This window comes from Felis catus, chromosome C1 (genome assembly GCF_018350175.1).
Source record: "Felis catus isolate Fca126 chromosome C1, F.catus_Fca126_mat1.0, whole genome shotgun sequence".
Lineage (NCBI taxonomy): Eukaryota > Metazoa > Chordata > Mammalia > Carnivora > Felidae > Felis > Felis catus.
In genome coordinates, this window is record NC_058375.1 from 17,255,644 (window position 1) to 17,315,537 (window position 59,894).

The 59,894-nt window shown below is 37.7% G+C and overlaps 1 protein-coding gene and 1 long non-coding RNA gene across 6 annotated transcripts; one reads left to right on the top strand and one right to left on the bottom strand.

Annotated features, from left to right (window-relative positions):
* Window positions 1-17,860: 17,860 nt before the first annotated feature.
* HNRNPR (heterogeneous nuclear ribonucleoprotein R) lies at window positions 17,861-50,627 on the bottom strand. Of its 5 annotated transcripts, none has more exons than XM_011284547.4 (11): window positions 50,472-50,627; window positions 47,066-47,231; window positions 44,668-44,786; window positions 43,936-44,043; window positions 40,388-40,501; window positions 30,714-30,890; window positions 28,904-29,039; window positions 26,046-26,260; window positions 22,016-22,165; window positions 19,286-19,407; window positions 17,861-19,149 (listed from the first exon to the last, which is right to left on the bottom strand). In XM_011284547.4, the coding sequence occupies exons 2-11, from the start codon at window positions 47,220-47,222 to the stop codon at window positions 18,537-18,539; spliced, it is 1,911 nt and encodes a 636-aa protein (XP_011282849.1). In that variant the 5' UTR covers window positions 47,223-47,231; window positions 50,472-50,627; the 3' UTR covers window positions 17,861-18,536. The 5 variants fall into 5 exon arrangements, with proteins under 5 accessions (XP_011282849.1, XP_019691936.1, XP_011282850.1 ...); XM_019836377.3 differs by having other exon boundaries at window positions 26,046-26,251; window positions 47,066-47,234; window positions 50,472-50,625; XM_011284548.4 differs by having other exon boundaries at window positions 47,066-47,234; window positions 50,472-50,625.
* Window positions 49,340-53,448, top strand: LOC109502148. Its single transcript, XR_002160553.3, has 2 exons — window positions 49,340-49,968; window positions 53,278-53,448. It is a non-coding gene; the product is annotated as an uncharacterized LOC109502148 (long non-coding RNA).
* The last annotated feature ends 6,446 nt before the right edge of the window (window positions 53,449-59,894 follow it).

Below are 59,894 nucleotides of genomic sequence, written 5' to 3' on the forward strand. Positions count from 1 at the left end.
TACTGACAGCTCAGAGCCTGGAGCCTGCTTCAGATTCTGTCTCCCTTGCTCTCTGCCCCTCCCGCCCACTCACACTCCAAAAAGTTTATGTGTATGTATCTGGATTTGATTGTATTTTAGCAGCAACTGTTCTGTAACCTGGAATGTCACTTTCAGAAATAAATGGACACAGTATTTCCAAATCTCCCTGCTTTATGAAATAGGTAAATTCCTAAAAATCCACTGAATAAACATAAACTTTTTATATACCAGATGGATTTCTTACTGATGACCAACTAATTTCAAAGATGCCTTAGTATTTGATTGTTCTCCACTAGTTTTTGTTTTGTTTTTAAGTAAATTCTTCAATGGACTACTGAAATGGTTCTATCAAATACTTCAGGTGAATTTCCCAATTTGATCTTGTTAAATTAGGTTACCATGAGACGTAGAATGTGGAGTATTTGTATACAGTCCTATTCTAAATTTTTTCTAGATCGCCATCAGCCTTGTTTCTAAAAGATTTGATTATCAAGACAAAATAGGAAACGGGAGAATATATATTATGCATGTGCAGACACTCATGTTCCGACTTTGCCGAAGACCCCAGTCCTTGTCAGTCATTCACTACAAAGTTCTACAGTAAATAAATGGAGTTTAAGCAAACTTCAGGTAACCAAGTAAAAAACACTACAGATGTGTAGTTTTCAAAGAACAAGTTTGACAGAAAAATAAATGTTAAAATTTTTGGTGTTACTAAATTAACTTAAAAAATTTTTAAATACTGACATAGATATCAATATATTGATATTAAAATAAAGGATGTTTTAAAACAACTTTATGAAGCAGATAAACGAATATGCCACTTTCAAGATTTTTTGGTCTTCTACATCTTCTAGTTCTAGAGGAGAATTTATAAGGCCATGCAGAAGGATTACCTAGGTATAGCTGGCTCAGAAACGTGAGAGACACGATGTGGGGTTTAGAACCCAATGAGGGTTCTGGGTACATAAGAAAGCATTTGGGACAAAGCAGCAGTAACACCTGATTCTGTCTGATGAATCTAAAATGTGTTTTAGATTAATCTTTGCTTTTCACTTTACAACTAAATAAGTCCTGCATAAAACTTCACACAAAGGGAAAACACTTCAAAGTCGGAACTATTTCCTGATGTAACATAAGAATACCTTTTTTGACCTTAAGGATTAAGAGAACTGATGCTATGTTTATAAAATAAAAAAGTAATCAAAATATCCATAATCATTTTGACAAAATCTATACCACTTAAGTTGTTTTGTAATTTTTAGATTACAGCAAGTATGCAACTAGAGGAAAGAGATTTCATAAGCCTGATTTTTAGAAAATGTTCCATGTTGTATTTTTTACCTATGTCCTTCTTCAAGTCTGAGTGCTCCAATACATGCTAGTGGGAAAAAAAAATCAAAATTAGCATTAGCACATGGATTTTCAGTTAATACTGCAAACAGAATCACCAGGAGAAAAAAGGCCAGAGTAAAGAAAACTCAAATGTGTGACTAAATGAGAAACCCTTGAAACATGAAATCAAACTATTACTTACCAAACCTCTATACCATCTCCTGACAAACATCCAGGAAAAAATGTGGGAGATCTAAAATGTATCACACATGAGTAGAGAGAACACTTTAATAGCCCTCCCCCTAAATAACAGAATTTAAAATGAAAAATTTTAATAACAAGATATAAGCCAATGAAGTAGAATTATTTAAGTCTTTTAGAAGATTTCTCAATTATGAATGAATTTCTAGAGTTTTCTACTTCTAAGGATGCTAAAATCCTTTGAAAAAGCAAAGCAAAAACAAAACAAAAAAAAATCATTTAAATATGGGAGAAAAAAACCAACGCAGAACATGTGGTAGAGGGAAGTTGAAGGGAACAAAGAGAGAAACACTAAAATTAAAACCAAAACAAGAACTCTCTACAATACTCTGGTGCTTTTAGCTTTGAACAAATCAGTTATTTGGTATCTGAATCATGGCTCTACTACACTATAAAACGTTCCTGCATCTCAGTGTCTCCATCTGTGAAGATTAAAGGAGACTGCCCAAAAAGCACTTTGAATAAGTACTTGACATGCATGCAGGAAGCACTTAACAAATGCTACTAGCACTAAGCATAAATTCACTTAAATTTTTTTTTATTGTCTATTATTTTTAATTTTGCAAGAGCAAAGCAGGGATCTCTCTGACTGGCTAGCATTTGAGTCCGGATTTTAAGAATGTATCTAATGATACTCTAACTTTCCCAACAGCTTCAGGTCAATTCTCTAAAATGCTGTCTTTACAATGTAAGTAGAGGACCTCAGCATAAGGTATCGCTCCACTTCTTACCTGGCATCAATTATTGTTACTGATATCAGAAGGAGATGGTAGGCAGTGAGCCCTTACACATACAGTGTCTGCATGCTAAACGACAGGTGAACTGAATGCTCAAGATTGCTCTAGAGATCATCAAAGTGACCGGCTACATACTTCCAAGTATAAAATCAACTTTTTTCCTCTGAAGCTTTTATACATATAAAGAAGCAAAAAAGAAAATATTTTAGCATGCTAAGAGTAGGGCAAGAGAAGTACACAAAAGCAAATTAATTTCTACAAACTTAAACCTAACATCCTCGAATAAACTTTTGCTCTTAAAAAAGCTGGTCATTGAAAATGCCCCTTCAATAAATCTACCGTAAGAAAAAGACTTTGTCTCCTGATCTAAAAACCTAAATATATACTTGTAGAGAAAGATAAAAATCAAAGTATAATACTTGCTTTATCACAAACTAGCTGCACAACCCTGGCGAGGCCGGTTTCCCCATGTACTACTACCTAAGTCAGGAGTCACTGTATTAAAGAAATATAAAGCATGTAGGTTCGTGTACTGCCAGACACAGGAACTCAATGAACGGGAGCTATTCCTTGACTACGTGAGGGGTGTTGGATTAGGTAGCAATCAAAGGTCAAAATATCAAGGACCCTTTCTTTCTGCACTTTAATTTCCCCAGGAAGAGACAGCTGGAGCACAGATGTCATGAGTCAAGTCTAATGGACTTTAAGGAAACTTATCACGGTGACTAAAGTAAAAAAACTCTTTAATTTCACCTATAGTACAGATGACTACTGCAGTAACATTACAGTCCCTATACTTTCAGAAAACACAAAAGCATGTGAAAATTTATGTACTCACCTGTGCAATTTTTAGGCCAGGACTGGCCAACTAGACTGTTTTTCTACTGTTTGGTCTATGTACTTTCAAGAGGTGAGATTTTGATAACTGTGAAGAGATTATTCTGTAATAGTTAAGAGCAGAGAATCTCTGAGTCACTAGGTTCAGCCTCAAAACCGGACAGTAAACGTTCATCTCCAAATGATTAATTCGGACCCTGCTGCATTTTCTACTTACAGATTGTTACCCACAGCATCTAGATAACAAGGTAAGATACCGTCTTGTCAAAATGCCATTTAAGTAATTCTAAATTTCTAAACGTTCCTTGGAGTACTGGTTGGAGTCTAGAAATCATTTTGTATGCGGCAATTTTGACAGCTCAACAATCTATTCCTGTTATTTCATGAATAACCCATTTCAAACCAAGTCTTTTAAGAAAATGGAACACTCTCCAAAGTAGTTGCTAGCAAGTAGTGAGACAGACAAAGCAGTGTAACTTTCCTAAAGCTAACAGAAGTTTAAGCAGAATCACAGTCAGATTAGGAAAAGAATAAAAGGTGTGAAAGGAAAGACAAGTAGTATATATATGAAAGGCCTCAAAGTTTAAGAATTTAGATTTGTTACCATGATGTAATGGGAATGTTGGCATTTGTGTGACAATTATGGCAATCGTATAGGACAAAGAGTAGCAAGAGAGTTTCAGTAGGACAATTAGGAAGAGGTGAAACAATCTAGGAATTGACTTGGAAATCACAGAGCAAGTCTTGGACTTGGGGGGGTACATCCAGCAGATTAAATATGATTTTTTTCTCCCTTAACAGAACACCAGCTCCAAAAGGGGAGAAGACTGACTTATAACCACTGCTGTATTTTCAGTACCTATTATATTATCTAACACAAAGGTAGTTCTCCAAAATTACCATCTAGATCTGAATGTAAATGCTGTTGTAATTAGTAAAACACAATTCATTTATGAGATATTGCTGAATTCCTAGCATCTTTTAATACAAATTTTCCAATTAACTGAAGTATTACAGGACAACTGTTAGTTGTTAATGACTGGTCTGGCATTTCTTCCTACATTAGTGCCAAGTCATTCTCTTGTAAGATTAAGAACTGCCACCCTAGGATAGATTAATTACTAGCGAAATTAAGTAAAAGACATAGAAGAATAAATATGACTCAATTAACAGAAAATCCAATAGAAGGACCATTAAAATTGCAACCTGTAAGATTAAGACGTGCTTCCCAAACACATAATTCTTTTACAGTTGTGTCTATAAGCCTTTGTTCACTATGCCGGATGCTCCACCTTGTTTCCCCAATACCAGTACAGGGCCAGGAACATATGTACTCACTACGCATCTGTTAAATGAACACATACTGGTAACTATTTTTCAACATTATCAAGTTTCATGTGATCTGAAGGTACATATGAGAGAGTGAAAGACTGACGTCAAGAGATATAAAATCCAATAGTCCTAACAGTGGTTGAAGTTCCTACAGAGGGACAAAGGACAGGAAGGGGACATTACAGGGGACAAGGAAATTCACAGAAGTGTGTATCAAACCAAGCCAGCAAAAGGCTACAGAAGTTTCAGGTCTGCATCAAAAATAACAAGCAAGGAATAGTAACAGGGAGAAAAAAGGCAACTGAAATGGCATGAAAGTCATTGCTGCCATTAGCACACTGGTTTTGACTGAAAAGCAATGAAAATGATTGATAATTATGAATCTTCTAGGCAGAAACTAGCTAGATGGAACCCCAAAGCAACTGAGGGGTCTTTAGTTTATCAGATCTCATTTGTAACTGAAGCTGGTCTTGGTGCTAAGTTTAACTAGAGCCAGTCTGACTTTGATTAATAGCTTCCAGGTCATTAAGTAAACCCCAGTTCTGATATTACTAAGTTGTTTAATCACCAGCCAAGTGTCTGTATATATTATATACGCATACATATATAGGCTGTTATTAGAGAACTGACTTTCCCAAAGGATGCCAATAAGCTTTGCTTAAGCACATCCACAGGCTTCCTTCTGCAGGAATCAAAGTGAGAGGAAAGGAGTTCTGGTTCTGCTCTATCTTTATTGTATAACTCTAGCCTAGGCAAACCAGGTGAGTTATGAAGTGAAATGGAAACAATAATGCCCCACTTCTAAAACACACACACACACACACACACACACACACACACACACACACAGGCACGCACGCACACACACAAATGGAAAGAACAACTGTAATCAGAAAGGTGTTTAAAAAAAAAAAAAAGGATAATCAACACTACACAAAGCCATGGTTATGTATGCACCCAGCATACTTCATGACCTTCAGGTAGCCACTTCGAAGACATAGAAGCCAGGGAAGGTACAAAACAGGGCAACTAAGAAGTATTTACAAAAATAAAGTGGCTTTTACCTTCAAAGAGTAAGAACTCCAATCTGGAAAGAAAGTTAAGACAGTAAAATTGAATTCCATGTAAAATCATGATGACTGCAGATAAAATACCAACAAGCCTGGCTCCATTTTATTAAAGTAATTGAAAATGAATCCTGAAACTCTAACTAGGAGATGTTTTAAAGCTAGAAAAGGAAACCTCAAAACACAAGATGTTTGTGACTTCTGTCAAAAGTACAAAAAAAGAGAGTAGTCTGAAAAACCACAAACAAGTTTAAGAAGCATTATTCAATGAATGGAGGCTACACAGTTAGCTTTTATTTCCAGGGGCAAGTTGTACAGTTATTCAGTGGCTGTCAGTAGTTTACTATCACAACACAAAACCGCTCTTTTGCTCTTATTCCTAAAACTAGCTTTTGGCCCCATCTATAGTTCTGAGCTGGGGGAACCACCAGTCTAACTTTAACTAGATAGCAGTATCCCATTTATTCAATATTTCAAAGAAGCCGAATGACATTTACCCGGTAAAACTGCACGGAGCGAGTAAAATTCACAAGGTAGTACAGAGTGATAGTTAAAATGTAAGCTCTGGTATTGGCTGGGTTCAAAACCAGATTGGCTACTACTAGTTAGGAGGCTAGACCAAAATATCTCTGTACTTCCATTTCCACACTTACACTTTACAGGGTTAAGTTTCAATAACTTCAGACAATGACAGCCCATTGGAGATATTCAGTACTAGCTCTTCTGTCATTTATTTTTGACTGAAATTATAACCAGTTCAACGTGTTAACTTCAGTTCTCTCTTCCTGACTGAAGTTCCAGCTGGCAGTTATACACCTTAGAACTTTTTAAAAAAGAAAATGTTCATGAGCGAAAAATAAAGAGGCTGCAGCTAAAAAGACTGGTAAGCCAGTGGGTTAAACCATATAGTCTTAAGAGACGCGTAGTCCTGAGTGTCTTTTGAAAAGGAGCCATTATTTCCTTTCTTTCTCAACCACCTCAGGAGTCGCTCCTGTCAAATATATGAATACACTGTAATACTGCGACAAAAAAACGTGTTATCAGACACTAGATTAACCAGGTTCAAAAGACATAATGAAGTATGAAACAGCTTGACCTCGTAACAAACGTCAAGAGTTACGGGGAATGGAGAAAAAAGTTATTTTTAGTAAATCTATCCCATCTGCACGAAGCAGTATCTGTATGTCTGTTTATCTTCAGGGAGGGAAGAAATGTTTCAAAGAACTGCTTAATTCAACCGTGACCACAGATTTCTCATTTACAGGCTTAGTTTTCAGTAACAGAAAAATAAAAATGTAAGGAAACCTACCTTCACATTTGTTCTTTCCGATTCAGACACAAGTCACCTCACCTTTGTATTTTTATATTTTCTTTAATTAAAAATTGAACTATGTATAGGTTAAAATTCTTAAAATCAAGTTACTCTGACCATACCCAGTGGACAGTAAACTTATTTTTAGTTAACTAAACAAAAAAAATCATGGACACGATTTACAAACTTTTCTGCTCTCCAGGAGTAAATCTAAATCATACCCGTTATTCATGTGTTCCAATAAAGCGCTGCAACAGGAGCACAAAATACCTTTTAAATTTCCAGTGGCCTTTCGGGAAGATTTGATGATTAGCACTACTATAAAATTCTATTATTGCCTCCCAGAATCTAATCTGAATTCTTTGAGGATAAGGATCACGACTTACTAATATTGTATTTCTAACTCCGAACACATTAAATACTCAGTAGTCGTGAAATAAATGGATGACGTATCAACTATCAATGTTAGGCAAAAACTAAACCTTTTCAATAAAATACCTAACTTTTAGCCAATTCTCTAGATTTGATTGATGACGTGTAACACCAATCCGTTTAATATCCCTTCTTAAGATTACTGTACTTTCTGAAAAGAAAAACAAGTTACCAGCTTTCATAATACCTTTCCAGGACAAAATCCAGAACTGGAACTTTTGGTAATTCCTATCATTGAGAGCTCACACTACGGAGAAATAAACAACTGTTGTACACATTTTTGCAATCTTCTAAGGTGGAAAACATCATGTTACATTAATAAAAAGAAGAGAAAGAATTTTTAACACCAGAAGACATGATAAAGGCTTACTTTGGGTTGGTCATCTTATTAAACATTTTTTTCCAAATGTTTATTGATTCAACAAGCTCACATGATTTCTATACTGAGAATTTACACTCAGTGTTCAGCTCCTAGAGTAGTTACCCAACTTCTTTCTTCAAGGCTACTATATCCATCTACAGACACTTAAATATTCTGCCCTAGACAAAATCTTTGGGTAAATTGTAAGAAGCACTTATCGTTGCTTTGATCTCTTGTCCAGATTAAAACAAAAGCAACACTAAAATACTAAATATTATTTTTTAAAACCAGTGACTTTTCAGAAAATATTGGCCAGATCATTATTAATGTGGTATTTCACATTATTAATAACCTCCCTCCGGTAGACATTTAGTCTACCCCAAACAAAACCTTGCAAACATTTTGAGAACTAGTGTTCTTAGAGCCAGACCAACTTGGTCAGTTATAAACTCAAAGAAGTGACTTGTGAATTTGGACATGATAAATAAGCCTTGGGCTCCTCCTAAATATACATTCATATTACTATCATGGTGACCTTAAATTCAGGACTGATAAATACAGAGAATCCCTGATTCTATTCTGAAATACCCATTACTTTAAGCAGTGGATCAAATGACACAGAATTCTACAAGCAAGAATTAATAGGCTTTTAACAAAAATACTGGTATCTAGTGACCTATTTATTTCTATAGGGCTCAGATTTTCATGAAATAGAACAGCAGAAAATACCTGGAATAATCTAACGCCATATTATTTTATCTAGAAAAATGTTCTAAGACCACCTTTCTTTCTGCATCAGGGGACAGAATATTTACTGTAAGAGTGCATTATGTAGGCTCTCCACACCACCAATTTTAGGGCTGAGCATACTGACTACATTTATGTGTGATTTTTTTTGTGTTCTTGCGTATGTACACGTACACACACACACGCACACACTCAGGTCAGATAAATGAAGCTGTTTAACAGACTCTTCCACCAAGTCCTTGAAAAATGCAGAAAGGGCTGAAAACAAATATTAGATGATGGGAATAAGCCATTCCAATATACCAATACTTTAAAAATGCCAAAATACTGGTATAGACAGAACTCAAAAAAGAAAATAAATTTGGATTCTGTGAATAAAATATGTTGAAGTGAAATTTAAAATTTTCAAACAATTTGGAAAGTGGCACCTCTTTCTAAATCAAGTATAATTTTGACTAGGTGAAAAAAATGGCTTTCTCAGAGAACAAAATGCAATGATACTTTGGCCTAAATTTTTATAGATGAATGACAGATGAAAAAAAAACAACAAATGACAACTATCAACATAACACAGACATAAAAACACATTTTAAGCATCCACGTTAAGCTAGGACAAAACGATTTTAAATTCAAATTAGGCTGGCTTTATTTGAGGCATAACTTTTTACAAGAGCCTTAAACTAAACATAAAATTGTTCATAAAAATATAAACTTTAAAGTAAACATAAAATTCAACATTTAATTCCGACCTCACATTATTTGGCCTATTTCCAACTTAGCAGTTAAGAACGTACACTTGGGAGTCTGGCAGAAAAGGGTTTTAATCCTGGTTTTGCCACTTCATAGACAGGTGAACCACTAGCTATATATAATAAATTCCTTAATCTCAATTGCTGAGTTGCTCATATGTAAAGTGGGGACAATACCACCTACCTTAAAGGGTTGTTGGTTACATAATATACAATGTCAAGCAATTCCTTAGCACAGTGCCTGGTATACAGTACTCACACCACAGTATGACTAACCCACCATAAGAAGAAAAAAGCTTGGCTAAGGAAAAGAAACAGCAGAGTATTTATTTTCTGTACTTCATCTGTATTTTTATTTTTCAAAATAAAATAAAGTTTGAGAGTCAAAAAGCCAATTATTTTGCCAAATTTATCAGGGACTACCTACCTTCTAGCCTCTCTTTATATAAAAACAGACATACCTGCCATTTCTATTCGTCACGAGCATTTCCCATCTGTTGCTCTTAATCCATATAAATTGATTTTAAAGTCACCTTTAAGGATTTTCCTTAATCTGCTTTAGCTTTTCACTGCCCAGTCTAGATTTACTTTGATCTAATTAGTGAATATTAACCATGTTTTTTCTTTCAAAGTTCTGAAATCTCAAGAAAAATAAAAACACACAGGTATTTTTTAGTAACCTATCAGCTTTCCCTTTCTGAGCTTTCAGAAGTTGTTTTATCTTCCATGACTCTTGTAACACACTTCCTGATCTAATTCCTAAACAAACAGGCCATGACATGTCCTTAGCGACCTGATCTTTTTTGCTCTTTCCTATTGTTATTTTCCATTAATTGTTTAAAACTTTATTAAAGCCTGTTTTTCTAAACTCCTTTCATTTTCTTGCAAACTATGCTCCTAAACTTTCCTCTGGATCTTGAACACTATTAATATATGTGGTGGCCTTTCCCAAAGTTTTAAATTTCCAACTGGACCAACCAGATCCTGCAAACCACTGCAAGTATCTATTGCTGGTATCTTTTCTACTAAGGTCTACTCTGAATCCCCAGAGGGGTGTGAGATAATCTATTACTCAAAGTGTAGTCAGGGACACTGGCATCACCTAGAAGCATGTTAGAAATGCAAATTCCTACCCCATTGCAAATACATTGAATTATAATATGTATTAAAAAAAAAAAAAATCCCCAGGGATTTCCACCCACACTGAAGTTTGAGAAATACTGTTGAATGATGAATTGGGACCTAAACAGTTTTTAACTTGAAAATTAAAATAATCACAAGGTTTTTCAATATTATTTTGACAAATGCAACAAATGGTCTCATTTATCTTTTTTCATATTTTGAAAAGTTAAATAGAAACGATGTTACAACTAACATACTTACTCATTACTTTAAAAGAAGTTTTAATAAAAATAGTAATTGTTGGTTGTATTTAGACAGATCAGATTTTTCCACACCAACTCTATGTAGGTTATACTTAAATATGATTAACCTGGTAAGGTTCTGCTTAACAGGAAGCATGGAAAGTTTCAATATGACCAGCCAATGTTAAACATGTTTGGTTAAACATCTAACCAAAAATATTTAGTTATATCATAACTTGCCAGAAATATACCCAAGTTGCTCTGACCACACCAATTCAGCAAAATATATAAACCCCTTTATAATCAATAGGCTTAACAAAAACAATTTTTGATAATATTTTGATCAATATAAAACACAAATATTTCAAAATAACCATTTAGCTGACAAAAACAGTAATGGCTTTTTAAACAATATTCACTGCTGTTTGATCTACTTACATACAAACCCAGACAACTGATATGTGCAGATTTAAAGGATTCCTGACTCAAGTATTGGAAGTATAGGCATGTTTTTGTCTCCAAATTCTATTCAACAGTGCTTGATTGATACAGTATATGAAATCTTTGATAATGCAGTATTTTCATATTTAAGGAAATATGTTCCCTTTTACTGAAAATTGAAGCTGAACTCCTTCCTGCCCGCCCCCCCCCCGCCCCAATGTCACTATCCTTGACAATACAGGTCCTCACCTTTATCCTTGTAGAAAATAATTTTAAAGTGATCGAACCTGTTATTTTAAAGGCATGACTTGAGTTGTACGATTTTGTAACTAATTTTAAGCTCCTGCCCTCCTAATAAATGGCTAGGCGGACCTAAAAATCACCCTTTGGGAATTTTAGGTAAATAGTTGAATAAAACACTACTTTTGCTTCTTAGTTTTTGAGGAAATGCCTATACATGATTGAGTTCAGTCACAAATTTCAAGTGTAAGTCAATAGAAATGTGTTTTTCATAGCTATAGGCAGAAAATAGTCCCCTACGTGAATATAATACACTCCACTGAAAATATCTAATAAAATCTAATTATTTCTAAAACATAAACTAAATAAATTCAGGGCTTTAGGTAGAGCCAAAAGATACCAAGAGCCTAAGCCTAAATCCATTGTCAAAAGCAAGGTCTCTTATTTTTGGAAAAAAACACACCATAAATCAGTAAGCTGCCGATCCTAACCCCAACTCTGTCAACATTCAAAGCGGCCCAAGTTTAAATATTTTTTTCTGTTAGAACATTCCTTCCTGTCTCAGTGAATGATCTGTTGATTTTGGACAAAAGGAAAACAAAAACAATAAAACAATAAAATCTTTCTGGAAAATACTGACCTAGAGGAAGTATTTTGTCTACTCTTCTTATATTAAAACAATAGGGCAATCACTTTTTTTCCCCTCTATTAGCTCACATTTATTTAACAGTCTTCATTTCAAAGAAACAAGGCAGAATACTCCCTGTGAAGGGTTTCTCATTCAATTTGTTTATAGATCATTAGGTCTCTATCACTTTCCTCCTAGATCTTTTTTTGCTGTTACTGGTACGTATCTGCAGAAAAATGAGCACATTATTTCAAGTAAATTTCCATCTGAGTTGCAAAATTTCTACCTCTTTTGGTAGAAAGAACTCATGAGAATAAGTACTGTATTAGGGCTCTCCTCAACAGAATGGGATCAGTATTAAAAGAGAAATCCTCGTAAAGTTTAAGAATTAGCTCTTGATATGGTACTTCTTGTATATTGGAGACATTTCCCAATGATGCATCTAAACCCTCCAACACAGCCTTCCTGAAATATTCCCTCACCACTTCTTCACCTGCTGACATGTTATGTCAAGGGGTCAAGAACACCAGGGGAATAAAATGCCTACGGAAAACACTGCGTTAAGTGTTTACTTTTGTCCACCTCTGTATGTTTTCTGGTATCATTTCCAAATGCCATAATTATATCAGAAAAAGTTAGTGGCAGCCTGTTATGCCAAAGCCAACATTCCCATCTTACACCTGTAGACCCAGGTCTAACCCCCCAGTAAAGCTACTTCCTGACACTTTAATAACCCCCTCAATTTCGGCCCTTTTATTTTTACTTCTTCCCACTCCTTCACTACCTTCCTTCAAAAGGTGCCCAATATCTAGTACTGAATCTGAAGACAGGAACTCCATTTGACCACAAAAGTCTCAATTATAGAAATACTGAATCTGTTTTCCACAATTGAAATCAGCACGCCCCACCCAAAATCACCAACACAACATTTTGAACATGTTAGATTTTATTAAGAATATTTAACATTGTACAAATATTCCAATACAGTTATGGTACCTGAACACTGTACCAAAAGCACGATTTTTATTAAACTGATTAAGTGGTCTTGCAAATGGTCCTATTTTGATATTCTCATATTACTGTGTGCATATAGCAATGTAGTGTCTGCAGGAGCTTTCAGCTCAATTGTATAAATAGCCTTATAACATAGTACTAAACATCTTAATTGGATTCATTAAAGTACAATTCTACCTATGTTACTGAACAAGCTAGAAAAGTCCCTTTTGTCCAACCATCATAGATGAGAAATCAAGAAAAGTAATGTTCACAGGATCCTAACAAAGTTACTACATAAAATGAAAGCCCTTGTTTATATTTGAGGAATTTAAGTCTTCCCCCGTAGTATCTACTTTTCTGACCCCACGAAATGTGTTTTACTGTTAGTATATAAAAGCTAACTAGAGTTTGTACTGCGTTTTCCTTAACTTAGATGAACCCCTCAGAATTACTTGAGTGTTCCTACTACTTACTATAACAAGTTTTCCAAAGAGCACCATTATTAGTGCAATCTCTATCTTTTCTATCACTGATACACACATATAATATGTCAAAAGAGAAACAAGTACCTCAACAAAATAATGCAATTACTGCAATTTTTAAAGTACAATTTCATTGTAGCGATTTACAGGTAATCTATAGCAAGCTTACAGACAAGATTTCAGGACACTAGAACGTTTAACATACATCTAAGAGATTCTTCCTAGACTGATACACTCAACTGAGAAAGAAGGCATAAGAATATTAGGGAGGTTCTTCAGGCATGAATAATTACTTTTAATCAGACATATTACAATTATTTTTTATGGGTTATGGTCAGAAATGCTTAGTTATTAAAGGTAATTTCCTTAATTTATACTTTACTATCATGGAATCCTCCATTATGAGAGATTTTAATCTTAAGTAATCATCTAAAAACGGACTCCTAAATTCTACCAGTGTCAACTAATCCCAGCAGCTGTCCTGGGTTTCAGACAAAACACAGTTGTTGACAGATCTGTGGTTTCACTCTGTTCAAGGTCCTAGTATTTTAGCTATGTAATGTCCTCTTGACCCAAAGTCATTATATCAAATGTATCTTTAAAACAAGCCCTCTGCCGTTTATGAAACTGCTAGAACTTTTAAGTTTCATTTTACAATGTTAAAATTTTCTGGAAGATTTAAAAATAATTTCTCCTAATGCTTATTAAACCCTCCATTCTATCAACACCTTCCTACTTTTACTAAAATTAGCGTGCAATAAACATCTCTTAAGATGAACTATGTGTTAAGTTACCCAATAAAAATGCAAACATAATAAAGATATTAGAGGGATTGAAATCACAGTAAAATAAAAGCAAATTTATTGTCTAAGAGACTTTAGAGTCTATCTTGTAAGGTGTCTATTTCGATCACTTAAAATATACCCTGAGTATTTCATTACTTCATACTTGCAGGCCTTTCCTGCTAAACTATAATTTGACAATACAAAGTATGAAGTACTTATTATATGTTCCTATTAAGAACAAAATTATTTAATATTATGTCTTATTTGTCTACAAGGCCAACATAAATGCCCACTTATAAAATATGGGCATCCTCCCACACTTAATGCCCCACTACTGATAAAAAAAAAAATAGGAAAAAAAAATTTCTTACCAACAATTCCACTGGTTATCGTCCCCAGCGAACCCCACCTAGCAAGTCGACATCATGACATGTCAGGTCAGGGCAGCCTCAACCTCGCTTCCCTGATAGTCAGGTGATAAAAGGAAGGAGTTAAAACAGGAAAAGTACACTTGCAGATTTCTGGATAACATCTGAAAATGGTTAAAAAACAAAAACAAAACAAAAAACCCAGAGCTTCTGGTAACCTCTAAATAAAAAATACGTATGTATATATATTTAAAAAGAAAAAAAAACTATTCTAGAAAGATTAACAGTAACTACACTTCAAATTAAATACAAATATTAATTACCGACTAATACATTAAATATGCAGTACTTTTAAGGCTTGGTGTTTGCATTTCAAAAATCAAAACTAATCACAAACTTCTAGTGCAAAAGTAAACATGCTTGGTTAGTGGATTTGTCATTCTGAATTCTCTAGTCAGTCACCCAATCCCCAGGCTTACTCAGAACTAAGTTAACAGAAGCTCCCATTCTTAGAGAAACATAAACACACTTATAAATCCAGTGCACTCTTTCTATAAGGCTTTTTCTTAGCTGCTCACTTAAGAAATGCCACAAGGTAAGGGACAAAACTAACATTAAAATTTCTTCCACATACTTCAGTTGGTTTTCTTTAAGAATACTGGATAGCTCAATGTAACAAAATCCTCTTTGGAAAATCAAAACTGCAAATTTTACCATATGTAAAAGTCTTTATAATTGACAAATAATAGCCTTATAGCAAGTATTTACTGGAAGGGTTTTGGTTTTTACAAATAATACACAATTAATAAAACATAGGTATGATTATCCAAATGGGCAGGAGGCAAATGATGTAATGAGTTTCAAGAATATTATGTGGCTTTATGCTAGGAATGGAATTTTAGGTCTCTTCTCTTTTGGAATTTAAAACAGAATTTATTTTGATGCATGCTGTTCTTTTTAAAAAGAGGGTTCACCTCCTAAGTCAGATTTCAAAGTCAAATGAGAGAAAAATTGTCTACTAGGAGAAAGCATTGGGCTTTCTTATGCAGAATAACCCCAGTAACTAAGAAAACTGAAAAACAATTATGCTGAACTTTCGCTTAAAAAACTAACTACAGAACCATAGTAACTCAATTTCCATATCAATTGATCAAATAAACTTGGATTTATTAGAAATCTGGCAACTTATTAGAACTTTTTTGCTTTTAAAAAATTAAAACACCATCATATAAATACATACATTTAAGCAACTGCTATAAATGAGTGATCAAATAAAAATTAGCATTCCATTATGGGGAAGGGGTATATTTATGTCAGTCTCAGGAGGGTACCTATGAAGAGGTTGGCCTCAATACGAAATAAATAGATTTCCCAACGCACATTACTGCAGCAGGCTCATAAGTAAAAGCAAATGAATTAGGTTGGGGAACAAAAAAGATGGCACAAGAGCAGGAAATGAAATTTCCCAGAACTCATTAAAAAAATTCATTAAAATAAAACACCTAATGAAAATCTAAAACAAAGACCTCCTCAATGGACGTATTTGAGGTTTATAGATTAGATGGTTAGATCTATTTCTGTGAAAAGTTAAGCTCTTAATCTATTTTCTCTGCTGCTACCGCAATAGTTTACAAGACATCAACAAGGGAAAAAGCTCTAAAATGAGATTTAATGCTCAAAAAGTTGTGTTTTTCTATTGAATAAAATAGCTACAAAAACCCTATAAGGCAATATTAGAGGGACAACTCAGGCACATTTTAATAGATGAGAGTAAAATATTATTTGCAATTAAAGGAAAGGATTTTGACATGGGACCCAAATTTTATTTAGTCTTATGTTTTTGCTAGGGTTTATATTTTAGGATGGGTAGGGGAAGCAAAATAAATTAATCTGTTTCAGAATCACTGTTTTTCCCATTCCTAATTTTCTTCATAGCGACTTTGTAGCTGGTAACGTCAAATTTTTAAAAAATACAAACAATTCAAGTTTTATTTGTAAATGCTTTCTTCTTTCCAAGAAAATTCAGGATTATATTTAAGTCTAATTTAGGCTTATTGCTACAACTACAGATTGTATTTTCAAAGTTTAAAAGCAGCATTTAAAGAATGTTTGGTGTCTTTACTTGCATACATGGGCATAAGAAAAACAACTAGATCTAAGCTTTACCAAACAGATACCCATGTTAATTTGAAAATACAACAGACTATATAATTCCTTTATGAGTTTCCAAAAACAAAAGGAATATTAATAAGGCCTATTAACTTACTGAATTATATAATAAGTGTACTTTTAAAGAGAAATGAGATATAGACTTTCATCAGTAAGTATTCTCTTATTTGAAGTCAAAAGAGAAGCCATGAAACCCAAAATATGATCTAAGCACATTCATATTAAGTGGCTTATGATTTTGAAATTTACTACTGCTGTCATAAAAGACACCAAACAGGAACAAAACACATAATAAAGGTGTGTCCATTTTAATTAATTATTCTCTAATGGCTTATTTTTATAATTTAACGACATTTTAGACCCACCTAAGAATAAAACATAAGGGAAAATTTTATGGTAATTTGAAAGTGATCCAGACTTTTCTGCACTGTCAAGTTGGGATTCTTTTGTTCCTCTTATTCTCAAGTAAAACTGCCATTGCAATAATTCAGAATTTCTAAAGGAAACAGGGAAATAGGTGTTATAACTCGGCCAATAAAAACTTTAGCCAGGAGGGTAGTAAAAAAAAATAAAATAAAAGTAAGAGGTATTAACAGAAAGTCAGAAGTGGGTATTTTTAAGCCTCTCTTAAAAGGCATGAGTGCTTCTCAAAGCAAATTTACAATTGGAAATTATATTCCTAAAACCAGTAACTGAAGTGATAGTCACAATCATGTACGCTAAAATTGATGCTTAGTCCGCAGTGCAATTGACGCCACAGTACTAACATTTTTTCCTGTTATACATTCACTTATCCAGCAAGTAAGTTCTTCAGGCAACAAATTATCCTTTATAGAAAGAATGTGGGTCAAAATAAATTGCAGTCTGCTTCCCCAGCCCCATTTTTATTTAACGCAAATTATCCAATGCCTGCAAGAATGTTCAAAAGCCTTTGAACCTGTTTTTATAAAAATAAAGGATAAAATTTCAAAATTAGAAGAGACTATGAGAGAACACCAACCAATAAAGTGTTATTTGGAATAAATACTAGAATTTAGACTAATTCTCAGTCTGATAGCCACGGTACATATTGGAATAGACAAGAAATTTTGCATGAATTTGATCACTCACATAGGCAGTTATAATTTGAAAACAATATTCCTCGCAAGGATTACGAATAAAATAATGTTTTAGGACACAATTGAATTTGAAATAGGTAATGTTTTGAATAGATTTTTTAGTTTTATTGAAATCTTACATGAACAAGAAATTGGAAATACAATCACATCAAAGAACAAATTGTCACGGCTTTGACGTTTAAGCCAAACAAATTTTGTAGGGCAGATTTCAAAAAGGTGTGAAGTTATAACAATTTAAAAACACAGTTAACCTACTTCTAGGAATGCAAAACATACAATCATAGGTTATTTTCAATACAAGAAAACTTAAATTTGTTTGCTTTAATTTCTTAAAACTACTAAGACAAAGCACTAGCTTGTATTTTTATTTACAGCATACTCCATACTCCTATGTAATCTATCCCAAATCCAAAAAAAAATGAAACTGTTCAAAACCAAAGGTTCTGCAAAATCATGATTTAACAGTGTGCTCAGCTTGTTTTTGAAACTAAAATGAAGCCTGAAACGATAAAAGCATTGTAACCCCCAGAATAAGGGAACTCTGCAAGCCCAATAATGTCCAAGAGCATTTATGAAAAGAGGAAAAAAATAAAAAGACTTGAGTATATATACAATAGTGATTTCTTCAGCCCAATACAAATGGCAGCAAACTGCTACTTAAAGATGAAACAGTTAAGCCAATTTTTTTTTTTTGAAGAATGTAGATCTAGAGCCAATCGGATCTTGCCAATATCATTTTCAAGCCCTCACTTGTCTATTTCCACTGTTGCCCATAAGTATCCTGATAAAATTCCTGGTTGTCATTATTGTAACCATAGTTACCAGAATAGTCACCACCTTGTTGAAGCGGCTGCTGAGCGATGGGTTGGGAACCCCAGTTCTGTTGGTTGTTGGTCTGACGGCGCTTGGAATCAGGTTGGTTGTACCCATCTGCCTTTCTCTTGCCTCCTACATTGCCCCCACGATTGCCCCGAGATCCACGGGAACCACGGCCTCTCTGCTGTTGTGCAGGACCCCCTCTGCCACCCCTAGAGCCTCTTGGTGGTCCCAAAGGTGCCCCCCTCTGTGAATAGCCAGCTCTACCTCTTGGAGGTGGTGCTCCCCGCCCCCTTGGTGGTGGTGGAGCACCTCGCCCTCCCCTTCCTCCTCCTCTTCCTCTTACTGCATAGCCATCATCATAGCCGTAGTAGGGATCTTCATAGCCTCCACGATAGTCGTGATAATCATAACCATAGTAATCATCATAGTAATCTTCATAGCCATAGTAATCTGGAGGGTAGCCATATCCACCTCTCCCCCCACCACGACCCCGACCTCTAATTGGAGGTGGCATACGAGGAGGAGGGTGATAGTAATAATCTTCATACCTAGCAACGGAAGGAAGGGAGAAAAGAAAAAAACAATTAGCTTACATCAAGACCAATCCTAAATTTTTTATTAACTTGATCTCTATTACCAAGTTATTCCTTGTTCAGAGATGTATTTATTAAAATGCAGACTCACGCAGTGCTTCTGGAAGCCTGTCTAGCAGCTTGGCGCTCTTTCCTTTTCTTGTCTGGTGGCTTGGCTAAGACTATTTCAATTTCTTCCCCTTCTATTTCTTTGCCATTCATTTCATCCATGGCCTATACAAAATTACAAAAATAAGTTTATGTTGCAAGTAAACTAGTACTTTAAAACATAATTACAAAAACATGTCTGTGCCACTTAATACAATTAATAAGCAATTTATTTCACAACTATCTTAACTGCCAAAAGAATGTGGGTGGCTCAGTCAGTTAAGTGTCTGACTTCAGCTCAGGTCATGATCTCATGGTTTGTGAGTTCAAGCCCTGCATCAGGCTCTACAATGACAGCTTTCTTAGGATTCTCTCTCTCCCTGTTCCTTTGCCCTCACTCCGCCCCCCTGCCAAATTATACTGAAAACAAACTTGATGTCCTACTATTATATTTAAAAAGGTAAAGGGGCTTCGAGGGCTGCCTATCACTGTTCCTTAATTCTAAATAACTAACCCCTCCAAGTTGAGCCATACCAAAGAAGCAAATCCACATCTGGGAAAAGCACCAGTATTAACACAAACTTTTCAGGATTCAAATTTTTAAATAAAAAACATGGCATTCAACATGTAAACCTGAAACTACTCTTCCATAAAAATCTTAAAGATATTAAAGACAAATGACGTTACTGAATGCGGTTGTCAATTAAACGGAACAAGATACTGACCAAAAATTGCCTAGGTTTCCCCCACAACACTTCACCTAAAACATACTTCCCCTGAACAGTTAAGAGCACAGAGGCCAGAACAGGCGTGGACTAATGAAGACTCAAGTACTCACCTGGGAAGTAGTAACCATAAGTATTCTATGCTCTGTCCTTTATCTACGCTGTTCCACCTAACAGCCTCTGCCATACATCAAAGTTCAAGTAACTCAGTAACAAGGTATCACCTCCTCACCACAGCTTTTCTGTTTTCTTACACAACCTTTTCTTCTCTGGATGAACAGAATAAAATGCTCTATCTATAAGGAGCATTCAGTGATAAAAAAGTATCTGAACAAAGACTAAATCAGTCCTCCTCTACAAGCTAATTTCTCCCCTTTACCACATTAGCTTTGGCTCCTTCACCTAAAGCAACTAAGTCAAGTCTACAAAAGCTTCCCAGATGCTGATAAATTCTGTAATGTGGCAAACCACCCAATTTTTATGATTATTTTTAATTAGAGGCAACTATTTATTTAATAAGGACTGAATGAAAATGAGTGTTTAGAAGGTATAAATTTATCAGTTATCCGTTTCATACCTTTGGCAGTTTCAGAAATCAAGCATTAGATTCTGTACTAAACTGTGAATCTGATAAGCAGTGCTATCTCATTAATTAGTTTCCATCAAAAAGCAAACCAACAGGGGCGCCTGGGTGGCTCAGTTGGTTGAGCATCCAACCTCGGGTCAGGTCACAACCTCACAATTTGTGAGTTCAAGCCCTGCACGGGTCTCTCTGCTGTCAGCACAGAACCAGCTTCAGATCCTCTGTCCCTCCTCTCTCTGCCCCTCCTCTGTTCACGTGATCTCTCTCAAAAATAAACAAACATAAAAAAAAAAAGCAGCAAACTAATAAATTCTAACGAGTCAAAGATTCTATAAGGCACACTTTAAAGCAGTACACCCTAGGCAGGAAACAAAAACTGCTCAAATTAGAGGTGGCACCACTCCACCAACAGAACATGCAGGAAAAGAACTAAACCTGAATGAGTCACTGAGGATTTTGAACGTAATTCCCCAAATACATAAAAATCTTTTTTAGTGTTTTGTCTTCTTTCCCCCACTAGGAAAGGCAAGAGGAACAAGAAACTAGAAATTTTACACATTAAAAATGATACTGATCCATTATGAGAGAAAAACAGCAGAGTATTCAGCTTTGATGTCATAGCCACCACACGAAACTACTTTTTTCACCATTTTCATTACTATCATCAAATCAACTATTACATGCAAGAAATATCTCTAACAACTACTGAAACCAGCAAAAGCAGTTAATACTATTAGAATTCTAAAATGACTGAAGAAAGGCAAGACTAAAGGGGTGCCTGGGTGGTTCAGTCAGTTAAGCGTCTGACTTCAGCTCAGGTGATGATCTCATAGTTTGTGAATTCCAGCCCTGTGCTGGGCTCTGTGCTGACAGCTTAGAGCCTGGAGCCTGCTTTGGATTCTGGGTCTCTCTCTCTGTTCCTCCCCCACTTATAATCTGTCTCTTTCTCTCAAAATAAATAAACATTAAGAAAAAAAAAAAAAGGAACTAACCATTCTCTCAGAACACATCTGCTGAATTAAATATGCTGTACTGTGTGTGAAGTCATGTACAAGGCTCAGGTTCCTTCATAAATCCACAGAGTAGTTATAGTACATTCATTACCTGTTTTACCATTTACAACAGCTAATTAATACACCTTGTAATATTTCCAAGGCATCACGCTATCAAACCCTAGGTTTACAAAAACAATACAGAGATTAAAAATACTTGCCTGAAATCACAAACCCAGTTAGTAATAATCAGGCTTTGAAATATGAAGTCTTACCTGTTAAACTATTACCACTTCAGATAATTAAAAGATAGTTCCAGAGCTCGGCAAAAGCTGAAAACCAATTTTATTTCAGTTTTTAAAGTCATTTTATGGGCTTAGCAAGTTTCAACAACAAAATTCGAATATCAAGATGCAAAATTTCAAAATCTCTACCTTAACAGCTGCTCCTCTGTCTTCAAAATGAACAAATGCATAATCTTTCAACTTCTTCACTCTTTCGAGTTTTCCAAATTCAGAAAATGACTTTTCCAATATTTCTTCTGTCACTGTAGTAGCCAAGTTTCTCACAAATAAAACTTTCACCTAATACAACAAATACACAAAATTGGCACTGGCTACTTAATTTTAGCTGAAGTCTTACACTAAAAGTATTTCTTCCTATCCTCATGGCAACCTTGCCTTTTCAAAAACATTAAATATTAAAAGTACATCACAGAAAGTATGAAAACTACCAAGAAAATTATTGTCAGTTACCAATTTATATAGATTATTGGGTCCTTCTCTTGCCCTGCCATTAAAATCCCTAACACTGTGAACAGAACCCTCAAGGAACCAACACATAATTGCTAGGTTGATTCAAAAATTTAACGTCGTCCCTCAACACCCTCTAAAACAGTATGTTTTGGGGCTTTCCCCCCTAGAACTGAGTGAGCAGATTTCAAAGTTCATATGAAAAAATAAACAAGAAATGGGGGGAAAAAAGAACAAAAGAACAAAATTTAGAGACTAGCCCTACCACATATAACAAATTATAACTCTTAAATCACTGAAACAGTGTAGTGTTCATCTGGGTAAAAATAAAAGTTGGGGGGCGCCTGACTGGCTCAGTGGAACATGCAACTGCTGATCTCAGGATTATAAGTTCACACCACATGCTGGGTGTAAAGTTACTTAAGTTACTTTTACTCTTTAGGGTAGGACCCCCCTGGTGGAATTTAGAAAACAATAAAGAAATCAATATTATTCGATCAAATTTATTCAAAAAAAAAGTTGGATTTATACCTCACACTATATATACCAGGATAAACCCCAAATAGATCAAAAACTTCCAAAGGGGTGGACAGGGGTGGGGATGGGGAGAGACTGAAAAATATTAGAAGAAAATAAGGGTAATTCCTTTATGTAAAGTAAACATTGCTCTAAGGAAGGCTCTGTGATTTAAAATCTATTACATAAAGGAGTGATAAAATTCAACTACTAGAAATAAGTGACTTCCATATGGCAAAAAATACCAGAAATGGAGCCAAAAGACAAATGACTTATATTAGAGTTCATCTTTCTTTTTTAGTATCAGAGCTCCAGGAAAAGGAAAAAAAAAAAAAAAAAAAAGCTCAATGGAAACAAAAAGGTATGCATAATTCACAAATACATGGTTCATATAAAGAAACACAAATGGCCCTCAACATATTAAAAACTTAAGCCCATGCACAGGAAGAGAAGCAATCACAATGGTTTTGAGATATATCATTTAGCAGACTGGCAAAATCCAAAATAAGATCATACACTATTTTAACAACGATGAGGAAAATGGGCCTCTTGTATTTTGCTGGTGCGTGAGTAAAACAGTACCAGGGCAATATAGCAGTATCTTAATAATTACAGATGCATTTACTCTTTGGCCCACAATTTTATCTCTGAGAATCTATTCTACAGGTATGTGAACTTGTATCAAGTAACAAGATACAAGCTCATTCATCATAGCATTGTAATAATAAAACGTTAGAAACAACCCAATGTCTAGTTGGCTGAACACAGCACAGTATAATCCACAGAATGGAACTATTATGTAACCATAAAAAATGAGGAAGAGTTCTAAGAGTGGATATGAAGAGACTAACAGGACACACTTTTGGCAAGACATTTTTTCCCTTTTTTCCAGCTCCGAAATAGGGATCCAACTTATAGTCGATGTGACATGCAAGCACTATGTCATAATTTAATTGGCAACATTTAATAATTTTTTAGTGGTATGCATAATAATGGTACACTTCCTTAGAGCTGATGAAATAGGATAGTGAATAAAGCAAATATAGATCAGTGAATATAGTAGGTTACCTGTAACCATCATGTAAAGTCAGGAAAGAACCTCTAAAAGAATAAACCAGAGACTACTAAAACTGGGTGTGTATCAGGGACAGGGAATATGATAGATGGGATTAAGTAAAAGTGGGACTTCTTTGACTATACCTTTCTTCATAATTTTGATTTTTGAACTAAGGAACTGTATTACCTATTCAAAGAAAAAAATTAACACACTGAGTAAGTTGTTACCTTAGATAAAGGGCTATATGAATAAAAATTATCTGAGGAAAGGTATTAATTCAAGGTGAAAAAACCTAACATCGTCCACTTTCACCTCCACCCCCTTTATTTTTGCAGTGTTGTCACAGAGGTCAAACTCTATGTTATGCAGGCCTCCGTTGGTTTACTTTTCTAAAAAAAATTCAACATAGATCTTTTATTCTTTTTGGAGATGAAACCATAACATACTATATAAAAATTATTTGTTGAAACTTTGTTTAAAACGTTCCAAAGGAACAAAGTCCCTTTAAGAAAAATACATTTAGGCTCTTAGGTTTTGATTAATTATAAAACTGACCCAAGTTGACAAAATATCTTCAATGAATTACAACACTGATAGAATGAAGTAATACCAGAAGCTTTTACTCTTTAGGGTAGGACCCCCCTGGTGGAATTTAGAAAACAATAAAGAAATCAATATTATTCGATCAAATTTATTCAATAAGTATTATTCAAGTTTATTGAGGCCTCCCTTTCTTTCTGAAACTTGTTTATGACCTCGGAAGAATATTTCCTTGCATAAAATGTTGACGTTTTCTAACCCTACAGAAAAAAGTTTAGGATGAATTTCAATCTGAAAGGTTACAAGAGGTATGTGAAAAGTGTTGATGAGCAAATTACCAGCTACACTTACATTCTCTGGGAATTTTATTCACCTCTTATAATGTGTAGATATATTATACATTACACATGCTATTTTAAACACGTTTTTATAGAAAAGGTAATACAAACTATACTGTTTCTACAAGGCAGTCAAAGTTGTAAGGGTTCTTAAGAGACTTATCCAATTCCAGTAAAACAGAGAACATCCAAGTTCAGTAGCTTGCCCAAAGTCAAATTGCATCAGAATAAACAAATGGAATTAAAATGTTAGTAAAAAATAAAAAATCAGAGCTATTTAAATTCCCCGTCCCTTCCTTAACACAAATCTATTCAAGAAATGGGAAAAAGATACTGAGCAGCACATCTGAAAGCCTCTGATTCATTTTCAATGGATCTTCTCTTAATCCAAAGAGGTCTGTGCCTACAAAAACTTGATCATACTAGTAAAAACTGGGGCTGGCTCTCCTTCAAACTAGTTAGAGTGAAGACTACTTGCTCAGAACCTGGAAAAAAAAAAACCTTTAAAGAAAGACTTCTGAGTCTAAAAGAATTCAACCACTAATTTCTGGCCATCAAAGAGTTGCTGCCTTATTACCAAGAAGGGAAGAGACACACCAAAATACACAAAAACTCACTAGAACCAGCAGAGATGCCACTCTGATGTGTCCCTTCAATCCCTGGAGTCACCCAAAAGAAAGCCTAACCATCAGATCTCATGGCACCATTATTTACCAGGCAAAGATCGCAGCAATGCAAGTATAAGATTCAGGAGGAAAGCAAGGGCCTGCCACAGGACTTGCCATGCATATTTTGCCACTATCACGTAACAGCAAACATGATAACCCTTTGTCTTTCTTCTTGGAGACAATGCTCTAAGGGAGCTTGACCATTAAATGAAAAAAGTCATAGTATGGTCAATGAAGATTACAATTCATAATCTCCAAAACATTACTTTATTCAACAAGTCCTGGTCTTTTATAAACCTCTGTATCCCTCCTAGTGCCTAGCACTAAACAAATTCTCAGCGTGTATGAACATACTTAAAGGGATTTCATTTCAGTTCCTTTGCACATTTAATCTCTGGGAAAAGGGAGGATTAAAAGAAACTTCTGGATACCAAGACAGGATGTTAAGTTTGGTATTAAAGCAGGTCCTTGCCTAAATAATTAAGATCAAGCGCTACAATCTATGTTTATCATAAAACCTTTAAAAATTGAGCTTTATTCTAAGTACAAAATTTAATGATAATCTCACCCCCATCCCAAGCAACTGCATTTACCTTAGCCATGACTTCTGGATCTGGTTCTTCCACAGGGTCAGCCCATTCAACTGTAACTACATTTCCCCATACTTTTACTTTTCCACTCATCAGCCGGCGTCTGGCTTGTGCTGCTGACTTGTGATCCTCATATTCAAGGAAGCAGAACCCCCGATTCTTCTTTTTGTCATCGGGTTGATGATAGAGAATAACGTCCACCAAACCCTCTGTTAAACCAACAGCCAGATATATAAGCCAAAAGCATCCACCACACATCTAGCGATTAGGCAGACCTAAATCCATTTGCCGAAGAGCAAAAAATATTGAAGAAGCCTCAAAAGGGTTCCCTAATTACCTAGTAGACAATTAAATCAGCATTGTTAGATATGGGTTTTGACACAGTATTTTATGTTCCCTTTTAATTTTTCAGGGTCCTGAGGGTACAGCCATAAACAACAGGTCCAACCACTGTATGCTGACGTATAACATTCTATAGTGTTGGGAGTGTTTGATATAACATGACCTTGTAATTTATGAAAACACTACCAAGGAACTTAAAACCCAAATTATTAACATAAACCCAAGAGAACTTACATTCAACAAATACTCATTACCAAAAATCATCCTTGGATCTAACTTAAAAATTAAGGTTTTTGCCAAGAATGAAAATGACTGCTAAATATTACTGTCTTGTGTTCTCATCTTTCCATATATGTTCTTTCTAGGTAGTATCGGCTACTTTGTACTTTTAAAAGCTATCTACATCCTTAAGAATGCTTAGGTTTTTGGGGCGCCTGGGTGGCGCAGTCGGTTAAGCGTCCGACTTCAGCCAGGTCATGATCTCGCAGTCCGTGAGTTCGAGCCCCACGTCAGGCTCTGGGCTGATGGCTCGGAGCCTGGAGCCTGTTTCTGATTCTGTGTCTCCCTCTCTCTCTGCCCCTCCCCCGTTCATGCTCTGTCTCTCTCTGTCCCAAAAATAAATAAAAAACATTGGAAAAAAAAATTAAAAAAAAAGAATGCTTAGGTTTTGGTTCTAGCCCAGACTTAAAGACATTTCGAATTTAACATGTCCAAAACCGCAGTCACCGCTCCCTAAATCTGTCTTCTCTACTTCTCTAACAAACAGTCCCATCTCCTCGTTCTCAAGACAGAAATTGAGGACTCATTCTTGATTTCTTCCTTTACCTCCTGTACTCCCCTACCCAATTCTGAGCCCATCTACCTCTTTCCACCTTCATGGCTATTATCCTAGTCCAATCTTCTATCTTAACTACCATGACAGCCTCAACTAATTAATTAGCTTCTCCTCTTAAGCCCCTCTAAACCATTATCCATATGGCAGCAGAGATAATATTCTATAAGCATGAAACAGACATTACTCCCTGCTTGAGACCTCCAAATACCTTCTCATTACACAAAGAATCTAAACTCCTTACATGGTCCACAAAAGCCCCCTGTGGCATCTCATACAATTCTACCCTTAATTCTACAGTAATTTGAAGAACACTGGCCTTCTCTCAGTTACTTTAATACACCAACTTCTCTCTTGCCTTGGAGCCGTGGTATGTGTTGCTCTCTTGGAACGCACATCCCTTTGCTCTTTGAATGCTACATCCTCCTCATTCGTTGGGTCTTGGTTGAAATGTCATCTTATCAGAAAAGCCTTCCATAACCATCAAAGCAAGGATAGTAGCTATTCTCTAGCTAGGTATCATCTCCCTCTTCTCAGTGCTTACTGCTTACCCCAATGTATAAATATTTCTTTAATTTTTTTGTCTTATCGCCTTTCCCAGAATATAAACTCTACAAGGGCAGATAATACATCTTATTCACCCCTGTATCCCAGCAAATAGCACAATGCCACCACTTAACAGGCACTAGATATCAACACTTGCTGAAGGAATGACTAAATGGGTAAGAAGCCAGAAAACTAACAAAGTGATGAGGTCAAAGAACTGCACCATTAGGGGTACGTAACCGACACAACTGTGACAGGCGGTGGCAGTGGTTACAAAGTGGAATGCTAGAAATCAAGATTTTGGAGTGGGGAGAATTTCTGGCGGCAAGATCCAGAATGTGATCTGGATGTGGGGGAGCTGAGGTAAAGAACTGGGGATGAGGTGGTCATTAAACTAGGAGGCTAGGGGATTGGGCAGTTCATCGATATACATGTTAAAGGTACTACAAATAAGTCAATTTAGGGCAGAAGAGAAACACTACGAGCCAGAGCAATCTCCAATTAATGAAAGACCGAAACCAGAAGAGCAATAGATGACAGCATCAAGGAAGGAGAAAGGATAATATATCTGGAAGACAAAAACATGGTTTTTATGAGGGGAAGTAATGGTCTAAATCAATGTTTTTTTAAACCATAGCCAGCAACAGTATATCCCTACCCACATTGAAAAAAAAAAAAAAAAGGAACAGGAAATACCATGCTAAATCATGCATAAAAAGTGAAATTAACAGTTTTGTTAAATTTTGTTTCAGTTATAAATGTATATAGACCTGTGATGTTCAACAAACTTCTCAATTCCATGGATTTAGAATCAGAAATTTTCCAAAATCTGATTTAGACAAGGCAACAGGAAGGATAAGAACTCTCACCCTCTTGGCCCTGAAGCACACTTAATGTTGGGAAGCCTTCAGGGCAAGACTATGGCAAAAGCTAAGGCACAGAAGTGAAGGGGTCATTCCAAGAAATTAAGGATGAGAGGGAACACACTTAGTCCAAACCACTGCAAAGTAGAAAGGAGGCAACTTAAACATTGAAGATTTGTTTGAATTTTTAGATTAATATACACCTTTTTTTTTTGTACTTATAAATAGTACCACAGACGTCCCAAAACTAACTTCTACTAAATACATTTTTGTTTTACCTGTGACTTTACTGAATTCTTCCAGAATGTTTTCCTTAGTCTTATTCTTCGGAATTGATCCAACAAAAAGCCTGTTGTTTGCCACAGAAATGCACACTCCAAGGTGTTTACCAGGGCGAATTTCATAGCTGTCACACTGCAAGGAAGAAGAGAACCAGATACCCCACAACCATCCCAAACTCAGGACGACTGATCTCAATCTAAAAAATTCAACAATTTAAGGTCAAACACTTCCTGCTTCATGAACTCACCGAGTTCCCTCATGCTTACCATTATATAAATGTGTATTTTAGAACTTGTTATGGTCTCTCATCTTAGTTTGGTTTTGTTAACTTTCACTGCTCCTCTGGATAAAAATGACTCAGTTATTTCACTTTATTTTTTAAAGTATCTTATTTAATATTTCAATGTGATCTATCTGAAAAATTGTCCAGAGAACTTCAGAAAAAATACCCAAGACTGATCATTCAGGGTCCTTGGAGATAAAATTAGATACAGATAAGCCAAAGGCAAAATAACAATACAAAAAGAGTAACAACTATGTATAATTAATACAAAAGAAATTTAGAAGAATTTCACATTCTACACAAAACACAGAATTCTAAATGTATACATGAAAAGTTTTAAACAGCATATCAAACACCTTCAAAATACCTTCAAAATTACATGAAATAATAGGAAATAAAAACAGTTTTATTTGAATCACTATGGTGATGGTTTCCTTGGTAAACTTCAGCTTCTTAGGTTTTAACATTACTTACCCATTACCTTACTAAAAGATATGTGATTATTAAAAAATAAAATCATCCATACATTACCAAAAATGTGGAAATAAAGCTTTGAAAACTTTCAATAGTAAGTCAGAAGGAAAAGTCCCTAATAAAAACTAAAATCTGGGTCAAGCTAGAAGTGGAAGTAATTTAGAAGTGATTAATGAAACCAAAAGCCCTGGTGGAAGAGGTACCCATTCTAGAAGGACTGGAACTAGACAAAGTGAGGCTTTTAGATGTCTGGAAAGAGTAGGCAAAAACAATGACACTGTTATTTTAAGTTACTGAGATGGTTGTACCAATACAGGAGTGAAGATACACCTCATTTGCAGAACTCTGTTACTCCTACTCCTCCTAGTAGTAGTCATACTATTGTACTACTAAGTACAAAGGGTTAAAGGCCCTGCAAAAAGGAAATTACTAGATTACAGAAGATTAGCTATAAAATAGTAAAAAAAAAAAAAAAAAAAAAAAAAAAAAGGGAGAGAAAGATTAAAGACAGAGAAGGCTGAAGGGCCTGAAAACAAAATATAGAAAAGAATAGGCATATACTTAGAAAATAAATTGTATGATTAGGTGGTGACAAAAATAAAAGAGTCTCAATAATTTCCTGAATTATGTCCTAAAAGTCGCTGTTACTCAGTTATGCTCTGCAGAATCCATCCCAGCCTTCATCACCCTTTTGAGAATCTTATCCTAAAGTTTAATAGTAATGACTGACATCCTTTCTGCCTAAAATCAAAAGGGAACTGCAGAAGCCAAATGCATATTCAAATGAAAGTTTAGTTACTAGCCAATCTAATAAATAACTTCTAGGAATTATGAGAGACTTTCTCTAACACATTATTTCTTGGGTATGTTCATTCTTTTTTACTTTTATAATCAGAAAAGACAGAGCAAAGATCACGTACCAATTTAATCAATATATAACCATTCAAAGCAAAAGCTGAAGAAAATAATGTTAACTGCAAACATTTTTAATTGAGGTAACTCTCTCAAATAATGACTTGCTACACGGTGTGTATTTCTTTATCACATACCAGTTTAACAGCTTCCTGTGCAGCTTCCTTTCCACAGAAGGTGATAAATGCATACCCTCTGTTCTGACCAGACAGTGGATCCATCATAAGACGTAGATCCCAAATGGGACCAGCCTTTTCGAAAAGGGGTACCAACTCATCCTCATATAAATCTCTTGGTATTTTACCTACAAAGACCTGAAAAAAAAAAATCTCTGTATTACAATCCCAATGTAAACATTTGATTTTAGAGTCATAAAGCCTAACTGCCCTTTTTCTAAGGGGCTAGGGGCACAAAGATGGTTAAGGAGGAGTAAGTACAATTTGAATCTTTGGGGGTTAACCTTAATGTTGATTTATTATGATTACCTTAGGGTCATTAACACAGAACAATATTCTATAGGGAAAAATGGAAGCTAATTAATAGTGTGCAAAATTCGTATAACTCTAAATTTTTAATTTTCATAGTTTTTCCTTTTCTCACAAAAATAACAAAGGACATGTATGTATCTTTGGGAAATATTTCTGCATTTTTATAAAAACATTCATTGAATAAAGACTGAAGTGCTCTTCCTCAAGCTGTCTCAACTCTAGTATCTTTACCACTTAAAACTCCAGAGCTTCTGGATGGAACTGGAGGGTATCATGCTAAGCAAAATTAGTCAGAGAAAGACAAGTATCATATGACTTCACTCGTATGAGGAATTTAAGATACAAAACAGATGAACATAAGGGAAGGGAAGCAAAAATAATATACAAACAGGGAGGGGGACAAAACATAAGAGACTCTCAAATATAGAGAACAAACAGAGGGCTGCTGGAGGGGTTGTGGGAGGGGGGAGGGGCAAAACGGGTAAGGGGCTTAAGGAATCTACTCCTGAAATCATTGTTGAACTATATGCTAACTAACTTCGATGTTAAATTAAAACAAACAAAACCCTCCAGAGCTTCAGTCTATCCCTTTCTCTGTCAGAGTATTTCATTTTAAGGTGTGAAAAAAATTCATCATTTGAGGATTTGGTGCTCTACCTTAATTAAAATTATGTAATAAGGATTAAATTATAACATAAATTAGAATTAAACAATCAAAAACCTTCTCAGTATTTAATATCAGATCACAATTTTCAAGTTTCCACCATGTCGGCAACATCAAAGATAATCTTTCACATGAAAACATTTGCAATCCACACACAGTCTTAAAGAGTAAATGTTTGTGTTAGAGATGAATTTTCTAGTGAAACACATCTTCATCTTTTCATACTATGAAAAATGACCTGATTAGTTAAACAGCAATCCAAAAGATGGCCAAATTATTACTAGATATTAAGTTTCTGGTGTTAATGTAACAGTTGTTCTCAGACAACCCTTTTCAAAATAATCAAATTTACCTTCACTGCTGTCTGGCAAAACTTGAGGTCTTCTTTTGAATTCCTAGTATAATTCTCACATAACAGCTATTCAGTCCTTCTGTCTCAGTGAAGTCTCCAATCCTCGTTCACTAAGTCATTCCAAGGAGATTGTGTGGGAAAGTCACCGGTGTCCTTATATTCTCTCCTCTCAGCCTTAAAAACTTTCTCAGTAACTGTTTTTACTTCTTTATACCTCAGAGAAAGGGATTTACTTCCTTTCCAAGGTTAACTCCTTACCCCTAATAACTAAGCCCATTTCTTCTCCCCACCTTCTTCTGGAAATAACCGCAAACTTTATTTCTTCGACTCTCCTATTTTGATCAGTACATCCTTTCCTACCCACTGGTTCTTGTCTTCAAACGTGCCAAATTTCCCATAACAAAACAATATACAAACAAGAAACCTTTACCCATTTAACCTTTCACTTTCAAATGCTTTGAACACATCACATCTACTATATCCTTAATGCTGTGCAGCTACAGAGAATAACTAGACACCTAAGGCATCATCTATGCGATATCCCTATAGAACCATGTTTCTAACGAAAACTCACTCTGAAAAGCCCTTGCCATCTATGCTCTCTCTCTAACTAGCACTGGCTTCTTCCTCTAATGCTAAGCTGTATGCCCAAATGTCACTAATGGATACTTTGCTTCCTCAGTCTCATCCTCCTTGCCTTTGCAATAAGCATTAACATTAGTGGTGCTGCCTCCTAAAAATTCTCTTCCCTTAAATTTTCAGGATCCTCCACTAGCCTGGTCTTCTCACCTTTAATTATTTCTCTATCCTTTCCATGGTGATTCTTCTGGCCACCTAGTAGTAATCTGCATGTTTCCCAAAGTTATGGCTCTATCTCATCTTCCCTGTATTTTCTTCACTTTTAAAGATCATATCCATTCCCCAAGTCTACTGTATAGTCATCTCCCAGATTTACATCCCAAGACCTAATTTTATACTTCCAACTGCCTACGAAGCATTTCCTCTTGGTTGTCCTGATTTTACCTCAAATCACCAATAAGTCTAGCAATGCCAATTTTGTGTTTTTAGTTTTTTTTAAATGCTTATTTATTTTTGAGAGAGAGAGACAGACAGACAAAGCACGAGTGGGGGAGAGAATCTGAAGCAGGCTTCAGGCTCTGAGTTGTCGGCACAGAGCCCGACACGGAGCTCGAACCCATGAACCACGAAATCATGACCTGAGCCGAAGTCAAACGCTTAACCGACTGAGCCACTCAAGTGCCCCAAATTTTTGTTTTCTGAATACAGATGCAGACATAAACATGAATGATGATGTATCAGAATAGTACTAATAGTGGTTTATCAGTGCATGAAAAAACTGTTCTAATTTTATTCTTTTTCTTTAATTATATTTCCTAAGTATTATATGGTACATATAATAGATTTGTAACAAGTGTTTCTTCCTTCCAAAAAACAAAATAAGTAAAACCCACACTTGCCAACTAGTTCCTTTAATTTTCCCCGTTTCTCTTAGGAGAACGTAAGTTCTGCTGCTCCCTCCACCCATGAGATGACTAAAGAAATAATACTTATGTAAAAAAAAAATCTCAGATATTTTGAATCCCTCCCATCCCTATCCATATCCAATTAATCTTTTAAGTATCAGCTTCAAGTTGTTCCAATAAATAATACCTAGCCTATATAGATAACTGGATTCCTCCCAACTCATAGAACTTGTCCAAACTTTTCATGAGACATGGAATTGCATATACCTTCAATTCATGTGCCATGTTTGTTTTTCTAAGTTCTACAGATACAGTGAATACCACAAACAAGGTCTAAACATGAGACTTAAATACTACTGATAGAGAAAAAAGTTAAATACACAATATGATTTCAAGAGGTGTTAAAGGCTAAGAAAAAAGCAAGGAAAGGGAATAAATGATGAGGAAGAGGCTATATTTTAATTAGGAAGGCTTCCTTGAAGAAGTAAATTTGAACTGAGACTTAAGGTAGAAAATTAAGGAAAAATCTGAGGAAAGAGCATTCCAAGGTAAAGGAACTGCAAAAAGATGGGAATACACTAGACGTAGCTGAAAAAACAGATACAGGACAGTGATGGAATAGAAACCTGTTGGGAAAGAGAGAACAGGGGCCAGATTAAGTTAAACCATGTTAGGAGTTTGCATTTTATTCCAAATGGGTTGCGAAGATATCAGGGGGTTCTGGGCAGTGAGTAGGTATGACATGTTCTAAAGGGCTGTCAGCTAGGTAGGAAATGGATTGTATGGAGAAACAGGCTGACCAGTCAGGTTCACAAGGCAATCCAGACAAGGGATGATGGTGGTACAGACTAATACGTTGACAGCTGTGAAGGTAGGGAGAATGTGAGAAATAGCTGACTTTTAAGTTATGTTGGATTCAAATCTACATTTTAGTTACTTTTGAGTAAGTTTCTTAATCAGTGAGTTGCAATACCCTATCTGGGAATAACACCATCAAGAGGGTTCCATTTCCATGTGAGCAGAGAGCCCACGTCTTGTTCTCATTTTATTCCCAGTACGGATCACAGTGCCTGAAACATTAACAGCTGCTCACCTTTGACGAATGTACAAATGAAAATCTACCTCATGCTGTTAGCTTATGCACTAGATCCCGTTCCTTCTCTTCTACTCAAGGACACTTGGTCCAGCAACAATTTGATCATCAATTTTCTCCTTTATATATAGACCATTCTCATCAGCACACAAGTGATCATAATTTCTCACTTAAAGTTTAAATGAAAACAAAAATATATCTTGACTATGACACACCTTCCAGTTATTGTCCCATTCCTCTGCTACCCTTTATAGCAAAAGTGCTCAAAAGAGCTATACATTCTTGCTATTTTCAAATCCCTCACCTCCCACTCTCTTGAATCTTCTCCAAACCCAGCTTTTACCACCACTGCCAAAGTCACTAATGACATCCATGTTGCCACAATCAAATGGCAATTCACAGTCCTTGTCTTACTTGGAAAGTTTGTTATCATTGACCAAGCTTCCTTTTGTGAAAACTCTCTTCACTTGACTTCTAGGATACCACACCCCAGGTTTTTCTCTTTCTGCTCAGTTCCCTTGCTAGTTAGTTCCTTCTCATCTCCCGAACCTCTAAACGTAGAGGGCTGTGGGGATCAGATCTCAGACCTTTATTTTAGCTGCACACACTTCCTTGGTGACCACATCCAAACTTTGGTTTTTAAATACCATCTGGATGCCTATGCCTCCCACCATTTATAATCTCCAGCCAAAACTCTCCCCTCAACTCCAGGATTATATAAGCAACTGCTCACTCAACAGCTCCATTTGGAGATCTAAGAGACATCTAACTCTTAACATGTCTAGAACTGAATTGCAATCTTTCAATCTTGCCAAAATGTCCTTCGGTACAGCATTCTTCAATAAATGGCAACTCCATCCTTCTAGCTGCTCAGGTCATAAGCTTTGAAGTCTTCCTTGGCTTCCTTCTCCCATATCCCCATATCCAACTCATCAATAAATCCTGATAGAATCTAATCACTTCTCACTAGCCTCAGCTATACCACCCTATATTATCAATCCTATAAATGAGCATTCATTAAGACAAAAAATAAACAAGGATAACTGGTATTCATTTTGAAGTGTATTTTTTGGTGTGGCTAAGCTCTCTGGTCCAACCCGGACAAAGTGTTTTTATATTTGAGGTTACTTGTATTTGAATATTTAAAAACTGTTCTTGAAAGCAAATTCTGTTTCATATTGCTTCTATTAACATAATGCAGTGGTGCTTCTTAATTGCATTTTTCACCACCCCTATTTCTTCCATACCCATTACAAATATATAATAGAGCAAAGAAAGAGCAGAGAAAGTAGCAATATGAAAAAACCTTTGACACACAGCTAAGTGAGGAAGCTAGGTGGCAGATTATTATACTACTTCTATCACATTTGTGCTTATATTTTTAGAACCAGAAAGTTTACCTTATCAAGCAAACCTAAAGTAAAAAACCTGTATTTTCAGAAAAAGTAACTTAATGATTGATTAATCACTTTACAGAAAGGATTCACAAGACAAGTTCCTTGTACTTTAAAATATCATTTGAATGTTAGAAGTCTAACTTACAGATTTTTTTAAGAATACTGTTTTACTTTAAAAGAAACATCAGCATTAGTCAGAGAAAGACAAAAATCATATGACTTCACTCATATGAGGACTTTAAGAGACAAAACAGATGAACATAAGGGAAGGGAAACAAAAATAATATAAAAACAGGGAGGGGAACAAAACAAGAGAGACTCATAAATATGGAGGACAAACTGAGGGTTGCTGGAGGGGTTGTGGGAGGGGAGATGGGCTAAATGGGTACGGGGTATTAAGGAATCTACTGAAATCATTGCTTCACTATATACTAACTAATTTGGATGTAAATTTTTAAAAATAAAAAATAAAGCTAAATAAAAAAAATAAGAGGGGCGCCTGGGTGGCGCAGTCGGTTAAGCGTCCGACTTCAGCCGGGTCACGATCTCCCGGTCCCTGAGTTCGAGCCCCGTGTCGGGCTCTGGGCTGATGGCTCAGAGCCTGGAGCCTGTTTCCGATTCTGTGTCTCCCTCTCTCTCTGCCCCTCCCCCATTCATGCTCTGTCTCTCTCTGTCCCAAAAATAAATAAACGTTGAAAAAAAAAGTAAAAAAAATAAGATTAGAAAAAAAATGTTCTGGGGGAAAAAAAAAAAAAAAAAAACATCAGCAAATCCATGGTCAACAAAGTCCCCAGTATTATAATCACTGGGGTCCGTGAAGAAACAGGCTAACAATACTGGTTTACTGGGGGACCTGGGCGACTCTGTCGGTTAAGCGTTGGACTTTGGTTCAGGTCACGATCTCATGGTTCGTGGGTTCTAGCCCAGTGTTGAGCTCTGTGCTGACAGCTCAGAGCCTGAGGCCTGCTCTGGATTCTGTGTCTTGCTCTCTCTCTGCCCCTCCCTGGCTCACACTCTGTGCCTCTCTCTCTCCCTCTCTCTCTCAAAATTAAACACTAAAAAAATAATAGTAAAACAGGGGTGCCTGGGTGGCTCAGAGTCAGTTGAGCGTCCAACTTAGGCTCAGGTCATGATCTCACTGCTTGTGAGTTCAAGCCCTGCGTCGGGCTCTGTGCTGACAGCTCAGACCCTGGAGCCTGCTTCGGATTCTGTGTCTCCCTCTCTCTCTGCCCCTCCCTCTTGTGCTGTCTCTCTCTCTCTCAAAAATAAATAAAACATTAAAAAAAAAATAATAACAATACTGGTTTACTAAGAAAAAGGAGATGGCTTCACTTCAAGATCAGTTTAACTTAGGACATTAACTTAAAAAGGCGAAAAATAAATAGTATTCAAGAACTAATCAAGCATAATTCCTTTAAAAGTTTCTAAGCTCAATTTTTAATTAACTAAAATGAAATAGAAATGCTTTCCTTATATTAACTTGTTGGTCCCTGTGCCACTCTGGCTCCACATGAACCCTTTGGAGTCAGCACTCAGACATGTGCAGGTAATCCTCCCCACCCCCCACCCCCATCAGAACCAACAGCATCTAATGAACACTGTAACAACAGTCCTTTCCTCACTAAGCATCAAGGCTTGAAAAAAAGTTTTGGCTGTCTACTATCTATCCATCAAATATTTCAACAGTAACAGAGAAAGCCCTCTGAGGCTCTGGAAGCAATAGAAGTAACAGGCAGCACAACATCGTCTTTTGAGTGCCTACGGAGTTCGTCCATCATCCAGCTCTTATTTGCTATTTTGCAAACACAGCAGCTCTTCCTTATACACAATTCAATTTAGGTACTACTAAATCATATACTTTTACATCTCTGTTAAATATACTGGTTTTCTCACACTTCCATGAATCAACCAAAGAATTAAATCTCAATCTACCATTTCCCTTAAATTCCTCTACAAAACATCAGTGCTCTGCTCTTTAAACACGTAAGTGCTTATTATAACGTAAACAAATAAAAACAGAAGTTCCTTCCCAAAATAGTTGTACAATGCCAGCTGAAGAGGCACAGGTACTAGAACCAGACCTGATCTGAGGGCCAAGACACACTAAAAAATACACTTCAAAATTAATACCCATCTCTCTGTACGTTTCGCATCTCAGGGCAATGTTTAAGAACAACGTCTGCAAATGGGTGCTCACTTATAGGATTAACTTATAGTACGTTCTACCCAAAGATGAACCCTTCGTCTTCTCACAACTAAATTTTACTACTGTCAGTCTCAGGCACTGACCCTAATTTCAACTTTCTCAATCAAGAGCTAAAAATTTTTAATGACTGTAATGAAATATAAAAAGAAACAAAAACTTAAACTTCACAGCATCAAAATGACACCAACTAAAACCAATTTAGTAAATTAGCAACCCAATATATTAAAAAACCTCTTATTTTTCTGATTTTTAAAAAACTTTAATTTTCAACAAGTATAGACCAAATCTCATTTAACTTTATAGGAAGAATCCAAACCTTTACACTAAGATTCTGTGGTAACAAACTGCTTGACAGGAGTGGCTTACGCTCATACAGGGATTTCACTGTAGCAATATTTGCTGTATGCAAGGATACCCAATATATAGGAAAATGCATCTTTTTCAGAGACAATGCAATATAAGAGAACATACATATTTTACAATTAAGATACCAACTTTGTTTCTAACTGGATACTCAAAATAGCTTATCCTATCAAATGGTTCAAATGCTTTCAGCGAAATCTTAAGAGTACTAACAAACTCCTTTCTTATCTATATAAAACAAAGATACAACAAGTCTCCATTAATGAGCTCGTTGATAAAACCAATCCAATGGGCTAAAAAAGTTCATTTTTATAATTATAAAATAGACCAACTATAAAAACATAGTTTTAAAATTATATTTTATAACATACGATAATATATAATATACAATAACGTAATATACAATAACAATATTATGCAGTCTTAATTTTTATTCCTAAGGATTTTATAACTAAAGAAATAAGACTAAAATAAATGTAGTAATTGGTAAATATCAACAAGGACATCACTTGCTGGATGATACATGATAGATAACTTTTTTAGACTGTATTCCCCTCTTGGAGGTGTTTTAGGCTGCCTCAAAATAAGGAAGAGGCAAATGAGCAATTCCATTTTTTACTTTTTTCCCCCCATTTTTTATTTATTTTATGACGGTCTAAGGTAAGAAAACAAAACTTAATGGTAAAACCATCAGAAAAAAGTACATTATGAAGTCGTTCAAGTAAGAAGGCCAAACTACCTACTGTTTAAAAGTAAACAAAATATAAACGTAGATTTGAAAGGGTTCAAAATCTAAGTAGAATGTTAAAAATGAAGAATGGGTTGGGGCAAACTGCCTGGGTGTGCAACTGATCTTGGGTTGTGAGTTTGAGCTCCACGTGAGTATGGAGATCACTTAAAAATAAAAAAATCTTAAAAGAAAATGTTTAAATGCTTGGAGTCCCTTTTAATATTGCTAAATATTAAGAAATAGAATGCTAGTTGTAATTGTGTTTGAAAGAAGTTCAGGGAACAAAGACCAATGCATGTAAACTCTATTCTCTACACAGAGAATATACTGGAATTACTTCTGATATAAATCTAAAAGGTTATGTTAATTGGTGATATCTTTATTCACAAACTAGAAATAATTATCTTTGCTCGTGGTTACCTCAAAGACACCAATCAGAAAAGGTCCTGCTGTAAACTTACATTTTGGCATACAGTTTTTACCATTTAAAGGATTAGAACTGGCTAACTAACATAAAGGTGTATGAAGAAACCTTTACAAAGGCTCATACGGGAGGAAGGATTGCTTCTTTGCTCAAGGACAAACCAATGTGCTCTACCTTTATCTGATTCTACATCCTTCCCTTGTGTAACCCACTCCCATCAATAAATCTCTCAGGAAATATTGAGTACCCTTTATGTGAGGAGGGTGGGTCAAGAAGGGAGGACAAGCACTGTTCAAAATTACTGACATGAAACAAAAACAGAACAAAGCAATTCTTTGTCCTTAATAACCTCAACCCAAGCAACTAAAAGTGTGTTGTTGGCTGCACGGTTTTAGAAACTAGTTCTAAGAACTCTAATTCCTTTACGAAGTGTTTGGGCATCTACTAGTCACGTGATTCTCCTTGCTTAGGAGGACAGTAAAATACAGATGGATATCCAAAATGAATAATTATAACTACACTTTGAAAAGAATCCAGTATTCTTCCCTATTATAGAATAGAATAATTTACAAACTGGAAAGATTTCGGCAAACAGCTGAAGAATACTCACTTCTGTTCCAATTCCCGGTTGCACACCCGAGTACACACTGTCTGGCGGAGGACCGCCATACTTCCTCTGTCCTGTGGTTACATCCAGAGTATAGCCAGTCCTCTCAAGCAATGCCTAAAGACAATTATACATCTGTTTATACTTGGAATTGTAAGCAAATTAAATCTCTAAGCACAGAACACATTTTTGTTACGAACGAGAACAGAAAGACGGGGTAAGGATTATTAAAAACGTGACAGAAGCTAACCCCCGGCTATCTACATACACATACTGCAGCATTCCTCATTTGCATTCTCCTCTACTCCAATGAGAGCTTTCCTTAACTTGTTCCCTTTATATACCATATATCCACCTGTGATTCAATTCAAATAAAATGTTCTCTACTCTTAAAAAATCATAAGTCCCAGGGTGTCTGGGTGGCTCAGTCGGTTAAGCATCCAACTCTTGATTTCAGTTCAGGTCATGGTCTCGTGGTTCATGGTTCATGGGTTTGAGCCCCTCAGACTCTGTGCTGACAGTTAGGAGCCTGCTTGGAATTCTCTCTCTCTCTCCTTCTGTCCCTCCCCCAATCACGCTCTCTTTCAAGAACAAATGAATTACAAAAAAATAAAAAATAAATCAGAAGTCCTACCTCCTTCATGCAGCTTTCTTCATTTGCTATGTCTCACATCTTCCTACTCTGACTTTCTATTATAGTCAGGTAATTTAACCTTTGTTTTGTTTAATCCTTTTGTCTTTACTTCCTGCTATATCATAAGCTCTATAAAAACCAGACCATTTCTCATATAGCACGGATTCGAAATATGTGGCAATTACCGAATGAGTATACTCAGGTTCAAAAACAAAAAACAAACAAAAAACAAGCAACTTTATGCTTCCTGATTACCAACTTTTTCCACAACATTATATTAGGTATTGAAGGAATACAGAAAAGAAAGTAAGGGTTTATATTTATAGGAGAGGCCTAAAAAAACAGAAAAAAATGGAAAAAAAGGAAATGCAATTACCTAAAAAGGGGAGAATTTTACACTTCATGTCTTTTTTTAAATTTTTTTTTTTTCAACGTTTACTTATTTTGGGGACAGAGAGAGACAGAGCATGAACTGGGGAGGGGCAGAGAGAGAGGGAGACACAGAATCGGAAACAGGCTCCAGGCTCTGAGTCATCAGCCCAGAGCCCGACGCGGGGCTCGAACTCCCGGACCGCGAGATCGTGACCTGGCTGTAGTCGGACGCTTAACCGACTGCGCCACCCAGGCGCCCCAACACTTCATGTCTTAAAAATGAGATGGTCCCTGATTTGCGGTGATTTGACTTACAAGTGTTGGCTTCAGGATGGTGTGAAAGTAATATGCATTCAGTAGAAACCACACTTCATATTTTGTTTTTTATCTTTTCAATATCCAGTAGGATATTCTCGTGATGCTGGGCTGTGGCAGCCCAGGGAGGCTCAGCTCCCTGTCAGCCATGCGATCACAAGGGTAAGTAACCAATACACTCACAACCATTCTGCACCCATACCGACCAGTTTTTCACTGTCAGTACAGAACTCTATATAAATTACGTGAGATATCTAACATTTCATTATTAAGACATAGTTTGTGCCAGATGATTTTACCCAACTAGGCTAATGTTAAGTGTTCTAAACACATTTAAGGTAGGCTAGGCTAGGGGTGCCTCAGTGGCTCAGTCAGTTAAGTGTCTAACTCTTGATTCTGGCTCAGGTCATGATCTCACAGTAGTAAGGTCCTAATATCAGTTGTGAGGTCCTGAGAACAGGCTCCCACTGGGTGTAGAGTCTGCTTGAGATTCTCTCTCCTCTCCCTCTGCCCCTCCCCAGCTTGCACACATATACATAGGTGCTTGCTCTCTCTCTCGCTCTTAAAAAAAAAAAAAAGAAAAAAGGCAGGCTAAGCTACAATGTTTGCCAGGTTAAGTGTTATCAGGTGAATTTTCAACTTAGGATATTTTCATCAACTTAAGATGGGTTTACCTAAGTGTAACTCCATCCTAAGTTGAGGAAGATCTATACACAATGTCAAAGCAACAAGAGATTTTAGACATCATCAGGTTTAGTGGTTTTCAAAAATATCTTTGGAGGAACTCTGGGATTCCAGAGTTATCTCAGGCTCTCTATTCTTCTACCTTTGACTCAAAAAGAGCTGCTCTACCTTGAAGCACAGAAATAAATGTTGATACACAATAAAAACACACTACATATATTACATACTTACACATTACTTGTCTAATATGTCATATACACATATCACATGTATAATACATACCTTACCAAGAGCAAATACCCAGCCTGAGGGAAATAACATAGGCCTATTTAATACACGCTAATAAGTTTTCCTTAAAAATAACTATTATGTCAGATGGGCTTTTCATGTATTTATTTTTTTAAGTGTCCTTATTTATTTTGAGGGAGAGAGCAGGGGAGGGGCAGAGAGGGAGGGAGAGAGAGAATCCCAAGAAGGCTCCGTGCTGTCAGCACAGAGCCCGATGCAGGGCTTGATCTCAGGAGCCACCCAGATGCCCCTCACGTATTCATTTTAAAAATACAGGGGTGCTTGGGTGCTCAGTGGGTTGAACGTCCAACTCTTGATTTTGGCTCAGGTCAGGGCCTCACTGTTCAAGAGTCTGAGCCCTGCACTGGGCTCTGCGCTAAGAGCATGGAACCTGTCTGGGATTCTCTCTCTCCCTGTCTCTCTCTGCCCCACCCTTGCTCCCACTCTCTCTCTCAAAATAAATAAGTAAATACTTAAAAAAAAAAAAAAAAAAAAAAAAGAATGGGTTATGCCATTTTATAGATGAGGGGGGAAAAGGTACAAAAGGAGGTTTATGTAAACCAGTTCCATGATAGAAGCCACAAGTTCTATTTCCTGTCTAAAACATAAGACTGCACAAACAGCTTCATTAAATAAAGTAACTATTTCAACTTGAAAAGTCTATCTCTGTGGCAATAAAACATCAACATCCATTTAACAAAGGAATTAGGTTCACTGGTCTTTCACCAAAAGCCCTATATTCACCTTTCAGGGAAGTTTATCTCAAGGACAGTAACAGTAATGGGTGCTAGTTACACAGTTCTTGCCACATTCCAGGCATTATTCCAAGCACATGACATATCTTAATTCCTTTAATCCTCACAACTCTATGAGATGGGTACTATCACTCTTCCCAGTGTACAAACAAGGACACTGAAGTAGATAAAGAGAAACAAAGTGCTTAGAAAGACACCAAACCAAGAGACATGACTGAATCAATCTAAAAAGCTATTATCAAAAGCATCAATAAACATGTACCATGCACAGTCAGAAGAACAAGTAATGAGGCAAGAGTCTGAATTAGGGCTTTTCACCAAACATACAATTGAATGTTTGCCCCTGAAATGCTTCTCAATTTTCCTTAGATTATCTCATTTCTAAAACACTAGTTTAAAAAAAAAAAAGTGGAACTGTAAAAACTTCCTAGAAAACATGAAAAAAAACCTTCAATCTCATCATTAAACTTAGTATCACCACGACTACCCAAGTCAAGTTTTACCTTGATCTTTGCTTCATCAGGTCCCTTTGTGGACTCTTGCACCTTGCTCCCCTGCTTCTCCCTTTGCCTGTAGGTCTTCATAACTCCACATAAAAATGCACTTTTGTTCTAGAACAGGCAAGTAATTCAATGAAAAAGAACCACCAGGAATTGTCGAAAGGTCAAATACATAATTAAATTACAATTTCAAAAGACAAGAATTTTAACAAAATATTTACTCATTAATTCACCCACCAAATATTTGCCGAGAGGCTACTATGTACTGGAGACTGGAGCAGAGGGTAAGAGCCAAGACCTCAGGGAGCTTACCTTCCACACTGGCAAAACAGTCTTCTATTTTGTTCATATTCAAGTGCATCTGGATTATCTTTGCCAGACATTCCAAAACTATTCTTATCTACATTATTTCCCCCCAAGATAATAAAACAGAATCAGAGAACCCAAAAATGTTTAAGATGGCAGGAATCTAAACATGTAAAAACCTACTAATAACAATGAGCAAACCCTGTTTTTAAAGTAACTTACTGCAAAGCGGGGCGAGACTTTTACTTTACACTTTTGTTTCTGAAAACTCTTTGCCATAAGCAGGTTTTTCTTTTCTTTGGACTAATTTTTTTAAAAGAAGCGGAGGTAGTCACAAACAAAAAAATACCAACTCCCTCAGGAAAAAAGTAATGGTAAAGTAATTTCAGATCATGAGTTGTTCAAAGGCATTTCTAGCAATGGCCTTACCTGAACATGTGATAAGTCACTTTCCTTGAACTGCTGTAGTACAGACAGAGCTCCTTCTTCATTAAATTCCCTGAGAGCATCAATTGCTCTTTCATCAAGATCGACATAAGCTACCAATCCTAAAAATTAAATTGAAAAGGGGTAACGTTACTGCAACAAAAGGGATAATCTAAACTGTGCTATCAATGTTTAATCAAGAATTGTTATATTCGACACTATTACTAACAAACTGCATTTTCACTGAATATGCATATAGGCAGCTATACAAATACTATATACACAGAAAGGTCAAGAGTACAAATATGAAAATAAGAGTTAAAATGTCAACAACTTATAAACATAAATTTCAATCCCCACATCCCACAAAAACCCCACAAAAATCCTAACCCCGTTTCCCACTCCCCAAAAGGTTTAAGGTTTGGAAGTTAAATCTGATGCACACACTGTACTACAGATTAAGCATTAATATAACAAACTCTGATTTATGTTAGAGTAGTAAGCATACACTGTATTCCCCAAGGATCAACCTTCAAATTATATGGACTGCTGTAGTCGTTGCTAACCACACAAGAGGTGGGAGGAAAAAAAAAAAGAAACCATTTTTATTAAATAATTCTTTCCACTCTCCAAAAGGTATCAAAGGCTTTTCCTCCTTAGCACCAAAGAGAAAATGAAATTGATTTGTTTATCTGAGCATCCACTTTGCTGCAATCAGAATGTGGAAAGGCATAATTTTAAACTCTTCTACAAATGCAAGTGCAGCTTGATTAATCAATTCTGAAAGTCATTTAAGGCAATCTTTTGTTCTCTTGATGTGTGTCAAGCTGAGGTTTAAAAGATGCTGTGGCATTCACAACACTGTCAATGAGGACTATTTTTTTTCAAATGGCATTAAGGACTTTACTGTGGACTTACAAGTAAACTATACAGAAAATATATTGGCACTGCAATCTATACATATATTAACTGCACACAGAACAACTACTCAATTTATAATATAGTTTCTTAAGTCTGTTAAGTTTGTGTTGTGTTTCTCTCTATGTAAGAATATATTTCAGAATTGATCCAATGTAAAATGGAAATATTTGGCAGATTAAAACCCGAGTCCATATGAACTAACATCAAAAGTGACTCCATTTTGATAAAGCCAAAAAGAACGTTATTCCATACAATAAATATATTTTAAATAAATGTAATGCCATTTGTAAAGTTACTTTAAGAAAATGTTGCCAAGATTTGTTTTAAAAGCTCAAAATGAGCATGCCTAAATAATTGGAGTTTCCTTACTTCCATATTCCATACCACCACCCAAAGCCACAACTCAGGACACCCATCAAGCCATTCTGTCAATCCAACCCTACACCCAAACCATCAGCCTCTTATCAATAACAAACACTCTACAAGAGAGCATCTCTGAGCAAATCACTGCCAATTCTCTATGGCAGAATGTCACAGCAAGTTCCGGAGGACTGATTTTCAAATGGAACCATCACCCAGGAGTCATTTTTAGAAAGTCATTTTAATGTCTAAAATTATCCTAAGCTTCTCAGATTTGAGAAAAAAAAAAAAAAATTTAAGGACAAAAAAAACAGATATTTGTTACTAGAGTACTTAAGACACATTTGTCAGACAATTCAATTCTCTCTCCCAAATCTGGATAGGCACACAAAACACAGAGGAAGAAAGTTTCCATCTATGGCCCCAAAGGGGGAGGACACATTTATTTATGAACAACACTCCCTAAGGGTAAATATTTCTCTCCCTCTTTAAAACTTCAAACCACTTACAACCAACCATATTAAGATATTCATGTTTGCTTAAGCACTTATCCATGGGACTTCTAGATTTTTTTTAAAAGCAGCTGTTACAAACCAAACACTTCCAAATTACTGAGAGATGTGGATTTTTGTCTATTAGAAACTTAGACAGGCCACAAACTCTCAAGAAGTCTGACATTTATTATCGTTTCAGACAATACAGTCTCACCAGTCCTCTTATTATGCCACCTAATCAGACCTAAGCTGATTTAACAATCACTTTAAGAAGCTAAAAGTAGAAAAGTAAAAGCAAAATGATGACTGATTTAGATTAAGAAAATGTAAAATTTGGTATGCTGAAACATACATTTTAATTGGTGGTAAATCTAAGACAAATTGATGTACCGTTCTGAAACAACTAAGACTGCATATTCAACACTAAGAAGGCTTCAAAATAATGAAATAAGAATATCAAAGTCAAACCCAATATGCCCTCAATGAAGGGAAAGTAACAAACATTCAGCTCTACATAGATCAGAAACAATAAGTATTATTTAACCTTAAAAAAAAAAATCTATAAAATTCAAAGTGGTTTGCCCTCACTTTCATAACCAGTCAGAAACAAGAAATGCATATTATACCTGTCTGAAATATTTCATCAAGTCTTTCTGCCACCTTCTGTGGGAGGCCTGCCTCTATCAGTGTCTTGTAGTGTTCTGTGTGAGTTACACTGGAAGTATCCATTGGTTCTTCCTCTTCTTTTAACTGTACCGCATTACCATTCACCTGATTAGCCATTTTATTATGCTGCTGGAAAAAATTCAGGAGCTATATTACATTAAGCCAGAAATAACTAGTTTGTAGGACAATGCATGATTTATCTAAACTAATTTGTATACATGCTGCTAATAAACTCTATCAAAATAATATTATATGCCTTTTGTGATGTATCTGACCTAAATTTGCAATAATAATCCTGTAAAACCATAAAAAATGTACATGGAAGCATCAGATCTTTAAGGAACTTCATGTACACCAGGTTAAAAAAAGGCTTGAATTTACTAAAGGTAGAATTGCTGATTAACAAAAGCAGCTGTTGTGTCCTCACAAGCATATCAACAAATCACAAAATCCTAAAAAGCCCATCAGCTCTCAATTCTTATACAGTTTTAAAAGTTTGATTTAGAAACAATGAACACCCACAGACCACTTCATCAAAGTTTAGGGACTTTCAAATTATCCTAGTTCTGCTTCAAATCTAGGATAGGTGTGAAATAAATGCTCTGCTGTCTCTAGTTCAACATGCTGGTGGTTTGGGTTTTCTCCGCCTCACTTAAAAAAGAAAAAACACAACTTGACATTAATTTTTGTTCTAAAATTAATTTGCTATTTTCCCATTCACAGATTTAAAAGAAAAAATGACCAAGTTTAAAAGCTAAACGATTGTGTTAAGTCCACATAAAATAAAACATGAGCTATAATTGAGGTTGCTTCTTTAAAAAAAAAAAAAATCATGAGTACGTATTGAATTTTTCATATCAGTAAAATAAAGCTCCAAAAACATATTGAAGAATGGACAGCTAACTTCTTCCAAATAGTTTCAACAAACATTACCTAAATTAGGGTAAACTTAGGTCAGATGTCCCAGATTAACCTACCCAAATTATTTTTTTGTATGTTCAACCTGTATGTAATGCTGAAATGGACCAACTCCCTGAAGAGAGAGATTAGATAATAAAACCATATAAGGCCAGTCTCTATACTGCCTCTAAAAGACAGGGAATTAAAGTGCACTGGTCTGTAGTGAATGTGATGAAGATAATAAGCAGCAGAATAAAGACATTGCAACAAATACTGAAATAAAGGACATGAAGGTGGATCTCAAGAAGAAGCCTACTTTTCTTGATGAACCTCAAGGTACCCTAGTTAGCTAGAAAGAAAATACAAGCTTCCTAAAAAGCACTAAAACCCGCGATAACCACACTTCCAAATTGCTTATCAACCACTGTGCAAATGCAGCAGGTGCAGCTTTCTGACCTATAACAACTTCTTTTCATCTCAAAGTCCACAGATACTTAGTTGACATTAATGAAAAAGGGAGGAAGACCAAGGGGAAAGAGGTAATAGAGAACAGGAAGAGAGGAAAATGCAGAAAGGGTTATTCGGAAAATAAGATAAATATGACTTCTTATGATTACAAACGTTAAGACTTGATAGCCCACTAATGTCTATACAGACGCAGACTCTGGTTAAACTCTGGGTGGAGAAATGCTTCTCAAGGCAAGCCTCAAATTCTGATGAATTGGCAAAAACGAAAACATTCAAAACTGGCACGCTTTTGATCAAGAAACTACTTACAGTGTAAGATGAATACGTTTACTGATTAATACAACCTATTTCTATAAAGATGCACTCTAAAGTCCAAAATCTGCGAACATATAGTTCTGTTTGCCCACGTTCCCCCACCCCCAAATACAACCATTAAGATCATCAGAACTCAAAAGTTCTCAGTATCACAAGACCCTTACAGTATTGCACCTGGGAATTCTATTAGCCACAGAAAAGAAGCAAATTTTTAACAGGAAAGTTCAACGAACATCTGGTAAGGTGGTATTTTTTTTAAGTATGTGTAAAGCAAAAAGACAAGTTGTGTCATTAAGCACAAGATAGAAACATTTATGACCATCATTTCATTGCAAAGGCTCTCCTACAAGTTGATTCTGAAATTGGTTGGAATTTTCAAAAAGTTTGTAAACTTTAGCAACAAAAAAAGTAAAGTAATTAGATTCCAGAAAATAAAACCTTTCGGACCAAGGAAAAAACCTCTCTCAAGCCAAATACAATGTGCTCATTTAAAAAAAAAAAAAAAAAAAAAGTCGTTTATGTCATAGGAGATCGTTTAAAACTCTTGTGTCAATTCAACACAATGCCACACAGCCAAACCATATTTCTGGATGCAGCAAATGTACTGTGACTAGAGTCATTTGATAAGCATTTTTGCAAAAAGGAAACATTTAAATAAGATTTTAAAGGGCTGCTGGGAGATTTGGGAAGTCAGCACTAGCCCCTCCCTGACTTTTTCTGAACATCTCTGCGCAAATTCTTCATATTAAGAGACGGGCTTTAAAAGGACCAAAGAAATGAAAACTAACGGTTATCTCACGGGCTAGGAGTGTCAAGCCCTTATCCTACGACTGACTCACGAGACATAAATTCAGCCTCTTGAGGGACAGCAAAAATCTCAAACAGGTCAGCGTGAAAGGACCGAACCTTTCAAGAACCCCTTGGCTTTAAGTTTCATCTTGTGGCAACACGGTTACTGCCGCCCAAGAAAAAGAATCGCCCTTCCAATTTGGTGCGCCTGTGACAGTCTCAGAATCGTGCCTCTCAGACGCCGCTCGAAGCCTAAGTTTCGTGGCCTCTAGTAGTCATTTTTTCCTTCAAATCTCGGCTCGCAGCATGCAGCGTGGGGGAGGGGAGGAAGGCTTCCTACACACATCGGCCCCTGGGCTCCAGCTCGCACAAAAGTTTTCTCCCGGCTCAGGTAACCCCGGGTTTGCATCCCGCCCCCTGCCCACCCCACCCCCTCAGGCCCGTCCCGATCGGTAACACATCCCACTCGTGGCTAGGCCGGCCGAGACGAGAGCGGAGCGGCTCCGGAGGGGGCGGGGGGGGGGGGAGACGAAGGGGCCGCGGGCGCCTTAGGCCGCCCGGCCGGCCGCGTGGAGCGGCCGGCGGAGGCGGGAAAAACACGGCCGTCCCCAGCAGGCCGCGCGGAGAGCACCCGGCGGCGCGGACCGCGGGCCGAGGGCTGGAGGGGCGGGGGGAGGATGCGCAAGGGCGAGGAGGCGCCTCGGCGGGGCTAGGCCCTCCGCGGCGCGGCCGGACGAGGCCGAAGCCGCAGCCGCCCCCGGCCCATCCCCACCCCCACCCCGGGGCCTCGGTGCGAAAACGAAACTGGGGCCGAGGCGCCGAGCCCGGGATGGGCCCCGTCGGGTCGGATCGGGGCTCCCGGCCCCTCCCCCCACGGGCCGGCGCGAGACTCACCAGGGCAGAGCTGGGGCCGCCGGCCGGGCCCGTGAGAATCAGCGCGAGGCGCTTTGAAAACGACTAGAAATGGCGCGCGCGCCACCCCCTCCCCCCCTCATGGACAGAGACGCGATCCCGGCAGCACGCGGGGTTTCCCGGAACTGCTTCCAGGGACTCCGAGTGGCCGGGCAATCATTTCGCGCGGCGGCCTGAAAGGCAGCCCAGGCGCCCAATAGTAGCGAGAAGCAGCGGCTCACGCAGGGGGACAAGGGAGCCAATCGATGAAGCCATCGGCTGAGCCAATGAGCGAAGTCAGCGCCGCCGGCTGGGGCGCCTCCGGGGCGGGGGCAGGAACACAAAGGGGTCTGTGGTGAAGCCCCGGGTAGAGGCGAGGCTGCGGGGCACCAGGCCCTGAGAAGCCGGGGTTCTTGCTTCCTCGTCCGCCGCCGGGGCGAGACCGAAAAGCTAGGCCTCAGGCCGCGTGGCCGCCTCCGGAACCCCGCCCCCTGCTGTCCCCGCGGGCCTCGCTCCGCCGCGACCCTCCCGTCCCTTCGCCCGCGCCGAGGCGTCCCTAATCCCTCTCGCGCCGCCGGCGTTCGCCCCAGACACGCCCACCGCCACGCGGTCGGGCCTCCCTCTGGGTCATCTTTTGGGCGATGGTTGGAACGCGGTTTAAGAATGATTTGGCCGGCCGTCTGGCTGTAGAGTTTCACGTAGAAAATCATCCCTCGGATCGGAAAACTGCCCCCTGGCTCCCTTCCACACGTCATTGGGTCAGCTCAGAATGTGAGGGAAATCGCCAAAGTTGGCATGACCCAAGAGCAGTGTCAACTCACACGTGCTGGAACAGGGACCTTTTTTCCCACAGGGTTTGAAGCTCATTTTTTATGAAGTAGTAAGGCAGACGTACGCATGCGTGATGTGCGGGGGGAAAAGAGCTAAGTCCCAAAGGAAGCAAATTCCTGTTATTCCTAAACCTATTTCTTACCCTCCGCCCTTACCGGTTTGTTCCCTATCCTGGCCTTAACCCAAAGCCTGTCTCCTCCCACAACCTTCCCAGCTCTTCCCTATCCCAACATCCAATACCCTACTCCTCTTAGGGACTGGAGAAGGTCAAGCAGTGGTCTGCAGGATTTCCAGATACACTAGAGGATCAATTAAGTTTCTCAGAACTGACCAGCCCCAAATTAATTATTAAAAACCTATTACGTGGGGGCGCCTGGGTGATCTAAGCGTCTCTTTAAAGGTTTATTTATTTATTTACTGGGCAGCGGGGAGGAGGAGAGAGATCTGGAGACAACAGAATCAGAAGCAGGCTGCAGGCTCTGTTCTGTCAGCAAAGAGCCCCGTGTGGGGCTCCAACTCACCAAATGTGAGATCATGACCTGAGCGGAAGTCAGACCCTTAAGGACTGAGCTACCCAGGCGCCCCTAAGTGTCTGACTCTTGATTGCGCCTCAGGTCGTGATCTCACCCTTCGTTAGTTCCAGTCAGGCCTCCATCCCTGGAGCGGACAGTTGGAGCCTGCTTGGGATTCTCTCTCTGCCCCTCCTGTGCTCACCTTGTCTCTCTTTCTCTTTCTCTCTAAATAAATAAACTTTAAAATTAAAAAATAAAAACCTATGCCCAGTACCAAGCTAAATGTCTCAGTGGATCCAAGTTTTGGATTAGTGAAACTTACACAAATGCTGGGATCTTTGTGAGAAGTAACATAAAATGATAAAAAAAAAAAACAACATTGAAAAACACAATCTTGGAAGGGCATGGTAAAAGTGAGGGACCTCAAAGTTTAAACTTTATTAACCTCTTTCTAGCTCAAGGGTTCTTAACCTTTTTAGTGTCCTTTGACAGTCCAATAAGAACTGTGGATCTCTTCTAGATTTAAAAATAAAATACATAGCATTACAAAAGAAACTTTATATTGAAACACAATACATTAATATATTTTAAGAACAAACTTGTGATACAGTAGTCTTTACTAACACGAAATATCAAGATCTTGCAGTAGATCAAATAACTACTGAAATTTTTTTAACTTTTTATGTATTTTTTAATGTTTATTTATTTTTGAGAAAGCGAGAGAGCATGAGCAGGAGAGGGGCAGAGAGAGAGGGAGACACAGAATCCGTGGCACGTTCCAGGCTCTGGGCTGTCAGCACAGAGCCCGACGCAGGGCCCAAACTCACTAACTGTGAGATCATGACCTGAGCCGAAGTTGGATGTCCAACCACTGAGCCACCCACGCACCCCTTATTTTTTAACTTTTCTAAAGTATTTCTTTTTTTTTCTTCTTTTTTTAATGTTTATTTATTTTTGAGACAGAGACAGAGTGTGAGCGGGGGAAGGACAGAGAGAGTAGGAGACACAGAATCTGAAGCTTATTCCAGGCTCTGAGTTGTCAGCACAGAGCCCGACGTGGGGCTCAAACTCACAAACCATGAGATCATGACCTGAGCCGAAGTCGGACACTTAACCGACTGAGCCACCCAGGCACCCCTCTTTTTCCCTTCTCTTTAAGTTTTTTATTTTGAGAGAGAGAGGGAGAGAGAATCTCAAGCAGGCTCTGTGCTGAGAGCACAGAGTGGGACTAAGACCCGATCTCACTGATCACCACAAGATCACATAACTTGAGCCCAAACCAAGAGTCAGACGCTTAACCACCTGAGCCACCCAGGCGCTCTAACTACTGAAATTTTAAAGTAGTCATGAGAAGGTATTCAAGAAGCCCATGATAACTATAATGTGATATGAAAATGTCTGTGATTTCTACTGGTGACAGAGTGAAAGATGCTAATTCTACTGTGGTTTGTTGCCCGTATTCACAGTGGTGGAAAATGCGAAGTTTCAGTTGGACGTTGCTGAAAAGAAAGATAAGATTTCTTTCTGTCCAAGATGACGGACCATCTGCTTCCATCCAGAGACTCCTTTAGCTCCACTGACCACAGGATAAGAACCCCTGGGCTGAATATTGCAATTAAAGTGATTCCATCACCTGATATTTTCTGGAATAACATTTCAAGTATTTTGGCCATATAGTCCTCATAACTATACTCCACCTTTTCAGACCATGTATCTTGATTTTTTAGTTTGGAAAATATGGTCATTGGAGTTTTGAATTTCAAAAAAAAATGTGTGTGTGTGTGTATATGTGTGTAAATTTGATATTCCACAAATACGTATTGTATGCCCTCTGCAGACAAATCACTGTGTTAAAAGTGGGGAATGTAGGGGTGCCTGGGTGACTCAATTGGTTAAGTGTCCGACTTGGGCTGTGTGCTGACATCTCAGAGTCTGGAGCCTGCTTCGGATTCTGTGTCTCCCTCTCTCTGTCCCTCCCTCCCCTGCTTGCACTCTCTCCCTCTCAGAAATAAATAAATATTAAAAAAAAAAGTAGGGAATATAAAATGAATGAAACACAATCTCTATCCCCTAAGAGCTTACAAAGCAGGCAAAGCTGACAAAGCAGGCCAGATATATAAATAAACATAATAAAAGTGAGCGGTTAAGGAGCACACCAGCTATATCCCTAATCTTTTGAGATTAGGTAACAGTGCAGCCACGCTGTTTTACAACCCTTACCTGTCACAGACCAGATGTGTGGTCTGAGCTGATATGTTAACGAACGTGCTTTTGCTTCTCAAAACAATTACAGGGCACCAGAATATTCAAATTGAAGCTTTGACTTTTACTACTTACAAACTAAAGTTAACAGAGAATGTTTAAAATGAACAGCCCTCCTTGGGGTGCCTGGGTGCCTCAGTCAGTTAAGTGTCCGACTTCGGCTCGGGTCATGACCTCGTGGTTTGTGGGTTTGAGCCCCGCGTGGGGCTGTGTTGTGACAGCTCAGAGCCTGGAACCTGCTTCGGATTCTGGGTCTCCCTCTCTCTCTGCCCCTCCCCTGCTCTCTCTCTCTCTCTCTCTCTCTCTCTCTCTCAAAAATAAATAAACATTAAAAAATGGTTTTTTTAATGCATCAACCCTTCTTACCGGAACCTTAGATCAATCGTCATGCTTCTCCCTTTTATCCTTCAGACTCCAAACACGATTACATCAATCTAGCTTCTTCGAAGTGCCTTCACTTGCCACTAACAAGGACGAGCTATCCCAGGCACAGTTCAAAGGCACAGGCAGGGGAAAGGAAAAAGAAACAATATAGAAAGTAAGAAAGAGGAGAGGAAAAATAGGAAACCAATACCACGTGTAGCCTGTTGTGGAAAGGATATCAGCAAACAATCCCTGCTGACATTAGGTGCCAGGAGTCCTCTACCCAGCATTACCTGAAAAGCTCAAACTTCATTTTCTTCATCAAACTTTCTCTCTCTCTTTTCTTTTAAATTATTTTAAGGAGCTTTCCAAAACTGTTACAATCAAGCTGACCAGAACTGAAGGCTGTTTTTCATTTATACTTCCTAGGATTGTGCTTCTTTTAAGAAATAATATGCAGTTGGGGCGCCTGGGTGGCGCAGTCGGTTAAGCGTCCGACTTCAGCCAGGTCACGATCTCGCGGTCCGGGAGTTCAAGCCCCGCGTCGGGCTCTGGGCTGATGGCTCGGAGCCTGGAGCCTGTTTCCGATTCTGTGTCTCCCTCTCTCTCTGCCCCTCCCCCGTTCATGCTCTGTCTCTCTCTGTCCCAAAAAAATAAATAAACGTTGAAAAAAAAAAAGAAAAAAAAAAGAAATAATATGCAGTGTGGCTGACTTGAAAACAGCTTGTAGTCACTTCACCCCAAGACCTTCTTGTATGCCGCCTTTATCATTTCTGTCGCATATTTTTTCTTTTGAAGATTATCCTTGCCCTGGCCTGTTGAATTCTCTCCTAATTCTCAAATTCGTCAAAGCCACTTTATTAATGTTTTTATTTATTTTTGAAGGAGAGAGAGAGAGAGAGAGAGAGAGAGAGAGCATGAGTGGGGGAGGAACAGAGAGAGAGGGAGACACGGAATCCGAAGCAGGCTCAGGCTCTAAGCTGTCAGCACAGAGCCCGATGCGGGGCTCGAACCCACAAACTGTGAGATCATGACCTGAGCTGAAGTCAGGCGCTTAACCAACTGAGCCACCCCCGTCAAAGCCACTTTAAGATGGAAAGCGTATCTCCACCTTAGCTGCAAGACACTTTAAACAATAATCACTCCTACTGTAAGTTAAGCTTCTGCTATGTATTGGGTGTTCACACATGCTACTGATGTTCCTTATATGAAAGCTTTAAGAGTAGTATTTTCCTATTTTATGGAGAAAACAAGTCTCAGAAAGGTTAAAACATTTGCGCAAAGCCACACCACTGAAACTCAGTGAGGCCCAGCTCTGTGTGAGTCTAAAGCTACTTCACCAAGCTACTTTTCAGTTAAAGTCTCAGCACTGACAGAGTCTTCGCTTGTAGAGGGTACCTATTTTTACTAGCCAAAACATCATCACTGTCAATCTGACAAGCTAGAGGATACTATTCAGAGTCCGAAGCAAACTGTGATATGGGATAATGGCAACATTTTCCTTACATGGTTTGCACATTGGCTTCCCAAAGCAATTGGAGCTTGTTCTGAGAAATGACGGCATCTAAGAACAAACGTGTGTCCTCAAAAGGTCTCGACATTGGGAAGCAACAGTTCTCTGGGTAGGTTTGTTAGAAAAGAAAATGACTCATGAGCCTGGGTGGCTCAGTCGGTTAAGCGGCCAACTTCAGCTCGGGTCATGATCTTGCGGCCCATGAGTTCAAGCCCCGCGTCGGGCACTGTGCTGACAGCTCAGAGCCTGGAGCCTGTTTCAGATTCTGTGTCTCCCTCTCTCTGACCCTCCCCCGTTCATGCTCTGTCTCTCTCTGTCTCAAAAATAAATAAACGTTAAAAAAAATTTTTTTAAAAAGAAAATGACTCATGAAGACTAAACCTATATGGATTTCATAATACTTATTAACATGTGTTAAGCACATAACCACGTTGTCTCATTTAATGCCCATTTAATGCTCATTTAATGCTCGAAGTATGTGAGGCAAGTACAAAAATGTATCAACTCCCTTTTGCCGATGAAAAAACTAAGGCCCACAGGGCGCCTGCATGTCTCAGTTAAGCCTCTGACTCTTGATATTGGCTCAGATTGTGGTGGTTTCAAGCTCCATGTCAGACTCCGCTCTGCCAGTATGGAGCCTGATTGGGATTCTCTCTCTCCGTCTCTCTCTGCCCCTCGCTTTTTCTCTCAAAATAAATGAACTTAAAAAAAAAGGGGGGGGGTGCCTGGGTGGCTCAATCGGTTAAGTATCCAACTTCAGCTCAGGTCATGATCTCTCTGTTCATGAGTTCAAGTCCTGTGTCAGGCTCTGTACTGACAGCTCAGAACCTGGAGCTTGCTTCAGATTCTGTGTCTCCCTCTCTCTCCCCCTCTCCTAATTATCCTCTGTCTCTCAAAAATAGATAAAAACAACCAAAAATTAAAAAAGAAAACAAATTAAAAGAAAAAAAGAAAAGGAAACTAAGGCCCGAGCTATAGCTGAGACTCAAACTCTCGTGTAACTCCAGATTCTAGTCTCTTAATCATTATGCTACACAGCCAGAAGAGATGAATCAAAACCAATAAAGTTAAACGTCCCTCTTTTTAAGACTTCATATTACCCGGGCACCTGGGTGGCTCAGTTGGTTAAGCAACTGACTTCAGCTCGGGTCATGATCTCGTGGTTTGTGAGTTGGAGCCCTGCGTTGGGCTCTGTGCTTAAAGCTCAGAGCCTGGGGCCTGCTTTGGATTCTGTGTCTCCCTCTCTCTCTGTCCCTCCCCTGCTGCCCCTCCCCTGCTGCTCCCCCTCTCAAAAATAAATAAACACTAAAAAAAAAGCCTTCATATTCCCAAAGCTTATGTTGGAAGTCTCTGATTTTGAAGTTCTTTTTGTCCTGATTACTTTTTCTCACGAGTTCTCTGTTCTCCTTGAGTTCGGTTCTCCTTGAGTTCGGTTTCTCACGAGTTCTCTATTCTCCTTGAGGGAATACGGAAAAAGCGAGAAAAGTGAGCTCTCCTTTCTAACCTTCCATTCCTCCACACTCAAGAAAGGCAAGAATCAACTTTCAAGTCTAATTAGGATTGTTAGACCCAGTTTAAGAGCGACGAGCACGTGGTCTCATGGAAGAATTTGACATACTTGGCAACAAGATTCCCTGGCAACCCACCACGAGAACCTTGATCCATCTATCCATTGACACTGAACTCTGCAGCCATTTAAAGAGAGAGGCACAGGCGGTGGCGACACCTGCTATCTAAATTCCAGAAATCAAATTCCAGGAGACTATTGAGCATAACATTTGGTCCATTGAATTCTAGTTATCTTAAGGCTTCCCTTAAGGGGAAGAAGAGCTATAGTCTGCAAATCGTTCACGGAAGTGTTACTGTAAGCTCTTAACCCAAATCCAGGAGAATTTTAAGATATTCTTACCCACATTCAAGTATACAAGTTAAATACATGGCTACCGAAATCAGATTCAACAGGGACTGTGAATCCTGCTCCTTCAGTTAAACTTACCCATGACTTGATTTTAAAATTCAATAAGACAGTAAGAATTGATTATAAATAGACTATGTGTATGTAACTAAATTCTCATTACCCTTAAATTGAAATATCCTTTAGAAGGAGGAAGAGTTCTCTAATTATCATTAATAATAACAAGACTGTCATACCTTGTACTCACATAGAGTTTTCCCATTTACAAAGGGTTTCAAATACAGTATCTCACTAGACATCTTTGCTATGTTTGGACAGCTTGAAATATGTCCCATCCCTTGGCCCTGTGACTCTCGTCTCCTGATTTTCTGGGCTCTGTAATACTTCTAGGTATTACCTCTAGGTCCTCTCCTCTGCCCATTGTTATCTACTGGTGTTCCCAGGATTCCACCCTTCACACTGTTCTTACGCTCTATCAGGGTCGCCCATTCATAAGCTTCCTTTACACTATCATCTCCATACCAGCTATTCCCATTTCTTTATGTACAGCCCCACTTTTGGCCCTGAGTTCTGGACTCACATTTGCAACTACCTGATGGGCATATGACTATATGTTTGGATGCAGTAGGTTCTTCAGACTCAACAGCTAGTCTCTAAAGATGGTTTTCATCTCCCACCTTTTGACCCCTTGCTCAATGAACTCCACCCCCACCAACCTGGTGGTTGTTCCTCTAGTATGCCAACCACCGCCTCACCACTTAACGTTTGCTTTTCAGTAAATTAAGTATTCAGAACACTTCCCCCAGATATTCTGGTGGCTCATTTAGGGCTGTGCTCTAATGTCACCTCTTTAGAGGGGCTTTCCTTGAGCACTCTCTCCAAAATAGCGGTCCCCTTCACCCTCCTTCCCTTATGTCTGTTTTTCTTGTTATCACCTGATGATATATATGTCTTTGTTTATTGTCCATCTCCCCCACCAGCATATAAGTTCTACAAGGGCAGAGTCTTCATCTCATTCAGTCTTATGCCAGGTACCTAACCTGGTACTCAACAAATGTTTGTTAAATGACTTAACTTGTAATCTTCATACCCGTCCCAGACTCCTCCTCTTTTGGTGTTCTGGTTCCATTCATAGTATATTCATCCATCCAACAAATAACTTACCTCAGAAATCTGGATTTCATAGGTTCTGACTCCCCCACGATAAGCCACTTGTGGAAAATTAAAAAAAAAAGTTTATTTATTTATTTTGAGAGAGAAATTGGGAGAGAGAATCCCAAGTAGGCTCTGCGCTGTCAGCTGGGTGCTTAACTGACAGAGCCACCCAGGCCCATACATTTTTTTAGAGTAAGCTCAATCAAAACCACAATGAGATACCACCTTACACCTATCAGAATGGCTAACATTAACAACTCAGGCAACAACAGATGTTGGCGAGGATGCGGAGAAAGAAGATCTCTTTTGCGTCGTTTGTGGGAATACAAGCTGGTGTAGCCACTCTGGAAAACAGTACAGAGTTTCCTCAAAAAACTAAAAATAGAACTGCCCTACAACCCAGCAATTGCACTACTAGGCATTGATCCACGGGATACAGGTGTGCTGTTTCGAAGGGACACATGCACCCCCATGTTTATAGCAGCACTATCAACAATAGCCAAAGTGTGGAAAGAGCCCAAACGTCCATCGAAGGATGAATGGATAAAGAGGATGTGGTATGTATATACAATGGAGTATTACTCGGCAATCAGAATGAAATCTTGCCATTTGCAGCTACATGGATGGAACTGGAGGGTATTATGCTAAGTGAAATTAGAGAAAGACAAAAATCATATGACTTCACTCATATGAGGACTTTAAGAGACAAAACAGATGAACATAAGGGAAGGGAAGCAAAAATAATATAAAAACAGGGAGGGGGACAGAACAGAAGAGACTCATAAATATGGAGAACAAACTGAGGGTTACTGGAGGGGTTGTGGGAGGGGGGATGGGCTAAATGGCTAAGGGGCACTAAGGAATCTACTCCTGAA

What these genes read in the sequence shown, in the direction of transcription:
- HNRNPR (XM_011284547.4), bottom strand. Translation starts at nt 47,222, where the DNA reads ATGGCTAATCAGGTGAATGGTAATGCGGTACAGTTAAAAGAAGAGGAA. An exon ending in CTGATGAAGCAAAGATCAAG is followed by an intron (nt 40,502 to 43,935) that starts GTAAAACTTGAC and finishes AATTGTCTTTAG; the next exon opens with GCATTGCTTGAGAGGACTGG. An exon ending in AACCGGGAATTGGAACAGAA is followed by an intron (nt 30,891 to 40,387) that starts GTGAGTATTCTT and finishes TTTTTTTTTCAG; the next exon opens with GTCTTTGTAGGTAAAATACC.